This window comes from Pristiophorus japonicus, unplaced genomic scaffold (assembly GCF_044704955.1).
Source record: "Pristiophorus japonicus isolate sPriJap1 unplaced genomic scaffold, sPriJap1.hap1 HAP1_SCAFFOLD_52, whole genome shotgun sequence".
In the NCBI taxonomy this organism is placed as follows: Eukaryota; Metazoa; Chordata; class Chondrichthyes; family Pristiophoridae; genus Pristiophorus; species Pristiophorus japonicus.
Genome location: NW_027254426.1, coordinates 4,064,284 through 4,136,372, shown reverse-complemented (window position 1 = coordinate 4,136,372; position 72,089 = coordinate 4,064,284). Strand labels below are relative to the sequence as shown.

The 72,089-nt window shown below is 45.3% G+C and overlaps 3 non-coding genes across 3 annotated transcripts; all 3 read right to left on the bottom strand.

Annotated features, from left to right (window-relative positions):
- Positions 1-14,661: 14,661 nt before the first annotated feature.
- On the bottom strand, positions 14,662-14,734 carry trnak-cuu (transfer RNA lysine (anticodon CUU)). Its single transcript has one exon. It is a non-coding gene; the product is annotated as a tRNA-Lys (tRNA).
- Positions 14,735-36,665: 21,931 nt separating this feature from the next.
- On the bottom strand, positions 36,666-36,739 carry trnan-guu (transfer RNA asparagine (anticodon GUU)). The gene has a single exon. It is a non-coding gene; the product is annotated as a tRNA-Asn (tRNA).
- A 33,591-nt stretch (positions 36,740-70,330) lies between these two features.
- trnak-cuu (transfer RNA lysine (anticodon CUU)) lies at positions 70,331-70,403 on the bottom strand. The gene has a single exon. It is a non-coding gene; the product is annotated as a tRNA-Lys (tRNA).
- Positions 70,404-72,089: the final 1,686 nt, after the last annotated feature.

Below are 72,089 nucleotides of genomic sequence, written 5' to 3'. Positions count from 1 at the left end.
CAGAAGGGAGGAGAGACCAGTCACTGTGGGCAGTCCGGATAGGCCTGAGGCACTGCAAACAGCAGACACACAGGCCAGCGCCCAACAACCGGAGCCCCAACTTAGGCGCTCTACAAGAGAGCGTAAACCACCAGAAAGACTCAACTTGTGATCCCAAAAAGACTTTGGGGTAGGAGGTGATGTCATGTATTCAACCAGCATTGTAACCCATGTATAAACTGACAAGTTGTACATTGTGAGAACAATGACCACTCGGTGGTGAACTTGTGGGGGGTACTGCTAACCTGGACCTTCAGGTATAAAAGAGGAAGCTCCACCCACTTTCATCACTTGAATGCAAAGGAATAAAGGACAGGTCACAGACTGACATTCTCTCAAGCATGGGCCTCGTGTTCATTTATACTGTACAGTAAGGGCGTATCACTTATGACTTCAGGAACCCGGTGCAACTTTTGTTAAAATTAACAGGACCGGCTATTCACAGAAAAAATCTTCTCTGACATCATGTTTTTAGATCATGCAATGGTCGATCATTCTTCGGTGCAAAGTGGATGAACTGACCCTTCCCCACATTGAACTCCAGTAATCACAGTTAAGGGGATATTTAATAGAGGTTTTCAGAATTATGGAGAAACTGCTTCCACGGGCAGGAGTGTCGGTAACCAGAGGACAAAGACATAAGATAATTGGTAAAAGGAAAAATCCGGTGCGGGGGATGTGGGGTGAGGAGATGTATTTTTACCTGCTCCTGATCCTTACATGTTTATGATCTTATGACCTTCCACAGGAGAACAATCTCGCCCCTGAGCATGTATGAGGAGAAAGCTCCAGAAAATATTCAATATTCCCACCCGGTGAGCTTTCGTGTGTGAGGCGAACGTGTTAACCGCTACACTGCGGAAACATCTCCACTTTCAGCACCAGGTCAGACGGAAATGTTAAGCGAGCAGGTGAACTGCTGAATCCCACTTTTGAGGAGTTGGTCGTGGTGTCAAGCAAATGGGTTTTGCTTCATGACGATAATGAAGAAGTGGGATTTGAACCCACACTTCCAGAAAAAACTGCAAACTGAACACAGCACCTGAGACCGCTCGGCCATCCTGACTATTTCATGCTGTATGTGGCCATCTGCAGGTTGATTTTGAACTTTTGTGTCCTGTCACATGAAATAAATGAGGACACCGGGGAAACAGTGAGACAGACCTTGGAGCAAGGGTCTGGTTGTTGCTGAACAGCAAAGAAAATATTAATTCTGGAATTATCCAAAAGCAATGTGACCCCGACGTAAAATAATCCGGGGCTCAGTTTTGCCAGTATTTTCACAACTTAATGTTGCAATGTGAAACAATGCAGGAAATCAGTGGTGAAGATAAAATCCCACGGTGCTCATTTTCAAATTCAGCACAGTACGATTTGAAATAAAGTGAAAGAATTTTACAGTGAAAAGATTTGGAAGTGTTACTTGTATTTGTATCTTTAATTAAACGTTGTGGCGTCTGACTCCCGTTCATGCCTCTGCTGAATAAGAAAGGAGGGTTTGACGTTGACCAGACTGCACCGCACGTGATATTTGTGAGCTCATCCTTTATATTCAGTGGTTTCTCGCCCTTTGATGGGCTGCAGTGTGGCAAATATCACGTTGGCCTCACACACGAAAGGTCCCCGGTGGATCCATTTTCTCTCACTGAAAGTTATCGATTTATTGAAGTGAAATACAGAGCAATTAAGGAATAAGGGAGCCCTTTTGCCGGGAGAATGAATTGCAAATAAAAACAGCAAATGCTGTAAATCTCAGCAGGTCAGGCATCATTTGCCAGGAGACTAAACTTGCCTCCGATTCTTCATCCACAGTAAGTTTAGGGAAATTCCAACGTCCTGGGCCTGTACAAAGTTTCAACGGATTGCGGGATTTACGCATATCTTGCCCAGCAAATATCCTCAAAAACCTTGCAGCTGAAAAAGCAAGCGCATAGCGTAATTTTACAGGCACAAGTGTTTAAAAACACTCATTACCAAAATAAAATAAAATAAAATAAACACAATGTATCGTGAAAAACTCTGCCAACTAAGGTAAGTTTATTTTTAACCCGAATTACATAGCTTAAAAAAAATTGGAACTATCTTGTTTTTTTCTAATGCGTTTATTAACTTTAATTTCAATTAATTTTAATTATGTGAGGTCTGTTTTTTATTATTTCTCAATGTGTGTGTGTTTTTTATTCTCATGAATAGCACTGAGAACTCGGAGGTCCGCGAGTCTCATTGCTATTAATAGGAAAGCTGTGGAATACGTACCTGATTGGCTGAGCAGTCACACGTGGGATCCCTCCGGACGGGAGTGTGCTTCGCAGCGCGGGAAGAGAAGGCCTCCCCAGTGGAATCCACGGTGCCTCCAAGATCACCAGGTAGGTTCGTAAAACATCTCCGGTCGGAAGGGAATTGTCCGCGGGAAGCCTCCAACCAGAATTTTTGGGCCAAAATTCCCACCCGGATTGTTTTGCAGACTTACAGTCGAGACTTCAAAAACTGAACTGGAATAATTTCAGGAGCTTTAATCATCGATGACATTTTACACCCTATCTGACTTAACACACTCTATATTTTATCAGATTGGTTTAAAATGTTCATTGCTCATAAGACAAGGAACCTGGGGTACTTAAGTTCAATTTATTTCACAGCAAATATATTCTAAAATGATATTTATGCCTGGGCTTGAACTGGGGACCTTTTGTGTGTGAAAGACTAACATGATAACTGCTACACTATGGAAACCATTGCTGAACTGCCTGCCCAGAGAGAAGTATTAAACCAGAAAGTGTAATTCTGGATCCCTTTCTGTGAAAAAATCATAAAACAAACAATTTTCTGACCGAAGCTGCACAAGTCAAAAATGTTCCTTTCAAAGTCGTTAAATTCCCAAATTTCCGTGCCCCCCGAATCTTCTGAATCAGAAAGCTCTAGTTGTACCGACTCAATCCATAAATAACAAATAAAAACAGAATTGCTGGAAATCTCAGCTGGTCAGACAGCATCAGCGTTTTTACCAGGAGACTAAGCTCACCTCCGATTGTTCATCCACAGCAAGTTTAAACATAATACAGAATCATGGAACGGTTACAGCACGGAAGTAGGCCGTTCGGCCTGTCGAGCCCGTGCCGACTCTCAGCTAGTCCCACTCCTCCGGCCTTTACCCGTAACCTTGAGATATTTTTCCTTCAGATACTTATCCAAATCCATTTTGGAATATAAGATTAATTCGGCCTCTGCCACCCTTTCAGGCAGCGCATTCCGGATCCGAACCACTCGCTGCCAAATGGCCTCCTCCTGTTCCAATGTTTCTGCATATGAAGTCTGGGAAACACGAGATCAATTCCTGCCACTCTCACAGCCTTCCTAAATATAGCACCGTCATTCTATTCTCGGAAAACCAGCTCCTGAAGTATCGGCCAGCTGTGTTGGTTGGAGCTCTGGTTATGTTCCTTAGACAACATCTACCACTGTGTGTCTGTAGTGTCGTGGGTATCATGTTCCCCAAACACACCAAAGGTCCCCGCGTGGAATCATTTTGAAAACTTTAAAATGGACCGAATGGCCGACTCCTGTTCCTAATTCTTACGTTCTTATGATCTTATGTCCTTTCACTGGAGAACAATCTCTATCCTGAACATGCTTGAGGAGAAAGTTCCAACAAAATATTTCCACCCGGTGAGCTTTCCCGTGTGAGGTGAACGTGTGAAACGCTACACTGCGGACACATCTCCACTTGCAGCACCAGGTCAGACGGAAGTGTAAAGCGAGCAGCTGAACTGCTGAATCCCACTTTTAAGGACTTTGTCGTGGTGTCAGAACACATTCTGGGTGAGCCTCCATTTGCCGGCGAAGTTTGAACTTGCGGTTAGAACTTTTGCAAAGAATGACTTGCATTTTTACATGGCCTTTCAACAACTCAGGATGTCCCCAAGTGATTTAAAATCAATGAAGTACGAATGGAGCCTTGTAATGTGGGGAAAGATGTGCCCCAATCACCCCACACGCATCTGAACTCTTTCAGTAGCAGGAGAGTGTGTAATCTGGATCTATAACATAAAGTAATGGGCTCATTAACGATTAAAGCCCATTATTAATCCTCTCACACACCTCAGTTATGTTTATGCAATGCATCGATGGAAACTTCAACAACTGAACTTTACTGCGTTAAGGAACTTTAATCATTGATGAAGTTTTATCCCCTATCTGATTTTACACACACTGTATTTTAGGAGAGTGAGTTAAAATGCCCATCGCTCATGATACAAGGAACCTGGGGCGACTTTTTAAAATGTGTCCCACAGAAAAATATTCGCTAAAATAATGTTTCTGTCCGTGCTCAAACCGGGGATATTTCACATGTGTGGCGATGGTGATAACCGTTACACGACGGAAACCTCTGCTTACACCTCGAAAAAAAGCATCCTGCAGCGCTGCCGCACTTCCCAGCAGCAGATCAAAGCCACAAACAAACCCATCGATTATTCCCACTTCCCCACCTCCACAGATACTGCCCGACCTGCTGAGTGTTTCCAGCATTTTCTGTTTTTACTGAATATACAAACACAGGTATTCGTTCAAAATCAAACTGGAGGTGGCCACACACAGATTGAACAGAGCCAGAGAGACAGACAGGATCGGGAAACACACGGAAATGGGACGGAACCAACAGGCGCCTCACCGACAGGGAACGTGATTAACATAATCCTTGCTAGCTCAGTAGATCCAACATGAGGCTCTTATTCTCAGGGTTGTGGGTTTGAGTCCCAGGTTGGGTGAATCATTATTGTTAAATTTTATGACGCTTTCTCGGGCAAACTTCATTAATTAACCGATCAGCTTCTTTTGCACAGTGAAAGTAATGTTAACTGAGGGAAAGTCGATAATTGAATAATTGGTTCTGTGTTTTGCATGTTAACTGTTGAACCAGATCCCATTTTACACACTGCACTTCAGGCATCTGATTCAGAATGTTCATTGTAACATGAACGTGCCCCTGGGGAAACAGTGAGACAGGTTTTAGAGCAAGGGTCTGGTTATTGTGAAACAGCAAACACAATATCAATTCCGGAAGAACAACAGCTAAATTAACTGATTTGAACACGCAGCCTCCTGATCGGGAGTTAGACCCGTAATCTTTGCACCACGATGTCCAGATTCTACAACAGTCCCAGCGGATCGGAAGGTAGAAAATGTAACATCGCTATTCAAGAAATGAGGGAGAGAGAAAACCGGGAACTACAGGACAGTTAGTCTGACATCAGTCATCGGGAAAATGCTGTAATCCATTGTTAAGGAAGTGGTGTCAGGGCACTTCGAAAATTATAACATGATTTGACAGAGTCAACATGGAGTTATGTAAATGTCATGGGCAGTTACAGAAAATAATCAAATAAAACTAATGTTAAGCTGGCCTTCATATCTCGCGAACTCGATCAACAGCAAGTGATCAGGAAGGCCAATGGAATCTTGGCCTTTATTGCAAAGGGTCTGTAGTACAAAAGCAGGGAAATCTTGCTACAGTTATGCAGGGTATTGGTGAGGCAACTCCTGGAATGCTGCGTGCAGTTTTGTTTTCCATATTTACGAAAGGATATACTTGCTCTGGAGGCAGTTCAGAGAAGGTTCACTGGTCGATTCCAGAGTTGAGGGGGTTGACTTCTGAGGAAAGGTTGTTTAGATTGGGCCTCTACTCATTGGAATTCAGAAGAATGGGTCGTAATCTTATCCAAATGTAGAAGATTATGAGGGGGCTCGACAAGGTGGATGAAGAGAGGATGTTTCCACTGGTGGGGGAGACTAGAACTAGATCTTAGAATAAGGGGCCGCCCATTTAAAACTGAGATGGGGAGACATTTCTTCCCTCAGAGGGTTGTAAATCTACGGAATTCGCTGCCACAGAGAGCTGTGGAAGCTGGGACATTGAATATATTTAAGACAGAAATCAATAATTTCCTAAACGATGAGGGGATAAGGGGTTATGGGGAGCGGGCGGGGAAGTGGAGCTGAGTCAATGATCAGATCAGCCATGATCTTATCAAATGGTGGAGCAGGGTCGAGGGACGGTGTGGCCCACTCCTGCTCCTATTTCTTATGTTCGTATAATTGGAACACAAGGGGACAGATGTTGTGTGCAGCTGCACAAAGCCCTGGTTGGACCTCACTTGGGGGGCTGTGTTCAGTTCTGGTGCCGCTCAGGCAGCATCTGCTTTTTTGCCAGGAGACGAAACTCGCCTCCGATTGTTCATCCACAGCAAGTTTAAACATAATGTTCCCGCCTGGGATAGAACCAGGAACTTTTCACATGTAAAGCGACGTGATAACCGCTACACCACAGAAACCTCTGTTACAAGAAGCACAACAGAGGGGAGCTGAACAGTGAGCTCCCTCGGTTCTGATCGGGACCGATGCTGATGTGGAAGCAAGTCATCCTCGACTCCGGGGGACTGCCTCAGAAGAAGAAAGGAGGATCAGGAATGTGTTGGCTCACCTTAAACAACTTCTGTCCCACAATGAAAGCTCTCAATCCTTCTCCTCCGCTGCCCTTTACAGAAATGTCACGTAATTACCACCCACCATGTTCACTTGCACATCCTCACAATGGGGCCACAGAGACTCCTGCCGTCTCCCTGCGATCAGCAAACTCACCCAGTTTGTAAAGTTACAACCGGAACAAGTGTCCCGCAAAGGGCAGGAGAAGCCAGAGAGTCTGTAAACTCAATGTGTAACAGAAAGTAACGGGGTTATTAAGGGTGATTACAGCAATTCATCATCATCATAGGCAGTCCCTCGAAATCGAGGAAGACTTGCTTCCACTCTAAAAGTGAGTTCTCAGGTGACTGAACCGTCCAATACAGGAATTACAGTCTCTGTCACAGGTGGGACAGACAGTGGTTGAAGGAAAGGGTGGGTGGGACTGGTTTGCCACACGTTCCTTCCGCTGCCTGTGCATGTGTTCTGCATGTTCTCGACGATGAGACTCGAGGTGCTCAGCGCCCTCCAGAATGCTCTTCCTCCACTTCGGGTTGTCTTTATCCAGGGACTCCCAGCTGTTGTTGGGGATGTTGCATTTTATGAAGTGGCTTTAAGGATCCTTAAAACGTTTCCTCTGCTCACCTGGGGCTCGCTTGCCGAGCAGGATTTCAGAGTAGAGCGCTTGCTTTTGGAGTCTTGTGTCAGGCATGCGAACAATGTGGCCCGTCTAACGGAGCTGGTCGAGTGTGGTCAGTGCTTCAATGCTGGGGATGTTGGCCTGATTGAGGACGCTAACGTTGGTGCGTCTGTCCTCCGAGGGGATTTGCAAGATTTTGCAGAAACATCATTGGTGGTATTTCTTCAGCGACTTGAGGTGTCCACTGTATAAGTTCCATGTCTCTGAGCCATACAGGAGGACGGGTATCACTACAGCCCTGTAGACCATGAGCTTAGTGGCAGATTTGAGGGCCTGATCTTCAAACACTCTCTTCCTCAGGCGGCCGAAGGCTGCACTGGCGCACTGGAGGCAGTGTTGAACCTCGTCGTCGATGCCTGCCCTCGCTGACAATAGGCTCCCGAGGTATGCATTTATTCAGCCTCTCACAGACCTCAATTATTTTCATGTGATAAACTGATTGAGAATAGAAAGAGGGTTAGTGCTCGAGATCTTAACCACCCGACCACCAAGGAAAAATGACGATAATGGTATATATTATATATATATATATATATATCGATATTAATAGAATCATAGAATCAGAAAGTTTCAGCACAGAGTGAGGCCATTTCGGCCCATCGTGTCCGCGCCGGCCGACCAAGAGCTATCCAGCCTAATCCCACTTTCCAGCTCTCGGTCCAGAGCTCTGTAGGTTGCGGCACTTTAAGTGCACATCCACGTATCTTTTAAATGTGGTGAGGATCCCTCCCTCCACCACCCTTTCAGGCATTGAGTTCCAGACCCCCACCACCCTCTGGGTGATGAAATGTCCCCTCATATCTCCTCTAAACCTCCCCCAATTACTTTAATTCTACGCCCCCTGGTTGTTGACCCCTCTGCCAAGGGAAACAGGACATTCCTATCCATTCTATCCAGGCCCCTCAATTTTATACACCTCAATCAGGTCTCCGCTCAGACGTCTCTGTTGCAAAGAAAACAGATTCAGCATCTCCAAACTATCCTCATCGCCAAAAGTCTCCAGAGCAGGCAAAATTCTAGTAAATCTCCTCTGCACCCTTTCCAGTGAAATCACATCTTTCCTGTAATGTGGTGACCAGAACTGCACGCAGTACTCCAGCTGTGGTGTAGTCAGTGTTTTCTACAGTTCAAGCATAACCTCCTTGCTCTTGTATTCCATGCCTTGACTAATATAGGCAAGTATTCCATATGCCTTCTTAACCACATTAACTACCTGGCCTGCTACCTTCAGGGATCTGCGGACCTGCACTCCAAGGTCCCTTTATTCCTCTACACTTTTCAGTGTCGTACCATTTAATGTGTATTCCCTTGCCTTGTTAAATCTCCCCAAATGCATTACCTCACACTTATCCGGATTGAATTCTATTTGCCACAGTTCTGCCCACCTGACCAGTACATTGATCATCATCATCATAGGCGGTCCCTCGATCGAGGACGATTTGCTTCCATGAGTTCACAGGTGTTTCGATGAAGGACCCGATGTTCCAGTCCTGAATCCAATTGAGTGGGTGGAAGATGCCTTTGTGTGGATTTTTTTAACGTGGGGTGACCGCTGCACATCAGCCACCACACGGGCTTGACAGAGCTAGGTCTTGGTCCAGTGGAAAGGGTTAACCAAGACGACAGGAGACCAGCTCTGCTGCATGGACCCAGTGCACACATATCGCAGTGTGGGCTGGGCCCGTGCTGCCCTTGGCCCTCGGCTCTTCTGGGCCCCGTCCCCGCATCTGTCACACCTCCTCCACGATCTGTCACCGCTCTTCCAGTATAAACATTCACCGTATCTCGCCACAAACACTCGCCGCTCATCCGCCCCGACCTTCCCACTCCTCTGTACCTGGGCCCTGCCGATGTTCTTGCTCACGCTCCAAAATGACGACCAGGGTTAACATAAAACTGTTAACATATATGGAATAAAACTTGAAGCACCTCCCGGAATCCCTTATAAGACGTGATTATGGTTTGTTGATCCAGATTCCAGAATCCATGGAGAGATGTTACCCGTGGTATAAGGTGGTGTGGCTGGATTCCGATGGACTGCATGGATAGCTTATCAACTTCGCTTGTTGTTTTAGTATCATCGCGCTGGTCCCTCGGAGAACAGTGTGAAGTGGTGTGAGGATCAATGTGGCCAGGATTCGTGTCGTGTTCAATATTTATCCCTCAATCAACATCACAGAGACAGATGATCTGGTTATCATCACACTGCTGCCTATAGGAGCCTGCCGTGTGCAAATTGGCGGCTGTGTCTCCCACACTACAAGAGTGACCGCACTTCAAAAAGTACTTCATTGGCTGCAAAGCGCCTTGAGACGTCCATTGATATGTTCCTGTAGTCCGCCACTTTCTTCTTCATTATCAACCACTCAGCCTATTTTAGTGTCATCTGCAAACTTCTTACTCATACCCTCAACATTTCAGTCCAAGTCATTGATGTATACCACAAAAAGCAAGGGACCCAGCACTGAGCCCTGCGGAACCCCACTGGATCACAAAATCACCCATCAACCATTACGCTTTGATTCCTGCCTCTGAACAAATTTGGGACCTAACTTGCCACTTTGCCCTTGAATCCCATGGGCTTTTACATTCATAACCAGTCTGCCAAGTGCGACCTTATTAAATGCTTTGATAAAGTGCATATACATTACATCATACCACTGCCCTCATCAACCCTCCTGGTTACCTCCTCGAAAAATGCAATCAACTTAGTCAGACCTTCCCTTGATAAATTCATGTTGACTATCCTTGATTAATCCATGTCTTTCCAAATGAAGATTTATCCTGTCCCTCAGGAGCTTTACAAATAATTGTAAAAGGTTCGGCTGGCCAGCCTGTATTTACTCAATCCCTTTCTCCCTTTTTAAACAAAGGTACAACGTTAGCAGTGCTCCAATCCTCTGGCCCTGCACCTGTAGCCAGTGAGGATTGGACAATGGTGGTCAGAGCCTCTGCTATTTTCTCTTTTGCTGCTCTTATCAGCCTGGGATACATTTCTTCCGGGCCTGGGGATTTATCCACTTTCAAAGCTGCTAGACCACCAATACTTCCTCTCTCACCATGTTTATTTCATCTAATATTTCACATTTCTCAACCCTCATTGCAAAGTCCACATCGCCCCTCACTTTTGTAAAAACAGATGCAAAGTATTCACAAAGAATCTTACCCAAGTCTTCCTCCTCCGTGAGCAGATTCCCTTTATGGACTCTAATAGGCCCCACTCTTTATCTTGTTATCATCGTGCTCTTAATGTATTTATAAAACATCTTTAGGTTTTCCCAGATTTAATTGCCAACATTCTCTCATGCTCTCTCTTTGCTTTCCTGATATATTTTTTAATTGCACCTCTGCACCTCCAGAGTTTCTGCAGTATTGATTTATTGGTATCTGTCATAAGCTTCCCTTTTTTTCGTTAACTTTCCCTGTATGTCCCCTGACATCCCGGGAGCTCTAGATTTGTTAGTCCCACCTTTGTTTTAAGGGAACATACTTGCTCTGTACCTGCAGGATCTCCTCCTTGAATGCCTCCCACTGCTCTGAAACTGATTTACCAGCAAGTACCCGTTCTCAGTCCACTTTGGCGAAATTCAATCTCAGCTCAGCAACATTGGCTTTACCCCAATTGAGAACTTTTATTCCTGGTCCCCTTTGTCCTTTTCCATAACTACCCTAAACCTGACTGAGTATGATCACTCGCACAAAAATGCTCTCCCACTGATACCCCTTATACCTGCCCCTCTTCGATCACAAGACCCAGTCCAGAACCGCCCCTCCCTTGATGGGCTTGTTACATACTGGATAAAGAAGTTCTCCTGAATGCATTTTAGGAATTCTCCACCATCTGTACCATTCACACTATCATTTTCCCAGTTAATATTCGGGGAGTTAAAATCCTCCACTTTTACAGCTCTATAGGTTTTGCACTTCTCAACATTCTGCCCATATATTTGTTCTTCTATTTCCCTCCAACTGCCTGGGAGTCTAGTGCACTCCCAGTAGTGTGATCGCCCCTTTTTTGTTCTTTAATTCAACCCACATGGCCTCGTTTGATGACCCCTCTAACACATCTTTCCTTTTCACAGCTGCAGGATGCGTCAATAATCTCTCCAACTCAACTGAAAGCAGCCGGAATGTGCAGCTTTGAGAGGGGCTTTCTGCATCGTCAGGGCTGGAAACTGTAGAGTTTGAATGTGTTCCGAACTGTACAGAGTATTCAACAAATATAGCAGGGCTGGGAGTCATTGTGCTTTGTTTATACTGAACCAGAAATGCACATTATTCAATGCTTCTCATATTTAATTGAGCACGTTTTCAGCTGGTTTTAAACGGGTTTCTTTTGCCTGTTAAGCGAATGTGATGACCACTACACTACGGAATACACGCTTTCAAAGCAGACAGCAACCTGAATGCAGCAACTTAGACCGCTCGGCCATCCTGACTGCTCAATATTATGTGTGGCCACCTGCAGTTTGATTTTGAACTTTTGTGTCCTGTCACATGAAGTAAATGAGGACAGCAGGCGTATCTCTGCCTGACAGTGGGGAAACAGTGAGACAGACCTTGGAGCAAGGGTCTGGTTATTGCCAAACAGCAAAGAAAATATTAATTTTGAAAGAACAGTGACCCCGACGTGATTGGGCGAACACATTATTCTGCTGCGAATTTTGAAATTACATAGAACTTTTGCAAAGAAGGACTTGCATTTCTGCAACACCTTTCAGGAACTCAAGATGCCCCAAAGCGCTTTACAGTCGTTGAGTTATGTTTGAAGTGTTGTAGTGTGGGGAAAGATGTGCCCAAATCACCCCACACGAATCTCAACTCTTTGCGAAGGAGTTCGGTGCAAATAATCAGGTGCCTTAGGGACTTGGACTTTCTTTGAATGAGTTGTGCTTGTACCTGTATTCAAGCTTGAAACAGCAACTGGGCTTGCATCTCACGGGAGCAGCGTGTAGCGGTTAGCGAGTAGGTGGCGAGGTTTGGGGTTGATGTGCATCACTTTCAATCTTTGAAATTTCACCAAGCAAAGAAATGATGAATCCAACTGTCCCTGTAATCCTTTTGTTCAGGTTTAATCACAGGAATATCTGCAGTCAGGAGCTGAAAAGTAATTAAAACCAACGACTGGCTTTGGGACAATCAGTATACTTTGTCACAGACAATGCACCGGAAGGCTGGAAGGTAGATCACACCGGTTGCGGGAGCGCTGGTTGGCGGTGACATGAAAGTGTCTGCAGTGTGTGGGATCAGACTGCTTCCACGCATCCACAATGAATGTCCCACCCTTTATTTGGGAAAAGGACAACTGAGAGTGGACAAGTTCCATCCCGGTAGGAGCAATCTGAAGCTTGAACTGACTGACACCCTGGTTTGGGATGTCTTACAATTACATTTAAGTTAGTCTCTGTGGCGCAATGGGTTAGCACGTTCAGCTATTAACTGAAAAGTTGGTGTCTTGAGCCCACCCAGGGACGATGCCTTTAACTGTTTTTTTCCCGAGGATTCGGTGCCGCACAATTCCAGGTTGTCATTGTGCGTTTTGGCTGCACGAATATATTCCGCAAACATTGCCAGCTGTGCTGTTATGCAGTGAGTTCCCACTCCCATACTTTTATGAACATTTCGTTCATGGAAAACGATAACAATTTTTTACATGGATCATGGTCCTCCATCCAGTCCACGAGAAATAAATTACGTTATTGTGTTTAAAGGAACTGGTGGAAATTGTCTGACCTATCGTTATGGCTTTGCTCAGATTCTGAGAGTCAACAGTTTGCGAAGAATTATCTCATGGCCAATGCCAAGCACGAAAATGTCTCTCAGCATTTGTTCTAGGAATCCCTCAAATTCGCAATGTCCTGCGTGGCACCTTAATTCGGCGACATAGCGCGCCACTTCCTGGCCCTCCGACCGTTGGCACGTGTAGAACCGATACCTCGCCATCAGATCGCTTTCTTTAGGATTTAGATGCTCGCAGACCAGCGTACACATTCTTCATAGGATTTAGTTGTTGGTGTTACCAGAGCTAGAAGATTCTTCATGAGGCCATAGGTTGCTGCCCCACAGACGGTAAGGAGGATCGCCCTTCATTTGGCAGCGTTCTCGTCCCCTTCCAGCTCGTTGGCCACGAAGTATTGGTCGAGTATCTCCACAAAGGCTTCTCAATAATCCACTTCTGAGAACTTCTCCAGGATACCAACTGTTCCTTGCATTTTTGCGTGGTTGTTCATTGTCTCGTCGCCAATTGATACGCTCAAAATAAAGGATGAAACTTAGTATTGTGAATTATGAGTAAGTGTGACCTTAGCTCCTTTAATAAGACTCCAGAGTACAGGTACCTCATGGGTGGCCTGCTTACATACTGTGCTCCAAGGGATACTGGGATCCCTTGGGACTCCAACATGTAGGCCCTCTGGTGGTGGTGTGTACAGGTTGTCAAGGGTTAAATACATAACACAAGATGTGTACAGAAATCAACCATCAAAAGCCCTGTCATTAGCCACAGGGGTTTCCTGCAATTTTCTGATCGCAAAGCGCTTTTAGTCCTTGTCCTTAAAATTGCAGACGCAGAAATTGAGGAGTTTAATGACTTTAAAAGGAGGACATTGTTGTTTGGTGCCGTTTTTGTCAGAGAAATGTTTGTAAAAGGAACTTTTTGCAGAGAGAGGGATTGAGCATTTCAGCTTGTTCCTGAACACTTCTCTCTGGGCACTGAGCTCAGCAGCAATTTCTGTCGTGTGGAGGTTATCACATTTCCCTCACACGTGAAAAGTTCCCGGTTAAAGCCTGCGCAGAAACATCATTTCTCAAACAAAAACTTGTCTGCAATAAAATTAAATAAAAGCTGTTTTGGATACATTGTTGCATGAGCAATGCACATTTAAAACCAGTCTCCTCAAATACAGATTTTGTAAAATCAGATCGGGGACAAAACTTCATCAAGGATTAAAGTTTCATGAATTATTAAAGTTCACTTATTGAAGTTTTGACTGTCCCTGTCAGCATTTCTTTCATTCTGTGAAACAACACTATCGGTTTACACCAGCAGATCTAAGCTGCATTTGAAACCCGCAAACAACTCATTAATTATTCGCTTTTCCCCAGTTCCAGAGCTCAGAGGGTTATTGTCCATCCCTGGGATGCAAGCTACCTCAGACCCGGGCCAAAGCTCCCCGTGCACCGAGCACAGGCTCAGGAAAACCCCGGGGGAGAGGTTATCCCGGTCACTGGGCCTTCCAGCAGCCCTGAACAAGCGCCCGGTCTGAAACTTTCCAGAGTAATAACTTGTAACTGGAGCATCTAACAGTAAGGACGGCCGAGCGGTCTGAGGTGCTGCTTTCATTATTTGATTAAATTATCAACTCTCCCTCAGTTCGCATTTTTATCATTGTGCAAAAGAAGATCATGGGTTCATTAATGATATTTACCCGCGAAAGCAACATAAAAGTTTAATGAAAAGTAAACGCCCAACGTGGGGCTCGAACCCACGACCCTGAAATTAAGAGTCTCATGCTCTACCGACTGAGCTAGCCGGGCTTCTCAACATTTAATCTGTCAATCCCCTTCAGAATATTGTCTGTTTCAATGAGATCACCTCTCATTCTTCGAAACTCCAGCAAGTATCGGCATATTCTGCACAATCTCTCACCACAGGACAGTCCTCTCATCCCAGGAATCAATCTGCTGAATCTCCATTGTACCACCTCCAAGGCAAATATATCCTTCCTCAGATAAGGAGACCAAAACTGTGCGCAGTACTCCAGGTGTGGTCTCACCAGGGCCCTGCACAATTGGAGCAAGACTTCCTTACTCATGCACTATGGGCGGAATATTAGGTACTATTGGCCGAATATCCTGTTTTTCCGCTGACTCTACGGTTGTATAAAAAGTTATAAAAATTCAACAGTCACTCAGCAAACATATTTGTATTTCCTTCAGTGTGCAACACATGTGGGTGGATTAATGATGATTGAAACAATTATTCAGTATCTCACAGACTTGAAATATATTTGTCAGCTTGCTTTGTAAAAATGCTTTCTCTGACCGGGAATCAAACCCAGACCACGGCAGTGAGAGCACCAAATCCTAACCACTAGACGACTAGGGAACACTGCTTGTAGCCTCTGCGATAGCTTTAAATATAGTCAGCTTACAATCACAGCTGAGAATTGTGCGGTGACACGGCGTGTAACTGGATTTGCTGGGAGCAGCGTGGAGGCCCCAACCTGCGTGAGAACACCAGCGGCAGGTCGGGGCCATAAAAGGAGCGGTGAGTGGCGGCCTGGGAGCAGCGTGGTGGTGTACCACGGCAAGGTACAGCGCGAGCTGGTGCAGGAGGGCGATGGCAGCGAAGAGTGATGTCATCAAAGTCCAGGTTGGTGATTGGAGCGTGGGCAGGTACAGCAGGAGCAGCGAGAGACTGGGGAGGAATGTGATCGAGGCCCAGGGGCGGCATGAGTTCGGGGCCAGGGGCCCATGGTGTCGAAATCTCGACCTCCGAAAAGAATGACTCCGACACTTACAGCTCCGGTAGAAGTTTCCTATTTAATTTACTTGCTCGCAAGGGGTAGGTCACACTCAGTCAAGGGCTAAGTGAACACCTCCGAAATGGTTCAGTTTAACAAGATATTTATACAGTAAAACCAAAGTTCTGGCCTCTCCCTGTGTATTGCTCTGTCTCACAGTCAGTGAATACAGATAAAGAGTTAATTACTATATCCTGGTCCTGACATGGTGTCCAGATATTTCCTTTTGTCAGGGTTATCAGAAAGCCAAACGGCCATTACTCCATGAGTCATAGGTAATGGGCTATCACCTGTCTTGTATTGTGTCAGGATTGTTTCAATTTCCTGGTCAGTTTATCTGTTTGCATAAAATGGATGAGGTCTCGGAGAGAGATAATGGCTAGAAGATAAGGGTGGGGTGACATGGAACTCCTGTAGTGTAGACAATAGGAGAGCACCATGGGGGGTTACTTGTCTCAGCATGACTTGTCTCCTAGCTGTCTGATGGCCATCAGCCATCTAACAGCAGGTTTAGCTGTTTATGCAAGCTGACTGCTAAAATGCAGAAAGTTCTGGAAGGGCCAGGACTCCATTTTAATCAAAAGGCACACAAATACCGTATGGTATCAGCTTAGATAAAAATACTTTCCACATTCCCCCATTTTGTCCTTCACAAGGACAACTCAATCCATTCTGATCTTGTACAGTCTCTCCATTTCCATTTCCACACAAGAGCCTTCAGCAGTTGTTGCTACCATAACTCTAGCCGTGGTCTCGGTAGGTAACATCGTTTCTCCCACCCTGGCACAGCAACACTTAACGACGACAAATAATAGATACAGGGCGAAGACTATCAGCAGGATTATGATCAAACCCTTTACCACAGATTTCCCCAGGGCTCCCAACCATCCTGATGTTTTCAGCTAGACTGCCGATATCTTCTGATTTATCTGGGATATACGTACAGCATTCTTCACTTATTAATGCGCATGTTCCTCCCTCCTTGGCTAGGAGATAATCTAAGGCCATACGATTTTGGAGAGCCACTGTTCGAATAGCTACCATTTCATCATTTATCCCTTCAAAGGATTGGGAAGTTGCATTGGCTTCTGATTCTACTAAGTTAGCCAGTTCCCGTAACTGCCATTCGGTCGATGCTATTCCATAGGGTGGCACCATTACCTTGAATATTCGGATTAGCCACGTCAAATCCCGTTTAAATCTATGACTTCCATAGGCCTCCCTTAGAGTCCTTACTGATCTGATAAGGGGTACCACATATCCTAAGTAACAGGACCCTGTCCAGTTGGCTGGTAACCATGGGTAGGCTTTTTGGCCACAAATAAAGTAGGTGCAATTGTAGGACGTCAGCTCCTGGTCCTTTCGCACTGTCCCTACTCGAGTGGTCTCACCTTCCCACCCTTTACCTGGGGCTTTGTTATGGACCGTTGTCCAGCCAACGGTTGCTATCGTTCTCTCAGTGGGATTAGTTGTGGCTTGCCATTTAATCATTTGGGAACACTTGCTGCGTCCCATTTCTGGTCCTTTAGTTTCATTACTCACTCGGCATATTATACCTTCAGGATTTCCTATTCTGGGAGTAATGCTTAGGAAGGGAGGCTGATGGTTATTATCATAATTGGGCTGGTACCATCCCTGGAAGGCTGTAAGTTTATACTCTGCCGACCTCCATTCTGTTTGCTCCATCGTTTCTGGCCCCTAAGTTAGTTTTGTCCTGTTTTGCACTGTCAACCATTCTACCATTTCTGATTCGTTAAAGGGGACAGATCACAGGGGAATACCCCCCGCCCGAGTGGACAGGTACATGGGAACATATCCAACAACTCGACAAGTTTCTTTCTTGAGCATACCTATGACTCAGTGCCATAAATACGTTTACGTGCAATTCCCTTCGGTGGCGGGTCTGTACCCCTGGTGTAATCAATAATGTGAAGTAAAACCCTGTCAAGCCCAGCACCATCAGTCCCCATAGTCCATACAGTTCCTTATTCAGTCTTCCTTTTTCTGTTCCTCTGATTCCTTCGTCCCTTCCTCCTGGTCGGGTGCCCGTTTGCAATGGGATGCGTGGATCCATGTTGTTCTTTCCTTTACCTTGATTGCAGTATTGGTCGCCAGCAAGACCTGGTATGGTCCTTCGAATCTTGGCTGTAGACTGCTTTTCCTTTTAAAAATCTTGATGTAAACGAATTCCCCTGGCTCCAGGTTATGACACTTCCCTTCCGCTGGCTTGACTTGGGCTTCCTTTACCTGTGAATGAAAGCTGGAAATACATTTGGTTAGTGCAATACAATAATTCAAAATATTTTCCTCCATTTTGTGGATGTCCATCTTTTTGCAGTAAATGGTGCTGTAAAAGGTAGTCGTTGGGGACGTCCCATAACTATCTCATGCGATGAAAGGCCTGTTGTTCTGCTGGTTGCAGATCGCATTACCATCAAAGCTAAGGGCAGCAGTTCTGTCCATTTCAGTCCAGTGTCATTGCATAGTTTTGCCAGCTTATTTTTAAGCATTCCATTATATCTTTCAACAAGTCCAGCTGATTGTGGATGATAACTGCAATGAAAACGTTGATTAATCTGTAAAGCTTTACACATTTCTCTTATAACAGTTCCCGTGAAATGTGACCCGTTATCACTGGAAAGCTTAGCAGGGATTCCGAAGCGCGGTACAATTTCTTTTAACAAACATTTAGCAACAGTAGTGGCATCGGCCTTTTTACATGGAAAGGCTTCAATCCATCTAGAGAACACATCTACATTAACTAATACATACTTGAATCCCATACACATAGGTAATTCAATAAAATCCATTTGTAAATGTACAAAAGGCCCGACTGGATTTGGGTGGGAGGCAGATTCTACTTTTTCCGTCTTACCCGGATTCATTGTCTGACAGGTAACACAATTTTCACAGATTTGTTTTGCAATTGCCGAAATACCTGGTGCATACCAAGTTGCCAAAATATAATCTGCCAATCCCCCTTTGCCTGCATGTGTGAATGTATGAACACATCGGGCAATCCATGGAAGTAAGGATCGAGGGGCCACCACGCAGCCGTCATGGTGAACCAATATTCCTTCTGGATTTTTATAACATTGATCCATCGTCCAGGTCACCACCTCCTCCGTACTGGCCTGTGTCTGAAAGGCCAGCACGTCATTAACAGTGGGTGGCGGGTCTGAGCAATTATTTTTCCTTAGTGGGAACAATGCCACCTGCATCCCCCCTTTCGACAGAGCTGCTGACTTAGCTGCATTATCAGCTCTGGCATTCCCAAGTGCCACCTCATTCGACTGGCGTGTATGTGCTTGGCATTTGATAATGACAAATTTCAAAGGGCATTGAATGGCTCGCAGGAGATTTTCCACTTGTTCTGCATTTTTGATAGGGGTTCCTGAAGAAGTCAGGTACCCGCGAATCTTCCAAATTTGTCCATAGTCATGTGATACCCCAAAAGCGTACCTGGAGTCAGTGTAGATATTAACTGTGTGTCCTTCAGCCAGAATACAGGCTCGAGTTAACGCAAACAATTCGGCTTGTTGGGCTGAAAAGGAGTCTGGAAGAGAGGCTGTTTCGACAACATTAAACTGAGTTACAATTTCATAAGCCGCTCTAGGTTGGCTCCTATCATTTCGTAAGGCTGATCCGTCAACATAGTACACTAGATCAGGGTTACACATTGGTACATCTGTTAGATTGATACGTGGTTTAGTCACTAATTTGGTTACCATTTCACATGAATGGGGTTCGCCGTCGTCTTCCGTGTGGAGCAGAGTGGCTGGATTTAAGGTAGTACATCTTTTGATGATAAGGTTCGGATTTGATAACAGTTCGACCTCGTATTTACTGGTTCTAGCGGAGGTTAGGTGTTGGGTGGCACATTTAGTAAGTAAAATCTCGACAGAGTGTGGGATATACAAAATGGTCTGATGATTTAGAGTTATTGTCTGAGCCTGTTGCATAGCATAATAAGCTGCTGCCAACGAAGGAAGACATCCTGGTAGTCCGCGTGCCACTGGGTCTAGTTGGGTACTGAAATACGCTACCGGTCGCTGCCTGTCCCCATGTAAATGAGTCAAAACAGATTGTGCAAAACCCGACTTGTGATGCACAAATAAGTTGAATAGCTTAGTGTAATCTGGTAATCCCAAGGCGGGTGCTGAAGTGAGGGACTGTTTAAGGTTCTGAAAAGCATTCCGGGATACCTCATTCCAAATCAACTTCTCTGGTAGTGCGGGCATGGACATGTCTAACAGTGGTCTAAAAATCTCGGAATAACTCGTAACCCATTGCCGGCAGTATCCTGTCATGCCGAGGAGGTGTTTCATTTCTCTCTTGGTTACTGGTGGTGGGGCAGAGCAGATTGCTTTTACTCGGTCTTGTGTCAATTGTCTCGTATCTCTGACCAATTCGTGCCCTAGATACCGAACCTTTTCTGAGACAAATTGTAACTTTGCCTTTGACACCTTGTGTCCTTTCGAGGCCAGAGCTTTTAATAACACAAGGGAGTCCGTTTCGCAGGCCAATTTGGAGGGTGAGGCGAGCAATAAGTCGTCAACATACTGCACAAGTGTAGAACCTGCTGGTAAAATTACATCTTCCAGATCCCTCTTTAGGCACTGTGAGAATAGAAACATAGAAACATAGATAATAGGTGCAGGAGTAGGCCATTCGGCCCTTCTAGCCTGCACCGCCATTCAATGAGTTCATGGCTGAACATTCAACTTCAGTACCCCATTCCTGCTTTCTCGCCATACCCCTTGATCCCCCTAGCAGTAAGGACCTCATCTAACTCCTTTTTGAATATATTTAGTGAATTGGCCTCAACAACTTTCTGTGGTAGAGAATTCCACAGGTTCACCACTCTCTGGGTGAAGAAGTTCCTCCGCATCTCGGTCCTAAATGGCTTACCCCTTATCCTTAGACTGTGACCCCTGGTTCTGGACTTCCCCAACATTGGGAACATTCTTCCTGCATCTAACCTGTCTAACCCCGTCAGAATTTGATATGTTTCTATGAGGTCCCCTCTCATTCTTCTGAACTCCAGTGAATACAAGCCCAGTTGATCCAGTCTTTCTTGATAGGTCAGTCCCGCCATCCCGGGAATCAGTCTGGTGAACCTTCGCTGCACTCCCTCAATAGCAAGAATGTCCTTCCTCAGGTTAGGAGACCAAAACTGTACACAATACTCCAGGTGCGGCCTCACCAATATGGTAGGGCTCTCGGTAAATCCCTGGGGGAGACTTGTCCACGTATATTGGCGTCCTTTATACGTGAAGGAAAACAGGAATTGGGACTCTGGGTGAATGGGTATTGAGAAAAATGCTGAACACAGATCAACTACTGTGTAATACGTTGATGATGCCGGAATACTGGCAAGTATAATTGCCGGGTTGGGTACCACTGGATAAGTTGGGAATACCGAATGATTCACGGCTCGTAGGTCTTGGACAAATCTCCATTTGTCACTATTGGGCTTCTGCACCGGAAAGATCGGTGCGTTACATGGACTTCTAGTTGGAACGATTACTCCCTGGGTCAGCAGGGACTTAATGACTGGCTCAATACCTTGTTCTGCGGCTGGGGACAAGGGGTATTGAGGCTTCTTGGGGAGCGGGGCGGTTGAATTGATCGCTACTTTACAGGGTTGTGCGGTGAGCATCCTTCCTACTTCATTAGCGTGTGTAGACCATAGTTGTTCTGGAACTTTAGCAAGAAGCTCTGCTGTGCTTTGTCGTACTGGGAAGCTAGTGGCTGACAGCATCCTTTCTTATAAGACAGCATCGAAGTATATTTTCCCATTCAACTTGACAGAATAGCCTCCCCCCCTTTCATGTTGCCCCAAAGTTCCATTGCGTGTGTGCCATTCCTCTTGTACTGGGGATCCTTGCATTCTTTTAACCATTCGTCCTAAATCCTGGGGTTTATGTTTGCCTGCAACCGCAAGGGTGCAGTGTGGAATGCTCCCTTTAACCCTAAACAAGCTCTGACTGTGGGAGGATAATTCAACCCCTGCCGCTATCCCTTCGGGTCCGATAAAGATTTTTTCGATCATCAATTGATGTTTCTGGTGCAGGAATGGTTGATAAAAGATTTGTGCTGTAGCGTCTGATCCCGTTTTGTCACAATATGCTGTGCAGTGTAATGTTTCGTACCACTTGCCCAAGGTTTGAGATTTAAGGTAGTCTGTGATTAACCTTGTTACACACCAATATGAACCAACCAAATAGGATAGGGTTTTGCTTAGTGTGGGGTCCAAAATTTTCCAGGCATACAATATGGGAGTTGTGGGTTGAAGTAGTGGATATGCGCCACATTTGTCTATGGGGACTCGAACCTCCAGACCAGCTGGGGAACAGAGGATCGTGGCATTCATTTTACATAACAGATCACGTCCACACAGATTCACTGGAACCTCCTTAGACAGTAGGAATGAATGACTATCTTCGTAATCCTCTAATTGTACATTGGTAGGGTTGGAGAAAAACATTTGCTGTGCGTGTCCAGATAGTCCAATCACTGAGGTTTGATTAGTGGAAGTGGGAATTCCCCTCGTATCCTCCCTTGAAAGGACCGAATAGGTGGCACCAGTATCCACTAGGATGGGATATCCTTTCCTTGTATTCGTATTTTTACTTCAGGTTCTCTTATGGCATTTAACGAAACGACAGGAAGCTGTTTGTTCGCAGCACTCGGGTCTGGGATTGGGCGTCATTGATCATTATACGGGCAATTTGGTGGTTGGCCGAATTGCTTTTGATTCTGTGATCCAAATGGATCTTGAACAGAGAAATTAGTCTGAGGTCTAGCTTGTACCTGGACTTGGGTCGCAAACGGGTTGGGTTCTGAAGGGGGAGGGTGTGCTCTATTACCTGCCTGTTGAGTCCAATCATGATTTGGTTGTTGCTGTTTTGCCCGGCAAGTTCTAGCCCAGTGTCCAATCTGACCACAATTGTGACAGGTATCATATTGTTCCTGCCCTGCACCTCCTCTCCCTCTTCCCCTGTAATATCCTCCTCTGGCTCGCCCTCTTCCTCTACCCTGGGGGGGGGGGGGCGTAGGACGGTGTCACCGGGGTGGGTGTTATTGGAGCTGCTTGTCCGACAAACATGGTGACCTTGCTTCTAGATTCTCTATTTCGCTCTTGTATGTCCTTTAACATAGATAAAACCTTGGATAGCGATTCCTGTCGCCATCCGAGACAAACTAGTTTAAAGGGATCTCTGAGTTCGGGTCGTAGCCCGTTTACCACGGCGCTGATCATAGGAGCTTCTACCTCCTCCATTTTCGTGCCTGAACATTGGTTCATGATCTCTCGCACTCTTTCTAGATAATCCTCAATATCCTCCTCCTTTCTTTGTGTAGTTTCCATAATTTTGGACCAATTCGTTTTCCTCGGGAACACCGAATGTAAGGCTTCCCAACATCTTCCCCAGAACCCCTCTCCTGGCTTCGTGCTGGGATCTGCCTCCGGAGCCTCTCGATGGGTTTTAAAATCTTTGAATTTTATCTCAAGTTCGGCAAATTTTGTGTCCTTTATCCATGCTTTCAGTAAGATTTGACCATCTAATATACTGGGTTCGTGGCGCAAGATGATTACTTTTAACTGGTCTATGGCCTTTTCAATATTGGTTTTGGGGTCTGCTAATTATTCTTAATTCACTTGGTGACCATGGTCGATAAATAGGGACCGGAGCCCCCTCAGAGAGTGGACTGGGAAAAAGCCTTACTGGGTATGCAGATGATGATGGCTCCAGGGCAACGGGCTCTGGTCCACGGGTAAGACTTCGTGTGCCCCCTGCAGGGCCGTCACGGTATTGATTCCCTTGTGACTGACTTAAATTTCCTGCAGCCGCACCTGTATTATTGGGAGCGGGTGTTACCCCGTTTCCCTGTACTCCGGCCCGAGGATCGTCTCCTCCTTGGCCTGGAGCACCCCCCGGGGATGGAACATACGGCGGTGGTCGATGGCTGTAGGGAGTCCAATCCTCATCCCAGTCCTCATCCTCATCCTTATCCCAACCCTCAGGGGCCCTAGGTGAGTGTGCCTTTGTCTCTTTAGCAACCATAACGGATGGATGTTTGTTATGTCGAGGGCGATTCACCTGCTCTACCCGTTCATCCCCCTGCTTTCTCCCTCTAGTACACTGCTTGCTAACTCTTAGTCTCTTCTCGTGTCGTTCCTCAGCTTCCCTTTTCCAATCTCCAAACGCTGAGCAATTCACTTTTTTTTCCCCTCTTCTACCTGGGTCTCTGTCTATTAGGCATCCTTCTAGACAGGTTATTCTCTCTAAATTGAATGAACCATCGGGTGGAAATGGCCTGTTTTCACCCTTAGTCCATTTATACCCATTCTCTTAGGTGGTCAATTGAAGACTGACCACAATTCTGGAGCATAAAATGGGCTGGGGTCCCTTTTGGTGGTGGTTTACTTGCTCCAGCCCCCATTCTGGATGATTTAAGATTTTTCCACAGTTTCTGATCTCACAATCCTTTCAGCCAACCGAGTTCTCTACGCCCACTTCTCCTGGCCGTTACCTGGCCTGAAAAGGCTCTTAATTCGGGCTCAGTCTGGGTGTGTGAGATATGTTGGCACGACCCAATCGTAGTTGATCAATCAGTTACTGTTTCTTTTCTTAATCAATCCTTGTGTTTTTTTTTTCCGAATCACAACTTCTCAGTCTGCGTTGTACGCCACTACAGACCGAGTCCTTAACTTATCATAATAAAAACTGATAAATCTTAAGGTTCCGTACCCAAACTCTTTGATCGATTGCGCTCTTTTTTTTTATAGTCTTATCACATAAGAACCCCTTCCGAATTAAAAACAATAAAAAATCTTATCACATAAGAACCTTCGATCGATTAGCGCTTTCTTTTTTCTTTTTTTTTTAATAGTCTTATCACATAAGAACCCCTTCCGAATTAAAAACAATAAAAATCTTATCACATAAGAACCTGGAACCCTTTTCGATCGACGAGCGCTCCCTTACCTACTGAAACCTTCCCCGGGCTGTCTCGAGGTTTTTTCTGCTGGCGAGCTGAGAAAGAAATGGTTATAAAAAAAATACCTTTAACTTTTAAATGCCGAGTCTTGTAGATGCAGTACCTCCGCTGTGGACAACAGATTACATATGCGATTCAACAGTGAAAAAAACCTCTTGTGAGCAAAAGGCTCACCTTGTTTGGCCACTGAAGCCTTTCACTGGAGAGGCACTATGCCTGTATCCGTTTTACTCACAGGACAGAAGTATGTATCTCGGAGGAACCTCCAATAACTGTCGAAATCTCGACCTCCGAAAAGAATGACTCCGACACTTACAGCTCCGGTAGAAGTTTCCTATTTAATTTACTTGCTCGCAAGTGGTAGGTCACACTCAGTCAAGGGCTAAATGAACACCTCCGCAATGGTACAGCTTCACAAGATATTTATACAGTAAAACCCAAGTGATGACATGCAGGTGTTGACCCACACACAGGGTCTATGTATGGGGGGGGGGGGTAATGCATGTATGTAGCCATGGACACACATGGATCACACCCAGAACCCACACAACCCCCACTGCAACCTCAAACGATCCACTGCTGAACACGAAAAGGCTGCAGGGTGACTAGGACAGGTTAGGTGAGTGGGCAAATGCATGGCAGATGAAGTATAATGTGGATAAATGTGAGCTTATCCACTTTGGTGGTAAAAACAGAGAGACAGACTATTATCTGAATGGTGACAGATTAGGAAAAGGGGCGGTGCAACGAGACCTGGATGTCATGGTACATCAGTCATTGGAGGTTGGCATGCAGGTACTGCAGGCGGTTAAGAAAGCAAATGGCATGTTGGCCTTCATAGCGATGGGATTTGAGTACAGGGGCAGGGAGGTGTTACTAGAGTTGTACAGGGCCCTGGTGAGGCCTCACCTGGAGTATTGTGTACAGTTTTGGTCTCCTAACTTGAGGAAGGACATTCTTGCTATTGAGGGAGTGCAGCGAAGGTTCACCAGACTGATTCCCGGGATGGTGGGACTGACCTATCAAGAAAGACTGGATCAACTGGGCTTGTATTCACTGGAGTTCAGAAGAATGAGAAGGGACCTCATAGAAACGTATAAAATTCTGATGGGTTTAGACAGGTTGGATACTGGAAGAATGTTCCCAATTTTGGGGAAGTCCAGAACCAGGAGTCACAGTCTAAGGATAAGGGGTAAGCCATTTAGGACCGAGATGAGCATAAACTTCTTCACCCAGAGAGTGGTGAACCTGTGGAATTCTCTACCATAGAAAGTAGTTGAGGCCAATTCAATAAATATATTCAAAAGGGAGTTAGATGAAGTCCTGACTACTAGGGGGATCAAGGGGTATGGCGTAGGGTATTGGGTACTGAATTTGCATGTTCAGCCATGAACTCATTGAATGGCGGTGCAGGCTAGAAGGGCTGAATGGCCTACTCCTGCACCTATTTTCTATGTTTCTATGTTTATACAGCGATGATGGTGATACATATGTAAAAGATGTAACTGACAATTTCAAGTTTGTAAATGTAACTAATCATGATAAGTCGGGCACTTGCGATCAGAACCAATGTATTGTGAGAGTAAACGAAGTGATGACGTGCGATTTACAAGCATGCCGACAAAACCAAGGGCAACCTCCCGTCAGCACCCAGGTCCCGCGATCATGTAGCCTGCCCCTCCGGGACCAATGTGATACCCCAGGGAGTGTGGCCACACACAGAGGGAGCATACCAGCTGCAGGGCCAGTGATCAGCGGACGTCAAAGGCACCACTACGGGTACCCTGCCCCCGATTGGCTCTACCTCTCTGGCCACCAGGGCCAGTACTGGGAGCAAGCATATATCACCCTCCTGCCCTCCCAACAGGACCTGGGATGACCAGGCTCCCACTCTCGCTGAAGGGCAGCAGGGAGACACTGCAGCCCTCAAAGGAGGACAGGGAGGCCACACACTCCTGTGGCTCTGCCCATCACTAGGCAACGGTAAAGGCTCTGAGACTCAGCCAGGTGAGCGATCTGAACCTTCCCAGCTGGCAGGGGACACAGCGCCGCCATCAGACAACCTGGACACAGTCTGGTTACTCTGGAACTAGTGTCCTCACCCACCTGCAACTACACAACCCAGGGGCAAGACTGTGATACCACGGATGTACCTTACCTGTAAAATGTACTTGTTCCACGACTGCAGAACCCAAACAGTGATGTAACTAATCCGATGTTTTTTTGTTCTTTCTATCTGTACAGATCTGCACATGCACACACACATGGTCTATGTATGGGGGGGCAGGGGAATGGATGTATGTAGCCATGAACACACATGGATCACACACAGAACCCACTCAACCCCCACTGCAATCTCGAACCATTCACTGCTGACCATTTCCCAATGTCGTGGTAATAAGGACTTGGGGGTTTACAGGAAGAGAGCCAAGCCAAAGCATAGACAAGGTGCAAGGGCTTTGGGCACTCAAGTCTCGGGCCGGAGCACACAATGAAAAGGCCAGTGGCACAAGACTAAGGGGAGAGTGATGTTGTGTCTGTATAATATAAGTATACTCCCTGTAAACTCAATGTACAGTTACATAAGACTACTGGATGTACCTTCACACTGTATACAAATGCCTGTACCACCAGAGGGTGCAACTGGTGGAGATCTCGGGGTCACCTGTACACGACAGGTAACCAGGTATAAAACGGAGCTCACCATATTGTACCCTCACTCAGGAGCTGCAATAAATGGACTAAGGTCACCACAGTTCAAGTACAATACCTTGCCTCATGGAGTCATTACTTGAGTGCTTACAGACACAATAGAAAGAGATTAAACATTAAATGGCAGGACACTGAGAATTATAGAGGAACAAAGAGACCTGGGAGTGCATGTCCACAGATCCCTTAAGGTAGCAGGCAAGGTGGATTAGCTGGTTAAGAAGGCATACAGAATGCTGGCCTTTATTAGCCGAGGCATAGAATAAGAGTGCAGGTGGATTATGCTTGAATATAAAACACTGGTTTGGCCACAGCTGGAGTACTGGGTGCAGTTCTTGTCACCGCTTTACAGGAAGAAGACTGTGATTGCACTGGAGACGTAAAGAGGAGATTTCGAGGATGTTATTGGGAGTGGAGAATCTTAGCTTTGTGGACAGATTGGATGGGCTGGGTTTGTTTTTCTTGGAACAAAGTGGGCTGAGGGGAGGCATCATTGAAGTGTATACAATTATGAGGGGCCTTGATATATTGGATTGAATGGGCCCATTTCCCTTAGCAGAGGGGTCAACAACCATGGGGCATAAATTTAAAGTCTTGGTAGAAGGTGTAGTGAGGATTTGAGGGAAGATTTCTTCACGCAGTGGATGGATTGGGTCTGGAACTCACTGCTTGAAAGGGTGGCAGAGGCAGAAACCCTCACCACATTTAAAAAGTACTTGGATGTGCACTTGAAGTGCCATAACCTGCAGGGTTATGGACCGAGAGCTGGAAAGTGGGATTAGGCTGGAGATCTTGTTATTGTCCGGCACGGTCAGGATGGGCCGAAATGGCCTCCTTGGGTGCTGTATACTTCTGATTATATAATTCTATGAAAAATAATCACCCAATGTGGGGCTCGCACCTCTGACCCTGAGATTTAGAATCTTATAATCTCCTGAATGATTTAGCTGGGCTTCTGCAAAATGCACCTTTTTATCGTTAATTACAGCCAGGCGCCTGTTGGCTCCACCCCAGATGTGTAAACTTGCTGTCGAAGAACTGCCAGGATCTTCTTGAATGGAGGACCAGGCTCGAGGGGCTGAATGGCCTACTCCAGCCCATAATGCTTACATGTTTATAATCTTATGACCTTTCACAGGAGAACAAACTCGCCCCTGAGCATGCATGAGGAGAAAGCTCCAGAAAATGTTCCCGCCTGGTGAGCTTTCGCGTGTGAGGCGAACGTGTTAACCGCTATACTGCGGAAACATCTCCACTTTCAGCACCCCGTCAGACGGAAGTGTTAAGCGAGCAGGTGGACTGCAAAATCCCACTTTTTCGGAGTTGGTCGTGGTGTCAAACAATGAGCTTCACTGAATGATTAAAAACAGGAAGTGTCAGAAGTGTGATGTGAACCCACACCTCCATAGGAGACTGCGACTTAAACACAGAACCTTGGACCGCTCGGCCATCCTGACTATTTAGGGCTATATGTGGCCAATTGCAGGTTTATTTTGAACTATTGTGTCCTGTCACATGAAATAAATTAGGGCAGCAGGCGTATCTCTGTATGACATTGGGGAAACAGTGAGACAGACCTTGGAGCAAGGATCTGGTTATTGCCAAACAGCAAAGAAAATATTAATTCCCGAATTACCCTGAAGAACAGTGACCTCGACGTGATCTGGGGTCAGACGCGCTACCGTTGCGCCACGAGGTCGATACAGTACATCGGAAATGTTTGACTATATGAAGGTTTCACAATACAAGGGGCTTTAAAATCCCCGCCCATTCCCACCGGGAGCACCGGGAAGCAGCGCTCACCTGCCAGTCACCGTATGTTTTTTTGTTCAACTTTTGTGTTGCTTTCACGGGATTGCATCATTAATTAACCCGTCATCTTCTTTTGCACAATGAAAGAAATGCTAACTGAGGCAGAGTCGATACTTCAACCAGTTGTTCCTGTGCTTTGCATAGAAACATAGAAACATAAAAACATAGAAAACAGGTGCAGGAGTAGGCCATTCGGCCCTTCGTGCCTGCACCACCATTCAATATGATCATGGCTGATCATTCACCTCAGTACCCCTTTCCTGCTTTCTCTCCATACCTTTGATACCTTTAGCCGTAATGGCCACATTTAACTCCCTTTTGAATATATCTAACGAACTGGCCTCAACAACTTTCTGTGGTAGAGAATTCCACAGGTTCAGAATTCTCTGAGTGAAGAAGTTTCTCCTCATCTCGGTCCTAAATGGCTTACCCCTTTTCCTTAGACTGTGACCCCTGGTTCTGGACTTCCCCAACATCGGGAACATATTTCCTGCCTCTAACCTGTCCAATCCCATCAGAATTTTATGTTTCCATGCAATCCCCTCTCATTCTTCTAAATTCCAGTGAATCTGTCTCGTTGATCCAATCTTTCTTTACATGTCAGTCAGGAAAGAGATTTTTAAATTACAGATTGGCAGTACAATATTTGAATTGGGATTTTGAGATGTTTCAGGTGATTCTCATTGATAAACATTTTGGTTGGACAGGAAAATCTTGGGTTTGGAAGCCTTTTTAATAAAAGTACATATACTGCGTCAGGAACTGAAGCTTAAAAAGATGTAATTTATGAGATATTATACCACAAAATTGAAGTTACAGTGCAAAAAGAGTTTTTGATCAGCTTCTAAAACAGAAGTTAGGCAAAAAAATCCATTAATATCATATTTGACATTTTGTAATTCAACAATAAATACAAATTCTACAAAAGAGGAGCAGAAATTAGGATGGTAACAGTGAAGAGTTAATTTTGTTGTGAAGGTTTCAAGTACCACTGGTTAAGAAAAGGTGCAACAAAATGCGATACATTTAAAACAAAAAGTTAAATCTGATCTCTTCTAAAAAATAAAACAAAAAGGTTTGGAAAAAAAGACGTAACGTGCTAATAAATAAGTGCTGAAAAAAAATGTTTGCGATGGAAAAAGACATAACTTACTAAATACTAGTTGATATTGGCTGTGAAAAATATATTGGTTCAATTGAGAAAAGGAAAAAAAAATTGGAGCAGGTAAAAGACACTCTCCATTGATAATGATTTTAAATTACGAGAAATTTTCATTGCAGTTTGAAAAGATTTCCAGAATAGACGTTGTTAATCAAGAAAAGTCCCGAACAGTCTAAACAAGCAGGAGGGTTTTGAAAATAATGAGGAGAAAAGATTTAAGCTATGCGAACTCAGCAGAGAGCGAAATAAAACACAAGATTTGCCCATTGAGCGGGACCGTTAAAAAAAACCGAAATGTTGGCATGTATACAGCTTGTGGGAAAATTGTATTTCAGTAAACAAAATAGCTATTAAAAATGTGTGCTCTCATTTAAAAAAAAATCGTTGGCAAGCACTTGAATTAGATGTTAAAGAAAAAATTGGAGTTCAATCTAAAATGCTGTCTTTCCCGATGAGAAGATTTTTATTATGACCACTTTACTTATGATTTCTGCTGTTTTAACGGATTCCTAATTTCTAAGCAAGTTTTGAAGGCACAAAGATTTGGATGATTACGCGAAGTCACGTAATGACATCAGGCCTTCTTACAAACCTGTAAAGGAGTTAACCCTTTCCATTGACAGCTGTTTTACACTGGACCTTACTAATTTGAATTTCTTACTAAAATAAAGAAGACTCACCTGGCAGACTGTGGAAATGGTGGGAAAAACAGAATAAAAATAAAACAGAACGAGCTGGTCAAGAGTTAAAAGCTAAGATAAATAAGCTGGAAGAGATTTTAAAAAACAGGACCAGACAGATAGTGCAGTATGCAGCCAAAGCACCATCACCTGTGGCAATCGAGCCAATGTATCCCACGGTGGGTAGGTGTAGTCCACAAACCCAACCTAACAGTAAATCACACTGCGATGTTTGGAGGAATAGTGGTGGCATTGGTGTTGATTAGAGTTTGGATAATATTTAGATGGGTCATCGTGCAGGCTCGAGCACAGCAGGCCCAAATACAAAACCGACGGCAGCCCAGACAGGGACATGAAGTGATCGAGATGGTACGACTATAAAGAATATGGATAACCTAACCCTTACCTCCGATTCCACAGAGTGACCGCGACACAAGTAGACCAGTAGCTAACACCTGGAGACGACCAGGCTATCTGTTTAAAATTTGCAGATAAAACACACCGAGATGGGACCGCAGTGGTGACTTCGACTCTGGGGACTCATGATACTGGGAACCTTGAGGCCCACACAAGCACTGGATAATACAGATGGACACGCAAGAAAGACATAACTGTATCAACTATGGGGTTTTGTTTATTTGACTGACGAAATATGCATTCCAGCAGCCAAGGACTGGAGCAAGGACAGAACTTATTTTAACGCGTGGCTGCAAATGAATCCGGATAAGAATAGAGTATGTGTGCGATGCTCCACGGGTACAAGAAGCAGTTGCATTAGATGAAGGGAGGCCGGGGGGGGCCCGATGAATGTACCTTTGGAATAATTTGCGCGCCTCCTGCCCAGCCACAACCGTTCGTCACCCACAAAGAAGGAGTGGGGCTGTGTGGATATTATGAGGAGGTAGAGGCTGCCGCAATATCGTTGTATGTATGCATCTCACCCCCTCCGACACCGCGCCCCATAAGAACCACCACACTGCCCATGCAATTGCCATGTCCAACAATTACAAGGGGACCGGAAAATGGGATTGTGCTGTCCAACGAGGGTGAACTATTGTATGATAATGTCAAGCATGAAATTGTGCCTGTCCTGATCAATATCTCAGGTATACAGATGCCGGAATATTGTACAGAGCAGGCAAGAAATATGTATAATGTATTTAGTAAAGTTGTAATGCAGCAGGCTGCCGATGCCATGGGTGCCAGTAGATTCCGAGGACAGGAGCCAGTTCATAGGACTACGAGGGAAATAGTTAATGATGTTGCGACCGGTTTTAATCGTAAACTCACTGGACATACAAAGGCTAAATGAAAGGGTGGAGCAGCTTAAAGGGGTGATGAAGGGATTATTAGAACGGGCAGAGCGGAATCAGGAAGATCAAGTCGAACTCGGAAGAGAGGGTGCCGAAATCCAATTGGATGGCCTCTCGGTCCTGGAAGCTCAGGCAAAAACAATCAATCACCTTATCGACAGAGAGAGAGAAGATACCGCAAAACTTAGACAGGGACAACTCTGTCACGCTTATGGCCTATGGATGGTCGGACAGATACGTCACAACCACGATCATATCCAAAGGGGGGAGTTGCCAGACTGGATAGACAGCCCACATCTGGCTCAGTTGGCCAAACTGAAGGGGACACTGGGTAATTGCACTCTGAAGGGACTAACCAGAGTATGCCCAGTGATCCCAAACTGCAGAATGGGCAAAGCTGCCGGAGTGGGAATAGAGTCAAGACCGTTTCCCCTTTATCAACTGTAGAATATCAGGATCATAGGGGAAAACACCTCCCTCCATTACTATCTGACCGCAGCCCCTGCTGTCCGCAGAGACAACACACTCTATGGGATCTCCCTGACGGGATGCAAGCAGACGGGTGACATTACGGTGTGCCCTCACCCGGTGGGACAGGGAGAACTAGCCGAATGTGGATTTAATCCAACCAATGGATGTGTATTGGAAATAATACCTGCCCCCACACATTTTGCCAGAACAGTATACGGGGTCAAAGGGAAATACTGTGTCTCTACCACGGCACATTCATATCGGTACAATGGCTTACAATGCCAGATCTCACAAACAAACTTTTGCTTCACAGCCCTACGACCTCACAATAGGACAAGCCCGCATTATCCAGGTTAGACACCGAGGCCCATAATCATTAACGCCATCGATCAGCTCCACGATCACCTGCAGGATTACGACGAGCCAGAGCAGGCCCCTATCCCACATTTAGTTGCAGTATTAAGGGGACTAAGATTCAGAGTAGGCCAGTGTGTCAGACTCTACCACCAACTACAGACAAAGATTGAAATACTGGAGAAGGATACTGACCAAGAGTTACAAAACCAGAGTTGGTGGAGGAGGGTCTGGTACTGGTGCATGAACGTAAACATCCACCCCTGGATTGGAATAATATCACACATACTGGTAGGGATACAGCTGGTCTTAGCACTAACATGGAGAGTCATGGCCTGTCGATCCTGCAGGCATTATGCACGACAAAGGAGTATCAGACCAAGGGCTCAAGTAAATAAAGTGACTTGTCCAGCAGAGGGACAGGGGAATCTGAACTATATCAATTTGATCTAAGCAACTGGGACTTCTGACACCACGTGACTGGCCAGCACGTTGAGGCAGGAAGTACCGGGTGGTACATAAAAATTAAAGTCGAGTAACAAATAATGTTGTCGGTTAAAGGAGACTAGGATTAGTCCATTACCGAAAGGGGGGATAGTTGTTGGGCAAAGGCAAAGGCACCTGCTGAATATATGTATGCATATATGTATGTGTAAAATGGTAGCCAGATACAAAATGGCTGCCAGGGATTCTGCAAAGCACTCGGGGAATTCAGCTAACAGTTAGCTTGACTACATTTTTGGGTAGCTGATGACACTGCAGTTCCGTGTACAGGAACACTGGAAAGAGCGAGCTCAGCAGAACGTCCTTAATCAATAAACCACAGACAAGATGTCCCAGCAGAATACTGAATAAAGAAATTCCTGTGACTGTGTAAGGATAAGGAGGTTAGGTGCAGACAGTACCCAAGGACAGTAGAGATAAGGGGATCTGGAGAATCTCACGAGGCCATGAATAAGCCCCAGCTAAAACATGAGGTGATCACACAGTCCCCTGGTGCCTGGGGGCCAATTCCATTGTCCCAGTGGAATCGATTTGTAATTTATAGTCCTTATGATTGGATTGTGTCCAGCCAACATGGGCTAAGTAATTATAATGAACTGTTGTAAAACATATAAATATCGATGAATTTCTTTGTTCGGTGGAGTGGAATGCCTGGAGTTGGACCAGAGGCTCTCTCCCCGCCTATGTAATAAAGGACATTTTGGGATTGGAACCGACCCTGAATGTCGAGTGATTCTTCCAGAAAAAGATTTGTGCTAACATAACCCGTGCTGTACCAGCACTGGGAGAGATTGATGGGAAAGTGTAGAGGGAGCTTTACTCTGTATCTAACCCGTGCTGTACCAGCCCTGGGAGAGATTGATGGGACAGTGTAGAGGGAGCTTTACTTTGTATCTAACCCCTTGCTGTACCTGCTCTGGGAGAGATTGATGGGACAGTGTAGAGGGAGCTTCACTCTGTATCTAACCCCGTGCTGTACCAGCCCTGGGAGAGATTGATGGGACAGTGTAGAGGGAGCTTTACTCTGTATCTAACCCGTGCTGTACCAGCCCTGGGAGAGATTGATGGGACAGTGCAGAGGGAGCTTTACTCTGTATCTAACCCCGTGCTGTAACTGCCCTGGGAGAGATTGATGGGACAGTCTAGAGGGAGCTTTACTCTGTATCTAACCATGTGCTGGATCTGGCCTGGGAGAGATTGATGGGACAGTGGAGAGGGAGCTTTACTCTGAATCTAATCCCATGCTGGATCTGTCCTGGGAGGATTTGATGGGACAGGTTAGAGGAAGCGTTACTGTATATCTTAGATGAGCTGTACCAGCTCTGTGAGTCTTTGATGAGACAATGTAGAGGGGGCTTTAATCTGTATCTAATCCGTACTGTACCTGCCCTGACGGGTTTGATGGGACAGTATAGTGGGAGCTTTGCTCTGTATCTCTCCTGTGCTGTGCCTGCCCTGGGAGGGTTTGATGGGACAGTGTCGAGGGAGATTTAAACACGTGCTGCACTGTAATGTATATATGCCCGGGTTTAGCTGCCACCAGGTGGACCGACCGTCGAAGGTCATTGGGCCACAGACACACACATGCAACTCTTGTATATAAAGGAAGCCTCCATGTTTCATCCTTTGTTCGAGAGCTAGAAAAGTACGATCAGGATGCACCTGATTGAGTTCACGGTAGTAAGCCGACTGAGTTATTGCATATGCAACATGCACCTGCCCTGGAAGAGTTTGATGGGACTGTGTAGCAGCAGATTTATGTTGTAACTGATTTGTGCTGTACATGCCCTGAGAGTTTGATGGGACAATGTAGAGGGTGCTTTCCTCTGTATCTAACCCCGTGGTGCATCTGCCCTAGGAGCGTTTGATGGGACAGATTAGAAGAATCTTTACTCTGTATTTAACGCATGCTGTACCTGCCCTTGGAGAGTTTCATGGGTCAGTGCAGAGGGAGCATTACTCTGTATCTAACGCGTAATGTACCTGCCCTGGGTGAGCTTGATGGGACAGTGTAGAGGGAGTTTTACTCTGTATCTAACACGGGCTGTACCTGTCCTGGGAGAGTTTGATGGGACAATGTAGAGGAAGCTTTACGCTGTGTCTAACGCGTACTGTTCCTGCCCTGGGAGGCTTTGATGTGACTGTGTAGTGGTAGGTTTACTCTTTATTTAATATTATTGTCCTTTTTAATCCACTTGTTTCACACCAAAACAAATCGTAACCATGATGTGAATTTAACGCCACGTGATTCTTTGAAATCATCTTTAAATGATTGGGTAAAACGACTTCTTATGCCACCGAAAAACAGCTTTGATTCCAGGTCTCGGCGAAAAATTTTGTAACACCATTTTTAAATTCAAAACCTAATAAAATTGACGACATGCAGCCAACGTGCAAAAGTAAGAATTCTTTTAATCACCGTTAATTAGCCGATAATCTTCTTCAGAATGAAATAAATAATAATATAATTACTGAGGGACAGTAGTATCTTCAATCATTCATTTTCTCTTTACATGTGATGAAGTTTTATCCCTATCTCATTTACACGCTGTATGAGAATGGTTTAAAATTGTAAGTGTTTATGACTCAGTTGTAAAACCATTGATTGTGTGTGTGTCCATTCTTGACAGGAGGAGCACTTGAGACCGTAGTTCCAGTTCTTTCTATGTATCAATAGAATCAATTTTCACCAGTTTCTTTAAACCCAATAACATAATTTATTTCGAGTGGGCTGGATGGAGGAACATGATCCATGTAAAAATTTTTTATCGTTTTACTTGAACTGAGTGCTCATAAAATATTGGAGTGGGAACTAATTGGATAATAGCACAGCTGGCAACATTTGCGGAATAGATTCGTGCAGCCAAAACGCACAATGACAACCTGGGACTGTGCGGCACCGAATACTCGGGGAAAAACAGTTAAACACTTCGTCCCTAGGTGGGCTCGAACCACCAACCTTTCGGTTAACAGCCGAACGCGCTAACCCATTGCGCCACAGAGACTGATGGAAGTATAAGGTTCAAGGCATCCCAAACCAGGGTGTCAGACAGTTAAAGCTTCAGATTGCTCTGACCGGGATGGAACTTGTCCACTCTCAATGGTACTTTTCACAAATAAATGGAGGGACATTCATTGTGGATGCGTGGAAACAGTCTAGTCCCGCACACTGCAGACACTTCCATGTCACCGCCAACCAGCTCTCCCACAACCGGTGTGATCTACCTTCCAGCCTTCCGGTGCCTTGTCTGTGACAAAGTATTCTGATTGTCCCGAAGCTGGTGTTAGGTTTGAATTCCTTTTCAGCTCCTGACTGCGTATCATTCCTATGATTAAACAGGAACTAAATGCTAACAGGGACAGTTGGATTCACCGTTTCATTGCTTGGTGAAATTTCAAAGATTGAAAGCGACACACATCAACCCCAAACCTCCCGTGAGATGGAAGCCCAGTTGCTGTTTCAAGCTTGAATGCGGGAACAAGCAGAACTTATTCAAAGAAAGTCCAAGTCCCTGAGACGCCTGATTATTTGCACCAAACTCCTTTACAAAGATTTGAGGTTCATGTTTGGTGATCTGGGCACATCTTTTGCCAAACTACAACACTTCAAACATAACTCAACGGCCTTAAAGCGCTTTGGGGTGACATGAGTTCCTGAAAGGCACTACAGAAATGGAAGTCCTTCTTTGCAAAAGTTCGATGCAATTTCAAAATTTGCGAGCAATATCAGGGCTCCTCTGGGACCCCTCGTAAATTTCAATGAACAACTCCGAAGGGAGAATCATAGCCCGAGACCAACGAGCCAACTGTTTGACAAACGTGAAGATAAGGTGTAACCATGATCAAAGCATTTTTGTGTGTGTCGCTATTCAGAACATAAGAACTTAAGAACTAGGCGCAGTAGTAGGCCATATGGCCCCTCGAGCATGCTCCGCCATTTAACATGATCATGGCTGATCCGATCATGGAATCAAGTCCACATCCCTGCCCGTTCCCCATAAGCCTTATTCCCTTATCAGTTAAGAAGCTATCTCTGTCTTAAATTTATTTAATGTCATGGCTTTCTCAGATCTCTGAGGCAGTGAGTTCGGCAGATTTACAACCCTCTGAGAGAAGAAATTCCTCCTCATCACAGATTTAAATGGGCGGCCCTTTACTCTGAGATTATGCCCCCTAGTTCTAGTCTCCCCTATCAGTGGAACCATCCTCTCTGCATCCACCTTATCAAGCTCCCTCATTACCTTATACGTTTCGATAAGATCACCTCTCATTCTTCTGAATTCCAATGAGTAAAGGCCCAACCTACTCAACATTTTCTCATAAGTCAACCCCCTCATCTCCGGAGTCAACCCAGTGAACCTTCTCTGAACTGCCTCCAAAGCAAGTATATCCTTTCGTAAATATTGTAAGTGTTTGTGATCCTCGCCCAATTGCCAGACGGACGGTTTGAATCGCCTCCTCGACTGACTGCTCGAACGACAGCCAGTTGTCGTGGCGCACATTGGGACCAACGACATAGGTAAAAAAAGGGATGAGGTCCTACGAAACGAATTTAAGGAGCTAGGAGCTAAATTAAAAAGTAGGACCTCAAAAGTAGTAATCTCGGGATTGCTACCAGTGCCACGTGATAGTTAGAGTAGGAATCGCAGGTTAGCGCAGATGAATACGTGGCTTGAGCAGTGGTGCAGCAGGGAGGGATTCAAATTCCTGGGGCATTGGGACCGGTTCTGGGGGAGGTGGGACCAGTACAAACCGGACGGTCTGCACCTGGGCAGGACCGGAACCAATGTCCTAGGGGGAGTGTTTGCTAGTGCTGTTGGGGAGGATTTAAACTAATATGGCAGGGGGATGGGAACCAATGCAGGGAGACAGAGGGAAATAAAAAGGAGACAAAAGCAAAAGACAGAAAGGAGATGAGGAAAAGTGGAGGGCAGAGAAACACAAGGCAAAGAACAAAAAGGGCCACTGTACAGCAAAATTCTAAAAGGACAAAGGGTGTTAATAAAACAAGCCTGAAGGCTTTGTGTCTTAATGCAAGGAGTATCCGCAATAAGATGGATGAATTAATTGTGCAAATGGATGTTAACAAATATGATGTGATTGGGATTACGGAGACGTGGCTCCAGGATGATCAGGGCTGGGAACTCAACATTCAGGGATATTCAACATTCAGGAAGGTTAGAATAAAAGGAAAAGGAGGTGGGGTAGCATTGCTGGTTAAAGAGGAGATTAATGCAATAGTTAGGAAAGACATTAGCTTGGATGATGTGGAATCTATATGGGTAGAGCTGCAGAGCACCAAAGGGCAAAAAACGTTAGTAGGAGTTGTGTACAGACCTCCAAACAGTTATAGGGATGTTGGGGAGGGCATCAAACAGGAAATTAGGGGTGCATGCAATAAAGGTGTTGCAGTTATAATGGGTGACTTTAATATGCACATAGATTGGGCTAGCCAAACTGGAAGCAATACGGTGGAGGAGGATTTCCTGGAGTGCATAAGGGATGGTTTTCTAGACCAATATGTTGAGGAACCAACTAGTGGGGAGGCCATCTTAGACTAGGTGTTGTGTAATGAGAGAGGATTAATCAGCAATCTCATTGTGCGAGGCCCCTTGGGGAAGAGTGACCATAATATGGTGGAATTCTGCATTAGGATGGAGAATGAAACAGTTAATTCAGAGACCATGGACCAGAACTTAAAGAAGGGTAACTTTGAAGGTATGAGGCGTGAATTGGCTAGGATAGATTGGCGAATGATACTTAGGGGGTTGACTGTGGATGGGCAATGGCAGACATTTAGAGACCGCATGGATGAATTACAACAATTGTACATTCCTGTCTGGCGTAAAAATAAAAAAGGGAAGGTGGCTCAACTGTGGCTATCTAGGGAAATCAGGGATAGTATTAAAGCCAAGGAAATGGCATACAAATTGGCCAGAAATAGCAGCGAACCTGGGGACTGGGAGAAATTTAGAACTCAGCAGAGGAGGACAAAGGGTTTGATTAGGGCAGGGAAAATGGAGTACGAGAAGAAGCTTGCAGGGAACATTAAGGAGGATTGCAAAAGTTTCTATAGGTATGTAAAGAGAAAAAGGTTGGTGAAGACAAACGTAGGTCCCCTGCAGTCAGAATCAGGGGAAGTCATAACGGGGAACAAAGAAATGGCAGACCAATTGAACAAGTACTTTGGTTCGCTAATCACTAAGGAGGATACAAACAACCTTCCGGATATAAAAGGGGTCAGAGGGTCTAGTAAGGAGGGGGAACTGAGGGAAATCTTTATTAGTCGGGAAATTGTGTTGGGGAAATTGATGGGATTGAAGGCCGAAACATCCCCAGGGCTTGATGGATTGCATCCTAGAGTACTTAAGGAGGTGGCCTTGGAAATAGCGGATGCATTGACAGTCATTTTCCAACATTCCATGGACTCTGGATCAGTTCCTATGGAGTGGAGGGTAGCCAATGTAACCCCACTTTTTAAAAAAGGAGGGAGAGAGAAAACAGGGAATTATAGACCTGTCAGCCTGACCTCAGTAGTGGGTAAAATGATGGAATCAATTATTAAGGATGTCATAGCAGTGCATCTGGAAAATGGTGACATGATAGGTCCAAGTCAGCATGGATTTGTGAAAGGGAAATCATGCTTGACAAATCTTCTGGAATTTTTTGAGGATGTTTCCAGTAAAGTGGACAAAGGAGAACCAGTTGATGTGGTATATTTGGACTTTCAGAAGGCTTTCGACAAGGTCCCACACAAGAGATTAATGTGCAAAGTTAAAGCACATGCGATTGGGGGTAGTGTGCTGACGTGGATTGAGAACTGGTTGTCAGACAGGAAGCAAAGTGTAGGAGTAAACGGGTACTTTTCAGAATGGCAGGCAGTGACTAGTGGAGTGCCGCAAGGTTCTGTGCTGGGGCCCCAGCTGTTTACATTGTACATTAAAGATTTAGACGAGGGGATTAAATGCAGTATCTCCAAATTTGCGGATGATACTAAGTTGGGTGGCAGTGTGAGCTGCGAGGAGGATGCTATTAGGCTGCAGATTGACTTGGATAGGTTAGGTGAGTGGGCAAATGCATGGCAGATGAAGTTTAATGTGGATAAATGTGAGGTTATCCACTTTGGTGGTAAAAACAGAGAGACAGACTATTATCTGAATGGTGACAGATTAGGAAAAGGGAAGGTGCAACGAGACCTGGGTGTCATGGTACATCAGTCATTGAAGGTTAGCATGCAGGTACAGCAGGCGGTTAAGAAAGCAAATGGCATGTTGGCCTTCATAGCGAGGGGATTTGAATACAGGGGCAGGGAGGTGTTGCTACAGTTGTACAGGGCCTTGGTGAGGCCACACCTGGAGTATTGTGTACAGTTTTGGTCTCCTAACTTGAGGAAGGACATTCTTGCTATTGAGGGAGTGCAGCGAAGGTTCACCACACTGATTCCCGGGATGGTGGGACTGACCTATCAAGAAAGATTGGATCAACTGGGCTTGTATTCACTGGAGTTCAGAAGAATGAGAGGGGACTTCATAGATACGTTTAAAATTCTGACGGGTTTAGACAGGTTAGATGCAGAAAGAATGTTCCCAATGTTGGGGATGTCCAGAACCAGGGGTCACAGTCTGAGGATAAGGGGTAAGCCATTTAGGACCGAGATGAGGAGAAACCTCTTCACCCAGAGAGTGGTGAACCTGTGGAATTCTCTACCACAGAAAGTAGTTGAGGCCAATTCACTAAATATATTCAAAAGGGAGTTAGATGAAGTCCTTACTACTCGGGGGATGAAGGGTTATGGCGAGAAAGCAGGAAGGGGGTACTGAAGTTTCATGTTCAGCCATGAACTCATTGAATGGCGGTGCAGGCTAGAAGGGCTGAATGGCCTGCTCCTGCATCTATTTTCTATGTTTCTATGTTTCTATGCCCCCACGTTACGAAAGTTCTAGATCTGGGAATTATTATTCAGAGTGTAACTTAAATGAGTCACGGAAAGGGATGCTTCGGTGATAAATCATAGTATATTTATTTGGTGTAACATACAATGGCTAAAACATGCACTGCTAAACGAAATGTCTCCGTGGAGAATAAAATCCCAGTTACAAACAACATACATACAGTACAGAAATGAACCTAGTAACACGCAGTAATTCCCTGGTGGATTCTAACCCCACCCCTACCAATGAATTACCCTCCCCAGAATAGCCCTGAAAAGCTTCACTTCTGAGAAAACCCTGAGCCCTTACCCAGCTGGCCTGGGATATCTGGTTACTGGCTTGGGACACTCGCGACCATGTTCACCACCACACGCAGCCCGTTTCCTTGCTCAGCTCAGCTGTGGGAAGTCACTGCCTGGTCTTCAGTCTCGGTGGCTTCTTCTGCAGTACTGCGGCCCCTTCCTCTGGTACATCGATCGGTGGAGCGAAAGCAAGAGGGAGAGGGGGCTCTCTCTAGACACAAGTTACAAGCTGCAAGCTCCAAGCTTCACACCAAGCTCCAAGCTAAAAATAAAGTGGAAAGGACCCTTTCTTTCTGGGAGTCTTGCTACCCCTATCTTTCCCACCAATCTTTAAAACCCCTTTGTTTCTAAGCACGGGTACTTAGTCAGTGATGGGCCATCCCACCCATGCATTGGGCTGATAGCCCTTCGTCTGGGCATCTCTCTGAGCCTTTGTGTTGGGAAAGACCCAGCTCCTCCTTGGCTGGCCAGGCTGGTGGGTTCATTGTTCTGTGTCTCCTTCTGAGATGGAGGTGAGAAGTGCTTTTACAAATTAGAGTGGCTTTGTCAGTGGCCCCCCTTCCTAGCCGACAGCTCTTTTGTCAATGGATGATGACAGGTCTTTTGTCCCAGCTCACTGCCATGCGGTCTCTGGAGTTTTAACAAAACCAGCTTTTTCACATATCTGCGCAGGGTGTCCCCAGCACAGGGAAAATAGCCTCAGAAAAATAAAATCCACAAAATATTCTTGACTGAGTCCATTCTTTAAACAGAAACTTTGCGATCTCTTCATTCTGCTCTGCTAATTATCGATCTTGCCACGTAAAAAGTGCCTTGGCATTGCAATGCATTAATGTAAAATTAATGAAAAGAAAATGCAACGTTTTGTCGAGTGCAAAACATGCAGTGCCTGCATTTCAAAAAGCATTGCTTTTATTCATCCTGCGGAATGCATATTGCACAGATAATCTTAGCACACATTGTGCAGGCAAAGGCAGCATTAGACAACAAACTGATTTGTCCTCCGCTGATTTGTAGCAGATAACTGACGGTTGAGCACACAATTTGACAACTAGACTTGTAGATCAAGCATCAATGAAAAAGGCAACAAAACTGCCCATTAGCACCAGGTGTCTTTCACTTGTTTGTCCCAAATTTTCAGCAGCTGGGACAACAAGAATTTAGGTTTTACTGAGATTTGAACTCAGATCACTAGATTTAAAGTCACAGGGCTCACCATTACACCATGGAACCAACTATGCCAAAACTTTTGCAACATACTTCGTCACAGACAAGGCACGGGAAGGCTGGAAAGTAGATCACACCGGTTGTGGGAGAGCTGGTTGGTGGTGACATGGAAGTGTTTGCAGTGTGCGGGACCAGACTGCTTCCACACATCCACAATTAATGTCCCACCCTTTAGTTGGGAAAAGTACAACTGAGAGTGGATAAGTTCCATCCCGGTCGGAGCAATCTGAAGTTTTAACTGACTGACACCCTGGTTTTGCATGTCTTGCAGTGTGTATCTGTGGCGCAAGGGTTTAGCGCATTCGGCTGGTAACTGAAAGGTGGGTAATCCAAACCCATCTTCGGGCGAAGCCTTTTAATGTTTTTCCCCGAGGATTCGGTGCCGCACTATTTCGGGTTGTCATTGTGCATTTTGGCTGCACGAATATATTCCGCAAACATTGCAAGCTTTGCTGTTATCCAGTGAGTTCCCACTCCAATACTTTTATGAGCATTCAGCACAAGTAAAATTATAACAATTTTTTTACATGGATCATGTTCCTCCATCCAGTCCAATCAAAATAAATTATGTTATTGGGTTTAAAGGAACTGGTGAAAATTGAGTCTATTGATACATATATCGAACTGGAACTTCGGTCTCAAGTGCTCCTCCTATCAAGAATAGACACACACACAATCAATGGTTTTACAACTGAGTCATAAACACTTACAATTTCTCATACAGCATGTAAATGAGATAGGGATAACAATTCATCACATGTAAAGAGAAAATGCATGATTAAAGATACTACTGTCCCTCAGTAAGTATATTATTATTTATTTCATCCTGAAAAAGGTCATCGGTTATTTAACGGTGATTAAATGAATTCTTATTTTTTGAATTGAAAAAAGCTGTAACAGAAGTTACCGCCCTGACCTGGAATCGAAGCTGTTTTTCGGTGGTATAAGGAGTGGTTTTACCCAATCATTTAAAGGTGATTTCAAAGAATCACGTGGCGTTAAATTCAGATCAAGGTTACAATGTGTTTCGGTGTGAAACAAGTGGATTGAAAAGGACAATAATGACATCAAGCATTACGATGCAGCGATGCAGCGATGCAGCAATGCAGCGTTCCCTGGTGGTCCAGTGATTAGGATTCGGCGCTCTCACCACCGCCGCCCTGGGTCGATTTCCGGCCAGGGAAATAGCACTTCCATCAAAATTAAAACCTTATAAAAAGAGTTGCATGCATCTAATGTGGTAAAAAAGATTCATTGATTTAAACATCATTAATTAATCCATTGTAGAACTTCAATCATTTATTTTGCCCTGAGTACGTGAGCAACTTTTATCCCGACCTCATTGTATTTTAGGAGCATGGTCCAGCCCCGGTATCTCCACCTGTGAAAGTAGGAAACTGCTGGAAATACACAACAGGACGGGTAGCCTTTGACAAACAATTAAACCGAGGTTACAGACTCTCTCCCTTCACCTGCCCTTTGCGGGACACTTGTTCCCCTTTAATTTTACAGACTGACTGAGTTCACTAACCGCGGGGAGAGAGTAGGTGTCTCCGCGGCCCCACTGTGCTAACATGGAAGATAACACGATGGGGATGTGGGGTGGTGGGTGGGGATCAGTGACATGTTTGTGTAAAGGGCAGCGGAGGAGAAGGATTGACAGCTGTCAGTGAGGGACAGAAGTTGTTTAAGGTGAGCCAACACATTCCCGATCAGCACCGAAGGCATTCACTGGTCTGTTGCCCTCTGCTTTACTTCTGGTCAGAGCGGTTTCTGCAGTGGAGCCGTTATCACGTTTGCTTTCCACGCAAAATGATCCCGTGCAGGAAGATTATGTTTAAACTTGCTGTGGATGAACAGCCATGGACGAGTTTATTCTCCTGTCAAAAGGGCGACAGTGGCTTCTCCCTTATTCTTTTATTGCTCTTTATTTCACTTCACTAAATAGATATATTTGAGTGAGAGAAATTGTTCCAGAGTGTCGCACACTTCATCTTTTCTTCCCCATTAAACACGTAAAATGAGGCCGGGGAATAAATACAGAAAACAAAGCAGAGGGATACAGACAAGAGGAAGAGAGAAGGGGAAATACTGTCCCCACCCAGAACTAATGCAGAAACCCCTCTGCTGCGCTCGGGGTGGCCACCCACAGCCTGGATACACTAACGTCCCAACAGCTCATTGACTGTCGGAGTGGGAACGTGCGGCGCTTCAGAAGACAGGTCGAAAAAGCAAAGTCACTGATTCAGTCCCATGTGCTTCTCTGACTGACACCGGGGAAACGGTGAGACAGATTTTGGAGCATAGGTCTGGTTATTGTGAAACAGCAAAGAAAATATTACGTCTGGAATTAAATAATTTAATGCGTATCCTGCTCGTTTAGTGGTTAGGCATTCACAGAGGGAGCCCGAGTTCGGAAAGTAACTTTTTAATTCAAACTTTTTTCAAATAATTACATGCAATTAATTAAACTCTGTGGGAGGTGGGGTGATTAAAACATCACCGATCAGAAAGAAATTGCCCGCGGGAATCGTCCAACCGGAATTTTTGGGCTAATATTCCCACCCGAATTGTTTTGCAGACTTACAGTCAATACTTCAACAACTGAACTGTAATAATTTCAGGAGCTTTCATCATAGATGATATTTTACACCCTATCTGACTTAACACGCTCTGAATTTTTGAAATTGGTTTCAAATGTTCATTGCTCAGAAGACAAGGAACATGGGGTACTTTATTCAATTTATTTCACAGCAATTATATTCTAAAATAATGTTTTTGCCCCGGCTCGAACCTGGGACCTTTTGTGTGTGAGACAAACGCAATGACCGCTGCACTACAGACACCACTGCTAAACTCACTGCCCAGAGAGAAGTGTTAAGCCAGAAGGTGTAATTCTGAGTCCCTTTCTGTGAAAAAATCTTTTCACAAACATTTCTCTGACCGAAGCTGCACAATTAAAAAATGTTCTTTTCAAAGTCGTCAAACTCCCAAATTAACGCACCCCCCGAATCTTCTGGATCAGAAAGCTCTAGTTGTGCCGACTCAATGCATAAATCTGACTTTACTCACCCTGTGTTTTAGGAGATTGGTTTAAAATGTTCATTGCTCATAAGACACGGAACCTGGGGCTACTTTTGTTCAATGTATTTCACAGCAAATATATTCTAAAATAAAGCACGCGCCCAGGCTCAAACCAGGGACATTTCATGTGGGAGGTGAACATGATAACGGCTACACTACGAAAACCTTTCCTTAACCCAGCCCCCGGTTCGTCATTTGTACCACAATTAAACCCAATGAGATCGGAATAAAAGTTCCTCACATGCTCATGGCAAAATAAATGGTAAAAGGTTTACAAAATAATTTATGTATTAATTAATGATGTTCAAGTCAATGATTCTTATTTTTTATACATGATTTGCATATAGATCTGTAAAATAAATTATCTCTTTTTTTTATAAGGTTTGAACTAAAAGTACAACTTCAGAGCGTGGGAATTGAACCCAGGACACAACGTAGAGAGCATGGACTCGTGACCACTCGACAACCAGGGACCGATATATCATTTTATTGCTGCATCTTTATAGTTAATGACATTATTGTCATTTTCAGTTCACTTGATTCACACCGAAACAGATTGTAACTGTTGTGTCTGCATGCCTGTTTACTGTGTGATGTCTGTAACACTGCTATGCAACACTGAATGTACTCTTACACTGTACACACCTGACCTACACCAGAGGATACTGCTGCTTGAGACCGATAGGTTACCTGCAACCCAGTATATAAAGGAGCTCACAGCTTGGTGTCCTCACTCGAGGAGCTTCAAATAAAGGACTACACGTCTACACAGTTTAAGTATCATACCCTGCCTGGTGGAGTCATTATTAAAGGTGCCGACAATAAACGTGATCTGAAATTCACGCCACTTGAGATCACATTCAAATGTACCACCGCAACACAGGTTCGATTCTTGGTCAGAGAGATAATATTTACAACACAGTTTTCAAACTAATAGCCCTAAATAAATGTCAACATGCAGCAAATATGAAAAAATGAATTTATTTAATCATGTTCAATTAACCGATAACTTTTTTTTGCAGAATTAAAGAAATGATAATATGGTTACTGAGGGATAGTGGTACATAAGAACATAAGAACAGAAGAATTAGGAACAGGAGTAGGCCATCTCGCCCCTCGAGCCTGCTTCGCCATTCAACAAGATCATGGCTGATCTGGCCGTGGACTCAGCTCCACTTATCCGCCCGCTCCTCATAACCCTTAATTCCCTTATTGGTTAAAAATCTATCTATCTGTGACTTGAATATATTCAAGGCGCTAGCCTCAACTGCTTCCTTGGGCAGAGAATTCCACAGATTCGCAATCCTCTGGGAGAACGAATTCTTTCTCAACTCGGTTTTAAATTGGCTCCCCCGTATTTTGAGTCTGTGCCCCCTAGTTCTAGGCTCCCCGACCAGTGGAAACAATCTCTCTGCATCTATCTTGTTATCCCTTTCAATATTTTAAATGTTTCTACAACATCCTTCTGAACTCCAACGAGTAAAGACCCAGTCTACTCAATCTATCATCATAAGGTAACCCCCTCATCTCCGGAATCAGCCGAGTGATCGTCTCGGTACCCCCTCCAAAGCTAGTATATCCTTCCTTAAGTAAGGTGACCAAAACTGCATGCAGTACTCCAGGTGCGGCCTCACCAATACCCTATACAGTTGCATCAGGACCTCCCTGCTTTTGTACTCCATGCCTCTTGCAATGAAGGCCAACATTCCATTCGCCTTCCTGATTACCTGTTGCACCTCCAAACTAACTTTTTGGGATTCATGCACAAGGACCGCCAGGTCCTTCTGCACCGCAGCATGTTGCAATTTCTCCCCATTCAAATAATATTCCCTTTTACTGTTTTTTTTCCCCAAGGTGGATGACCTCACACGTTCCAACATTGTATTCCATCTGCCAAATCTTAGCCCTTTCATTTAACCTATCTAAATCTCTTTGCAGCCTCTCTGTGTCTTCTACACAACCTGCTTTCCCACTAATCTTTGTGTCATCTGCAAATTTTGTTGCACTGCATTCTGTCCCCTCTTCCAGGTCATCTATGTATATTGTAAACAGTTGTGGTCCCAGCACCGATCCCTGTGGCACACCACTAACCACCGATTTCCAACCTGAAAAGGGCCCATTTATCCCATCTCTCTGCTTTCTGTTAGCCAGCCAATTCTCTATCTAGATTAATATATTTCCACTGACTCCGCGTACCTTTATCTTCTGCAGTAACCTTTTGTGTGGTACCTCATCGAATGCCTTTTGAAAATCTAAATACACCACATCCATCGGTACACCTCTATCCAACATGCTCGTTATATCCTCAAAGAATTCCAGTAAATTAGTTAAACATGATTTCTCCTTCATGAATCCATGCTGCGTCTGCTTGATTGCACTATTCCTATCTTGATGTCCCGCTATTTCTTCCTTCATGATAGTTTCAAGCATTTTCCCTACTACAGACATTAAACTAACCAGCCTATAGTTACCTGCCTTTTGACTGCCGCCTTTTTTAAACAGAGGCGTTACATTAGCTGCTTTCCAATCCGCTGGAACCTCCCCAGAGTCCAGAGAATTTTGGTAGATTATAACGAATGCATCTGCTATAACTTCCGCCATCTCTTTTACTACCCTGGCATTTCATCAGGACCAGGGGACTTGTCTACCTTGAGTCCCATTAGCCTGTCCAGCACTACCCCCCGAGTGATAGTGATTGTTTCAAGGTCCTTTCTTCCCACATTCCTGTGACCAGCAATTTCTGGCATGGTTTCTGTGTCTTCCATTGTGAAGACCGAAGCAAAATAATTGTTTAAGGTCTCAGCCATTTCCACATTTCCCATTATTAAATCCCCCTTCTCATCTTCTAAGGGACCAACATTTACTTTAGTCACTCTTTTCCGTTTTATATACCAGTAAAAGCTTTAACTATTGCTTTTTATGCTTTGCACAAGTTTACCTTCGTAATCTATCTTTCCTTTCTTTATTGCTTGCTTTGTCATTCTTTGCTGTCGTTTAAAATTTTCCCATTCTTCAATTTTCCCACTAACCTTGGCCACCTTATATGCATTGGTTTTTAATTTGATACTCTCCTTTATTTCCTTGGTTATCCACGGCTGGTTATCCCTTCTCTTACCGCCCTTCTTTTTCACTTGAATATATTTTTGTTGAGCACTATGAAAGAGCTCCTTAAAAGTCCTCCACTGTTCCTCAATTGTGCCACCGTTTAGTCTGTGTTTCCAGTCTACTTCAGCCAACTCTGCCCTCATCCCACTGTAGTCCCCTTTGTTTAAGCATAGTATGCTCGTTAGAGACACTACTTCCTCACCCTCAATCTGTATTACAAATTCAAGCATATTGTGAACACTCATTCCGAGAGGATCTTTTACGAGCTTCAATCATTCATTTTCTCTTTCCATGTGATGAACTTTTATCCCTATCTCGTTTACACAATGTATTTTAGGAGAATGGTTTAAAATTTTAAGTGCTTATTGTCATGTATTCAACCAACATTGTAACCCATATATAATCTGACCTCAGTTGTACACCATGAGAAAAATTACCACCAGGAGGTGAATTTGTGGGAGATACTCCTAACCTGGACCTTCAGGTATAAAAGGGGAAGCTCCACCCACTTTCATCACTTGAGTGCAAAGGAACAAAGGACAGGCCACAGACTGACCTTCTATCAAGCATGGGCCTCGTGTGCATTTATACTGTAGAGTACGGATCTATCAATGACGACAATAAATTGGGATTTTAACCACGTGAGCATGGCCGCTAGCAGAATAGATGAGAGATACTGTGTTAAGGAATGGTTGGGACAGAGAATCAACATTGTTGAAGCAGAACACAGTTCTCCAGGCAGACAAGGGCAATCGGGCATGCCCCAACATGTAGTCGAACCCAGAGTGGGAGTTCGACAGAGATAATGCCAAGCTGAACGGTGATTCACGCCATTGCAAGGGACAATGTGGCCAGTAATGGGGCCATCAACACTTGTTAATGGCACACTCAAGGACAGTCACAGGGGTTGTCAGGGACGATTGAGCAGCAAGGGATCTTTTGTTTCCAACAACAGCTCATGTTGGAGGCATGGAGGCACAAACTCAGCCGGAGTTTGCAGAGATGAGCAAAATGCCTACAGAAATTGCAGAAATGAACGCTGGGGGAAATCGCTGGAAGCTGAAGTTCAGTGAGTTCATGTGGAGCACGTATACAGTTCATACACCAGGATGCCACCGATAATGATGAAAGTGCTCCTCAGTGGCATCCCAGTATCAATGGAGCAAGACACGGGGGCTAGCCAGTCCCTGATGGGTATCAAATAGTTTGAAAAGTTGTGGGCGTCCAAGGCCAGTAGGGTCAAAATTATCACCGATTGACGCACAACTATGGACATACACCAAGGAGATCATTCCGGTGCTTGGCAGCGCCACTGTAATCGTGATCCACAAAGATTCGGAGAACAGGTTGCCACTCTGGGTTGTCCCAGGGGACGGTCCCGCACTACTGGGGAGGAGTTGGCTTGCTGTCATGAACTGGAAATGGGGCAATGTCAATGTTATTTCCTCTGTGGAGCGAGTATCATGCTCACAGATCCTGCACAAATTTGACTCATTATTTGAACCCGGCATTGGCACTTTCATGGGGGCCAAGGTAGTGTTTCACATAAAGCCGGAAGCCAAGCCAGAACACCACAAGGCCAGAGCGGTGCCATACGTGATGCGGGAAAAGATAGAAGGTGAATTGAACCGCCTGCTGAGGGAAGGTATCATTTTGCCAGTCGAATTCAGAGACTGGGCGAGCCCGATTGTACCGGTGTTCAAGGCGGATGGGTCGGTCAGGATATATGGTGATTACAAGGCCACCATCAATCGGGTGTCACTCCAAGACCAGTACCCGCTACCGAGAGTGGAGGACCTGTCGAAATCTCGACCTCCGAAAGGAATGACTCCGACACTTACAGCTCCGATAGAAGTTTACCTTTTAATTTACTTGCTCGCAAGGGGTAGGTTTCACTCAGTCAAGGGCTAAATGAACACCTCCGCAATGGTACAGCTTCACAAGATATTTATACAGTAAAACCCAAGTTCTGGCCTCTCCCTGTGTATTGCTCTGTCTCACAGTCGGTGAATACAGATAAAGAGTTAATTACTATATCCTGGTCCTGACATGGTGTCAAGGTATTTCCTTTTGTCAGGGTTATCAGAAAGCCAAACGGCTATTACTCCATGAGTCATAGGTAATGGGCTATCACCTGTCTTGTATTGTGTCAGGATTGTTTCAATTTCCTGGTCAGTTTATCTGTTTGCATCAAATGATTGACGTCTCAGAAAGAGATAATCGCGAGAAGATAAGGGTGGGGTGACATGGAACTCCTGTAGTGTAGGCAATAGGAGAGCACCATGGGAGGTTACTTGTCTCAGCATGACTTGTCTCCTAGCTGTCTGATAACCATCAGCCATCTAACAGCAGGTTTAGCTGTTTATGCAAGCTGGCTGCTAAAATGCAGAAAGTTCTGGAAGGGCCAGGACTCCATTTTAATCAAAAGGCACACAAATACCGTATGGTATCAGCTTAGATAAAAAAACATTTCCACAGACCTCTTTGCGATGCTATCCGGTGGCTAACTTTTTTCAAAATTGGACGTGACCTCAGCTTACATGACCCAGGAGCTGGCGAGAGAGTTGAAGAAGCTGACCACCATCATGACACACAAGGGGTTGTTTGAGTACAACAGATGTCCGTTCGGGATTCGCTCGGCCGCAGCGATCTTCCAACAAAATATGGAAAGCCTCCTCAAGTCGATTCCAGGGATGGTGGTTTTTCAGGACGACATCCTCATCACGGGTTACGATATTGAAGAACACCTCCACAACCTGGAGGAGGTGCTACGCAGACTGGACCGGGTAGGGCTGCGACTGAAAAAGGCGAAGTGCGTCTTCCTAACTCCAGAGGTAGAATTCCTGAGGATGAGGGTAGGAGTAGACGGGATGAGCCCTACTGCGTACAAGACGGAAGCAATCCAGAGAGCACCCAGACCCCGTAACACGACGGAGCTGCGTTTGTTCCTGGGACTCCCGAACTATTTGGTAACTTTCTTCCCAAATTGAGCACGCTGCTCGAGCCGCTACACGTGCTCCTAAGCAAAGGTCGCGAATGGGTCTGGGGGGACAGCCAGGACAGGGCTTTTAATAGAACACACAATTTGTTATGTTCCAACAATCTGTTAACGCGATATGACTCATGTAAGAAACTTGTGTTAACGTGCGATGCGTCGTCCTATGGTGTCGGGTGTGTGTTGCAGCATGTCAATGCCAAGGGTCAGTTACAGCCGGTAGCTTATGCCTCCAGAAGTCTGTCCCAGGCAGAAAGGGGCTTCGGGATGATAGAAAAAGAGGCGCTCGCATATGTATATTCGGTAAAGAAAATGCACCAATACCTGTTTGGCAGGAAATTTGAGCTGGAGACAGATCACAAACCCCTAATGTCACTTTTGGCCGACAACAAGGCCATAAATGCAAATGCATCGGTCCGCATACAGAGGTGGGCACTCACGTTAGCCACCTATGACTACACAATTCGGCACAGACCGGGCACTGAAAACTGCGCCGATGCACTCAGCAGGCTCCCACTAGCCACCACTGAGGGGGCTACCGAGCATGCTGCTGAGATGGTAATGGCTGTTGAAGCTTTCGGAAGCGAAGGCTCACCTGTGACAGCCCGTCAGATTAAAGTCTGGACAAATAGAGACCTGCTATTTTCTCTAGTCAAGAAATGTGTCCTGAATGGGTAGTGGGCAGCCACGTACAGGGCATGCCCCGAGGAATTTAAACCATTTCACAGGGGCAGGGATGAACTCTCGATTCAGGCTGCTTGCCTACTGTGGGGAAACCACGTAGTCATGCCCCAGATGGGCAGAGGGATGTTCATCAGAGAACTCTACAATGAGCATCCGGGCATTGTAATGATGAAGGCAATTGCCAGGTCACACGTTTGGTGGCCAGGGATAGATGCAGATCTGGAACTTTGTTTTCGCAGGTGCAACACGTGTGCCCAGCTGGGCAATGCGCCCAGGGAAGCCCCCCTTAGCCCCTGGCCATGGCCCGCCAAGCCTTGGTCACGCATCCATGATGACTACGCAGGTTCTTTCATTGGAAAAATGTTTTTGGTTGTAGTAGACGCCCACTCCAAATGGATCGAGTGTGATATTTAAAATTCAAGCACATCCTCTGCCACGGTAGACAGTCTACGGGCAATGTTCGCCGCCCACGGTCTACCAGACATCTTGGTCAGCGACAATGGTCCAGGACTTCATGGCAGGCAATGGAATTAACCATGTCAGAAAGGCACCGTTCAAGCCAGCCTCAAACGGCCAGGCAGAACGAAAAGTGCAGATAATCAAACAGGGGATGCTTAGAATCCAAGGGGGTTCCCTACAAAGCCAATTATCACGCCTCCTGTTGGCCAATAGATCCCGACCACACTCGCTCACAGGGGTTCCACCCGTGGGGCTGCTAATGATAAGGACGCTCAAAAGCCGTTATCCCTTATACACCCCACCATGAAAGAAATTGTTGAGAGCAGGCGCCAATCACAATATAACTACCATGACAGGAATGCGAGGGCACGATATATTGGTGTAAACGACCCTGTTGTTGTCCACAACTACACTGCAGGGCCTAAATGGCTCGCAGGCACTGTGTTTGCCAAAGAGGGCAATAGGATTCTGGTAGTTAAACTTACCAATGGACAAATCTGCCGCAAACACGTGGATCAAACAAAAAGGAGGTTCAGCAACCCCATAGAAGAAGCAGAGGAAGAACACGATATAGAGTTCACTCCAGCACAGGTGACCGAACACCGGAACCGAAGGGAGGAGAGCCCAGTCACTGTGGGCAGTCCGGATAGGCCTGAGGCACTGCAAACAGCAGACACACAGGCCAGCGCCCAACAACCGGAGCCCCAACTTAGGCGCTCTACAAGAGAGCGTAAACCACCAGAAAGACTCAACTTGTGATCCCAAAAAGACTTTGGGGTAGGAGGTGATGTCATGTATTCAACCAGCATTGTAACCCAAGTATAAACTGACAAGTTGTACACTGTGAGAACAATGACCACTAGGTGGTGAACTTGTGGGAGGCACTGCTAACCTGGACCTTCAGGTATAAAAGGGGAAGCTCCACCCACTTTCATCACTTGAATGAAAAGGAATAAAGGACAGGTCACAGACTGACCTTCTCTCAAGCATGGGCCTCCTGTGCATTTATATTGTACAGTAAGGACGTATCACTTATGACTCCAGGAACCCGGTGCAACTTTTGTTAAAATTAACAGGACCGGCTATTTCACAGAAAACATCTTCTCTGACATCATGTTTTTAGATCATGCACTGGTCGATCATTCTTCGCTGCAAAGTGGATGAACTGACCCTTCCCCACATTGAACCCCAGTAATCACAGTTGATGGGATATTTAATAGAGGTTTTCAGAATTATGGGGAAACTGCTTCCACGGGCAGGAGTGTCGGTAACCAGAGGACAAAGACAAGATAATTGGTAAAAGGAAAAATCCGGGGCGGGGGATGTAGGGTGAGGAGATGTATTTTTACCTGCTCCTGATCCTTACATGTTTATGATCTTATGACTTTTCACAAGAGAACAATCTCGCCCCTGAGCATGTATGAGGAGAAAGCTCCAGAAAATATTCAATATTCCCACCTGGTGAGCTTTCGCGTGTGAGGCGAACATGTTAACCGCTACACTGCGGAAACATCTCCACTTTCAGCACCCGGTCAGACGGAAATGTTAAGCGAGCAGGTGAACTGCTGAATCCCACTTTAAAGGAGTTGGTCGTGGTTCCAAGCAAATGGGTTTTGCTTAATGACGATGATAAAGAAGTGGGACTCGAACCCACACTTCCAGAAAAAACTGCAAACTGAACACAGCACCTGAGACCGCTCGGCCATCCTGACTATTTCATGCTGTATGTGGCCATCTGCAGGTTGATTTTGAACTTTTGTATCCTGTCACATGAAATAAATGAGGGCAGCAGGCGTATCTCTGCCTGACACCGGGGAAACAGTGAGACAGACCTTGGAGCAAGAGTCTGGTTGTTGTAAAACAGCAAAGAAAATATTAATTCTGGAATTATCCAAAAGCAATGTGACCCCGACGTGAAATAATCCGGGGCTCAAGTTTTGCCAGTATTTTCACAACTTAATGTTGCAATGTGAAACAATGCAGGAAATCAGTGGTGAAGATAAAATCCCACGGTGCTCATTTTGAAATTCAACACAGTACGATTTGAAATAAAGTGAAAGAATTTTACAGTAAAAAGATTTAGAAGTGTTACTTGTATTTGTGTTTTGAATTAAACTTTGTGGCGTCTGACTCCCGTTCATGCCTCTGCTGAATAAGAAAGGAGGGTTTGACGTTGACCAGACTGCACTGCCCCTGATATTTGTGAGCTCATCCTTAAAATTCAGTGGTTTCTCGCCCTTTGATGGGCTGCAGTGTAGCGGATATCACGTTGGCCTCACACGCGAAAGGTCCCCGGTGGATCCGTTTTCTCTCACTGAAAGTTATCCATTTATTGAAGTGAAATACAGAGCAATTAAGGAATAAGGGAGCCCTTTTGCCAGGAGAATAAATAGCAAATAAAAACAGCAAATGTCTGAAAATCTCATCAGGTCAGGCATCATTTGCCAGGAGACTAAACTTGCCTCCGATTCTTCATCCACAGTAAGTTTAGGGAAATTCCAACATCCTGGGCCCGTACAAAGTTTCTAGGGATTGCGGGATTTAAGCATATCTTGCCCAGCAAATATCCTCAAAATCCTTGCAGCTGAAAAAGCAAGCGCATAGCGCAATTTTACAGGCGCAACTGTTTAAAAACACTCATAACCACAATAAAATAAAATAAAATAAACACAATGTATTGTGAAAAACTCTGCCAACGAAGCTAAGTTTATTTTTAACCCAAATTACATAGCTTAAAAAAAATTGGAACTACCTTGTTTTTTTCTAATGCGTTTATTAACTTTAATTTCAATTAATTTAATTCTCTGAGGTCTGTTTTTTATTATTTCTCAGTGTGTGTGTGTTTTTTGTTCTCATGAATAGCACTGAGAACTCGTAGGTACGCGAGTCTCATTGCTATTAATGGGAAAGCTGTGGAATACGTACCTGATTGGCTGAGCAGTCACACGTGGGATCCCTCCGGACGGGAGTGTGCTTCGCAGCGCGGGAAGAGAAGGCCTCCCCAGTGGAATCCATGATGCCTCCTAGACCACCAGGTAGGTTCGTAAAACATCTCCGGTCGGAAGGGAATTGTCCGCGGGAAGCCTCCAACTGGAATTTTTGGGCCAATATTCCCACCCGGATTGTTTTGCAGACTTACAGTCGAGACTTCAAAAACTGAACTGGAATAATTTCAGGAGCTTTAATCATCGATGACATTTTACACCCTATCTGACTTAACACACTCTGTATTTTATGAGATTGGTTTAAAATGTTCATTGCTCATAAGACAAGGAACCTGGGGTACTTATGTTCATTTTATTTCACAGCAAATATATTCTAAAATGATATTTCTGCCTGGGCTTGAACTGGGGACCTTTTGTGTGTGAAAGACTAACATGATAACTGCTACACTGCAGAAACCGCTGCTTAACTGCCTGCCCAGAGAGAAGTGTGAAGCCAGAAGGTGTAATTCTGAATCCCTTTCTGTGAAAAAATCATGACACAAACATTTCTCTGACCGAAGCTGCACAAGTCAAAAATGTTCCTTTCAAAGTCGTTAAACTCCCAAATTTCCGTGTCCCCCGAATCTTCTGAATCAGAAAGCTCGAGATGTACCGACTCAATCCATAAATAACAAATAAAAACAGAATAGCTGGAAATCTCAGCTGGTCAGACAGCATCAGCGTTTTTACCAGGAGACTAAGCTCACCTCCGATTGTTCATCCACAGCAAGTTTAAACATAATATAGAATCATGGAACGGTTACAGCACGGAAGTAGTCCGTTCGGCCTGTCGAGCCCGTGCCGACTCTCAGCTAGTCCCACTCCTCCGGCCTTTACCCGTACCCCTGAGATATTTTTCCTTCAGATACTTATCCAAATCCATTTTGAAAGATAAGATTAATTCGGCCTCTGCCACCCTTTCAGGCTGCACATTCCGGATCCGAACCACTCGCTGCCAAATGGCCTCCTCCTGTTCTAATGTTCCTGTGTATAAAGTCTGGGAAACACGAGATCAATTCCTGCCACTCTCACAGCCTTCCTAAATATAGCACCGTCATTCTATTCTCGTAAAACCAGCTCCTGAAGTATCGGCCAGCTGTGTTGGTTGGTGCTCTGGTTATGTACCTTAGACAACATCTATCACTGTGTGTCTGTAGTGTCGTGGTTATCATGTTCCCCAAACACACCAAAGGTCCCCGCGTGGAATCATTTTGAAAACTTTCAAATGGACCGAATGGCCGACCCCTGTTCCTAATTCTTACGTTCTTATGATCTTATGTCCTTTCACTGGAGAACAATCTCTCCCCTGAACATGCTTGAGGAGAAAGTTCCAACAAAATATTTCCACCCGGTGAGCTTTCCCGTGTATGAGGCAAACGTGTTAAACGCTACACTGCGGACACATCTCCACTTGCAGCACCAGGTCAGAAGGAAATGTAAAGCGAGCAGCTGAACTGCTGAATCCCACTTTTAAGGACTTTGTCGTGGTGTCAGAACAAATTCTGGGTGAGCCTCCATTTGCCGGCGAAGTTTGAACTTGCGGTGAGAACTTTTGCAAAGAATGACTTGCATTTTTACGTGGCCTTTCAACAACTCAGGATGCCCCAAGTGATTTAAAGTCAATGAAGTACCGATGGAGCCTTGTAATGTGGGGAAAGATGTGCCCCAATCACCCCACACGCATCTGAACTCTTTCAGAAGCAGGAGAGTGTGTAACCTGGGTCTATAACATAAAGTAATGTGCTCATTAACGATTAAAGCCCATTATTAATCCTCTCACACACCTCAGTTATATTTATGCAATGCATCGATGGAAACTTCAACAACTGAACTTTACTGCGTTAAGGAACTTTAATCATTGATGAAGTTTTATCCACTATCTGATTTTACACACACTGTATTTTAAGAGAGTGAGTTAAAATGCCCATCGCTCATGATACAAGGAACCTGGGGCGACTTTTTAAAATGTATCCCACAGAAAAATATTCGCTAAAATAATGTTTCTGTCCGTGCTCAAACCGAAGATATTTCACAGGTGCGGCGAAGGTGATAACCGTTACACGACGGAAACCTCTGCTGACACCTCGAAAAAAAGCATCCTGCAGCGCTGGCTCACTTCCCAGCAGCAGATCAAAGCCGCAAACAAACCCATCGATTATTCCCACTTCCCCACCTCCACAGATACTGCCCGACCTGCTGAGTGTTTCCAGCATTTTCTGTTTTTACTGAATACACAAACACAGGTATTCGTTCAAAATCAAACTGGAGGTGGCCACACACAGATTAAACAGAGCCAGAGAGACAGACAGGATTGGGAAACACAGCGAAATGGGACGGAACCAGCAGGCGCTTCACCGACAGGGAACGTGATTTACATAATCCTTGCTAGCTCAGTAGATCCAACATGAGGCTCTTATTCTCAGGGTTGTGAGTTTGAGCCCCAGGTTGGGTGAATCATTATTGTTAAATTTTATGTCGCTTTCTCGGGCAAACTTTATTAATTTACCGATCAGCTTCTTTTGCACAGTGAAAGAAATGTTACCTGAGGGAAAGTCGATAATTGAATAATTGGTTCTGTGTTTTGCATGTTAACTGTTGAACCAGATCCCATTTTACACACTGTACTTCAGGCATCTGATTCAGAATGTTCATTGCAACATGAACGTGCCCCTGGGGAAACAGTGAGACAGGTTTTAGAGCAAGGGTCTGGTTATTGTGAAACAGCAAACACAATATCAATTCCGGAAGAACAACAGCTAAATTAACTGATTTGAACACGCAGCCTCCTGATCGGGAGTTAGACCCGTAACCGTTGGACCACGATTTCCAGATTCTACAACAGTCCCAGCGGATCGGAAGGTAGAAAATGTAACATCGCTATTCAAGAAAGGAGGGAGAGAGAAAACCGGGAACTACAGGACAGTTAGTCTGCCATCAGTCATCGGGAAAATGCTGTAATCCATTGTCAAGGAAGTGGTGTCAGGGCACTTCGAAAATTATAACATGATTTGACAGAGTCAACATGGTTTTATGTAAATGTCATGGGCAGTTACAGAAAATAATCAAATAAAACTAATGTTAAGCTGGCCTTCATATCTCGCGAACTCGATCACCAGCAAGTGATCAGGAAGGCCAATGGAATCTTGGCCTTTATTGCAAAGGGGATGGAGTATAAAAGCAGGGAAATCTTGCTACAGTTATACAGCGTATTGGTGAGGCAACACCTGGAATACTGCATGCAGTTTTGTTTTCCATATTTACGAAAGGATATACTTGCTCTGGAGGCAGTTCAGAGAAGGTTCACTTGTCGATTCCAGAGTTGAGGGGGTTGACTTCTGAGGAAAGGTTGTTTAGATTGGGCCTCTACTCATTGGAATTCAGAAGAATGGGTCGTAATCTTATCCAAATGTATAAGATTATGAGGGGGCTCGACAAGGTGGATGAAGAGAGGATGTTTCCACTGGTGGGGGAGACAAGAACGAGATCTTAGAATAAGGGGCCGCCCATTTAAAACTGAGGTGGGGAGAAATTTCTTCCCTCAGAGGGTTGTAAATCTGTGGAATTCGCTGCCTCAGAGAGCTGTGGAAGCTGGGACATTGAATATATTTAAGACAGAAATCGATAATTTCTTAAATGATAAGGGGATAAGGGGTTATGGGGAGCAGGCAGGGAAGTGGAGCTGAGTCAATGATCAGATCAGCCATGATCTTATTGAATGGCGGAGCAGGGTCGAGGGACGGTGTGGCCCACTCCTGCTCCTATTTCTTATGTTCGTATAACTGGAACACACGGGGACAGATGTTCTGTGCAGCTACACAAAGCCCTGGTTCGACCTCACTTGGGGGACTGTGTTCAGTTCTGGTACCGCACAGGCAGCATCTGCTTTTTTGCCAGGAGACGAAACTCGCCTCCGATTGTTCATCCACAGCAAGTTTAAACATAATGTTCCCGCCTGGGATAGAACCAGGAAATTTTCACATGTAAAACAAACGTGATAACCGCTACACTACAGAAACCTCTGTTACAAGCAGCACAACAGAGGGGAGCTGAACAGTGAGCTCCCTCGGTGCTGATCGGGACCGATGCTGATGTGGAAGCAAGTCATCCTCGACTCCGGGGGACTGCCTCAGAAGAAGAGAGGAGGATCAGGAATGTGTTGGCTCACCTTAAACAACTTCTGTCCCACACTGAAAGCTCTCAATCCTTCTCCTCCGCTGCGCTTTACAGAAATGTCACATAATTACCACCCACCATGTTCACTTCCACATCCTCACAGTGGGCCACAGAGACTCCTGCCCTCTCCCCGTGATCAGCGAACTCACCCATTTTGTAAAGTTACACCCGGAACAAGTGTCCCGCAAAGGGCAGGAGAAGCCAGAGAGTCTGTAAACTCAGTGTGTAACAGGAGGTAACGGGGTTATTAACGGTGATTACAGCAATTCATCATCATAGGCAGTCCCTCGAAATCGAGGAAGACTTGCTTCCACTCTAAAAGTGAGTTCTCAGGTGACTGAACCGTCCAATACAGGAATTACAGTCTCTGTCACAGGTGGGACAGACAGTGGTTGAAGGAAAGGGTGGGTGGGACTGGTTTGCCACACGCTCCTTCCGCTGCCTGTGCATGTGTTCTGCATGCTCTCGACGATGAGACTCGAGTTACTCAGCACCCTCCAGATGCTCTTCCTCCACTTAGGGTGGTCTTTATCCAGGGACTCCCAGGTGTCGGTGAGGATGTTTCATTTTATGAAGTGGCTTTCAGGGTCCTTCAAACATTTCCCCTGCTCACCTGGGGCTCGCTTGCCGTGCAGGAGTTCCGAGTAGAGCGCTTGCTTTTGGAGTCTTGTGTCAGGCATGCAAACAATGTGGCCCGTCCAACGGAGCTGGTCGAGTGTGGTCAGTGCATCGGTGCTGTGGATGTTGTCCTGATTGAGGACGCTAACGTTGGTGCGTCTGTCCACCCAGGGGATTTGCTGGATTTTGCAGAAACATCATTGGTGGTATTTCTCCAGCGACTTGAGGTGTCCACTGTATAATGTCCATGTCTCTGACCAATACAGGAGGACAGGTATCACTACAACCCTGTAGACCATGAGCTTAGTGGCAGATTTGAGGGCCTGATCTTCGAACACTCTCTTCCTCAGGCGGCCGAAGGCTGCACTGGCGCACTGGAGGCAGTGTTGAACCTCGTCGTCGATGCCTGCCCTCGCTGATAATAGGCTCCCGAGGTATGCAATTATTCATCCTCTCACAGACCTCAATTATTTTCATGCGATAAACTGATTGAGAATAGAAAGAGGGTTAGTGCTCGGGATCTTAACCACTCGACCACCAAGGAAAAATTATGGTAATGGTATATATTATAAATATATATCTATATTAATAGAATCATAGAATCAGAAAGTTTCAGCACAGAGTGAGGCCATTTCAGCCCATCGTGTCCACACCAGCCGACCAAGAGCTATCCAGCCTAATCCCACTTTCCAGCTCTCGGTCCAGAGCTCTGTAGGTTGTGGCACTTTAAGTGCACATCCACGTATCTTTTAAATGTGGTGAGGGTCCCTCCCTCTACCACCCTTTCAGGCATTGAGTTCCAGACCCCCACCACCCTCTGTGTGATGAAATGTCCCCTCATATCTCCTCTAAACCTCCCCCTATTACTTTAATTCTACGCCCCCTGGTTGTTGACCCCTCTGCCAAAGGAAACAGGACCTTCCTATCCATTCTATCCAGGCCCCTCAATTTTATACACCTCAATCAGGTCTCCACTCAGACGCCTCTGCTGCAAAGAAAACACATTCAGCATCTCCAAACTATCCTCATCGCCAAAATTCTCCAGATCAGGCAACATTCTCGTAAATCTCCTCTGCTCCCTTTCCAGTGAAAACACATCTTTCCTGTAATGTGGTGACCAGAACTGCACGCAGTACTCCATCTGTGGTGTAGTCAGTGTTTTGTACTGTTCAAGCATAACCTCTTTGCTCTTGTATTCCATTCCTTGACTAAAAAAGGCAAGTATTCCATATGCCTTCTTAACCACATTAACTACCTGGCCTGCTACCTTCAGGGATCTGCGGACCTGCACTCCAAGGTCCCTTTATTCCTCTACACTTTTCAGTGTCGTACCATTTAATGTGTATTCCCTTGCCTTGTTAAATCTCCCCAAATGCATTACCTCACACTTATCCGGATTGAATTCCATTTGCCACAGTTCTGCCCAACTGACCAGTACATTGATCATCAACATCATAGGTGGTCCCTCGATCGAGGACGATTTGCTTCCATGAGTTCACAGGTGTTTCGATGAAGGACCCGATGTTCCAGTCCTGATTCCAATTGAGTGAGTGGAAGATGCCTTTGTGTGGATTTTTTTAACGTGGGGTGACCGTTGCAAACCAGTCACCACACGGGCTTGACAGAGCTGGGTCTTGGTCCAGTGGCAAGGGTTAACCAAGACGACAGGAGACCAGCTCTGCTGCATGGACCCAGTGCCCACTCATATCACAGTGTGGGCTGGGCCCGTGCTGTCCCTGGGCCCTCGGCTCTTCTGGGCCCCGTCCCCTCATCTGTCGCACCTCCTCCACGATCTGTCGCCGCTCCTCCACCATAAACATTCACCGCATCTCGCCACAAACACTCACCGCTCATCCGCCCCGACCTTCCCACTCCTCTTTACCTGGGCCCTGCCGATGTTCCTGCTCACGCTCCAAAATGACGACCAGGGTTTTGATGACGTCACCCAGACGCCCATTTCAAAAACGTCGGTATATGTTCAAATACCTTAAAAATGTTATCATATATGTAATAAAGCTTGAAGCACCTCCCGGAATTCCTTCTCAGATGGGATTATGGTTTGTTGATCCAGATTCCAGAATCCATGGAGAGATGTTACCCGTGGTATAAGGTGGTGTGGCTGGATTCCGATGGACTGCATGGATAGCTTACCAACTTCGCTTGTTGTTTTAGTATCATCGCGCTGGTCACTCGGAGAAGTGTGAAGTGGTGGGAGGATCAATGTGGCCAGGATTCGTGTCCTGGTCAATATTTATCCCTCAATCAACATCACAGAGACAGATGATCTGGTCATCATCACACTGCTGCCTATTGGAGCCGGCCGTGTGCAAATTGGTGGCTGTGTCTCCCACACTACAAGAGTGACCGCACTTCAAAAAGTACTTCATTGGCTGCAAAGCGCCTTGAGACATCCATTGATATCTTCCTGCAGTCCGCCACTTTCTTCTTCATTATCAACCACTCAGCCTGTTTTAGTGTCATCTGCAAACTTCTTACTCATACCCTCAACATTTCAGTCCAAGTCATTGATGTATACCAAAAAAAGCAAATGACCCAGCACTGAGCCCTGCAGAACGCCACTGGATCACAAAATCACCCATCAACCATTACGCTTTGATTCCTGCCTCTGAACAAATTTTGGACCAAACTTCCACTTTGCCCTTGAATCCCATGGGCTTTTACATTCGTAACCAGTCTGCCAAGTGAGACCTTGTCAAAAGCTTTGCTAAAGTGCATATACATTACATCATACCACTGCCCTCATCAACCCTCCTAGTTACCTCCTCGAAAAATGCAATCTATTTAGTCAGACACGACCTTCCCTTGACAAATTCATGTTGACTATCCTTGATTAATCTATGTCTTTCCAAATGAAGATTTATCCTGTCCCTCAGGATTTTTACAAATAATTGTAAAAGGTTCGACTGGCCAGCTTGTATTTACTCAATCCCTTTCTCCATTTTTAAACAAAGGTACAACGTTAGCAGTGCTCCAATCCTCTGGCCCCGCACCTGTAGCCAGTGAGGATTGGACAATGGTGGTCAGAGCCTCTGCTATTTCCTCTTTTGCTGCTCTTATCAGCCTGAGATACATTTCATCCGGGCCTGGGGATTTATCCACTTTCGAAGCTGCTAAACCACCAATACTTCCTCTCTCACTATGTTTATTTCATCTAATATTTCACACTTCTCCATCCTCATTGCAAAGTCCACATCGCCCCTCTCTTTTGTGAAATCAGATGCAAAGTATTCATAAAGAATCCTACCCACGTCTTCCGCCTCCGCGTACAGATTCCCTTTATGGACTCCAATAGGCCCCACTCTTTCTCTACTTATCATCGTGCTCTTAATGTATTTGTAAAATATCTTTGGGTTTTACCAGATTTAATTGCCAACATTCTCTCATGCTCTCTCTTTGTTTTCCTGATATATTTTTAATTGCACCTCTGCACCTCTAGAGTTTCTGCAGTATTGAGTTATCGGTATCTGTCATAAGCTTCCCTTTTTTTCGTAACTTTCCCTGTATGTCCCCTGACATCCCGGGAGCTCTAGATTTGTTAGTCCCACCTTTGATTTAAGGGAACATACTTGCTCTGTACCCTCAGGATCTCCTCCTTGAATGCCTCCCACTGCTCTGACACTGATTTACCAGCAAGTAGCCGTTCTCAGTCCACTTTGGCGAAATTCCTTCTCAGCTCAGCAAAATTGGCTTTATCCCAATTGAGAACTTTTATTCCTGGTCCCCTTTGTACTTTTCCATAACTACCCTAAACCTTACTGAGTCTGATCTCTCGCACCAAAATGCTCTCCCACTGATACCCCTTCTACCTGCCCCTCTTCGATCACAAGACCCAGTCCAGAACCGCCCCTCCCTTGATGGGCTTGTTACATACTGGATAAAGAATTTCTCCTGAATGCATTTTAGGAATTCTCCACCATCTGTACCATTCACACTATCATTTTCCCAGTTAATATTCGGGTAGTTAAAATCCTCCACTATTACAGCTCGATAGGTTTTTCACTTCTCAACATTCTGCCCATATACTTGTTTTTCTATCTCGCTCGAACTACCTGGGGGTCTATAGTGCACTCCCAGTATCGTGATCGCCCCTTTTTTGTTCTTTAATTCAACCCACATGGCCTTGTTTGATGACCCCTCTAACACATCTTTCCTCTTCACAGCTGCAGGATCCGTCAATAATCTCTCACAACTCAACTGAAAGCAGCTCGAATGTGCAGCTTTGAGAGGGGCTTTCTGCACCGTCAGGGCTGGAAACTGCAGAGTTTGAATGTGTACCGAACTGTAAAGAGTATTCAACAAATATAGCAGGGCTGGGAGACATTGTGCTTTGTTAATATTGAACAAGAAATGCACATTATTCAATGCTTCTCATATTTAACTGAGCACGTTTTCAGCTGGTTTTGAAACGGGAACCTTTTGCATGTTCAGCGAATGTGATGACCACTACACTACGGAACCCACGCTTTCAAAGCAGACTGCAACCTGAGTGCAGCAACTTAGACCGCTCGGCCATCATGACTGCTCAATATTATGTGTGGCCATCTGCAGTTTGATTTTCAACTTTTGTGTCCTGTCGCATGAAATAAATGAGGACAGCAGGCGTATTTCTGCCTGACAGTGAGACAGACCTTGGAGCAAGGGTCTGGTTATTGCGAAACTGCAACGAAAATATTAATTCTGGAATTACCCAAAAGGACAGGGACCTCAACATGATTTAAACATGCAACTTTCTGATCAAGAGGCAGACACACCACCGCTGCATCACGAGGCCTAAACACTGAGTCTGAGATGTTCGTCGATATGAATGTTCTGCAATAAAAGGGGCTTTAAAATCCCCGCCCATTCCCACTGGGTGTCAGAAGCTGCGCTCACCTGCCAGTCACCATATGTTTATTTGTTAAACTTTTGTGTTGCTTTCACGGGATTGCATCATTAATTAACCCGTCACCTTCTTTTGCACAATGAAAGAAATGCAAACTGAGGGAGAGTCGATACTTTAATCAATAAATGCAGCAAATGCTGGAAATCTCAGCAGGTCAGGCAGTATTTGCTCGGAGACGAAACTCGGTTCAGATTGTTCATCCACAGCAAGTTTAAACATAATGCTCCCACTTGGGATCGAACCAGGGACCTTACACGTAAAAAGCAATCGTGACAACCACTACACTACAGAAACCTCTGGCAAAGCAGCTCCAACAGAGGGGAGCTGACCAGTGAGCTCTCTCTGTGCTGATCGGGAATGTGCTGGCTCACCTGAAACAACTCCTGTCCCACGCTCAAAGCTCTCAATCCTTCTCCTCCGCTGCCCTTTACAGAAATGGCACGGATCACCCAGCCACCGTGTTCACTTCCACATCCTCACAGTGGGGTCACAGAGGCTCCTACCGTCTCCCCGCCATCAGCGAACTCACCCAGTTTGTAAAATTAAACCCCGAACACCTGTCCGGCAAAGGGCAGGAGAAGCGGGAGAATGTGTAAGCTCGTTCTGTAACAGATAGTAGTGGGGTTATTAACGGCGATTACAGCAATCATTAATCCTCTCACACACCTCAATTATTTTTCTGCGATGAACTAATTGAGAATGGAAAGAAGTTTCATGCTCGGGATCTTAACCACTCGACCAGGGAACAGCTTCGATAATTTGTATGAATATAAAAATATATATTTATTTATGGACCTGAATATCAACGGCTAGCTGCCGAGACCTCATGGCGCGACGGTCGTGCATCTAACTTTGAGCGAGAGAAATTATTCCACAGTGACACCCATTTCATCTTTTGTTCCCTTTTAAACACTAGAAACTGAGACAGGGGAATAAATAGAGAAATAAAAGCACAGGGATACAGACAAGAGGAAGAGAGAAGGGGAAATAATGCCTCTAACCAGAACTAATGCAGAAACCCCTCTGCTGCGCTCGGGGTGGCCACCCACAGCCTGGATACACTAACGTCCCAACAGCTCATTGACTGTCGGAGTGGGACCGTGCGGCGCTTCAGAAGACAGGTCGAAAAAGCAAAGTCACTGAATCGATCTCATGTGCTTCTTCTGCCAAGAATAGCTACACACAAAAAATGCTTTTATAAAAGTTCCACCTTATCTCCAGGTTTGTCAAAAAGTTAGCTTGTTGTTCAAGGGGTATGATTCTCGTTTCTGGCTTGTTAATTGAAATTTGCGAGAGATCCCGGCCGAGCCCACTATTCTGCCGCCAATTTTGAAATTACATCGAACTTTTGCAAAGAACGATTTGCATTTCTGCAACACCTTTCAGGAACTCATGATGCCTTAAAGCGCTTTACAGTCGTTGAGTTATGTTTGAAGTGTTGTAATTTGGGGAAAGATGTGCCCAAATCACCCCACACGAACCTCAACTCTTTGCGAAGGAGTTCGGTGCAAATAATCAGGTGCCTCAGGGACATGGACTTTCTTTGAATGAGTTCTGCTTGTACCTGTATTCAAGCTTGAAACAGCAACTGGGCTTCCATCTCACGGGAGCAGCGTGTAGCGGTTAGCGAGTAGGTGACGAGGTTTGGGGTTGATGTGCGTCACTTTCAATCTTTGAAATTTCACGAAGCAAAGAAATGATGAATCCAACTGTCCCTGTAATCCTTTTGTTCAGGTTTAATCACAGGAATATCTGCAGTCAGGAGGTGAAAAGTAATTAAAACCTACGACTGGCTTCGGGACAATCAGAATACTTTGTCACAGACAAGGCACCGGAAGGCTGGAAGGTTGATCACACCGGTTGCGGGAGAGCTGGTTGGTGGTGACATGGAAGTGTCTGCAGTGTGCGGGACCAGACTGCTTCCATGCATCCACAATGAATGTCCCTCCCTTCATTTGGGAAAAGTACAACTGAGAGTGGAAATGTTCCATCCCGTTCGGAGCAATCTGAAGCTTTAATTGACTGACACCCTGGTTTGGGATGTCTTGCAATTTACATTGAAGTCAGTTTCTGTGGCGCAATGGGTTAGCACATTCGCCTATTAACCAAATGGTTGGTGGTTCGAGCCCACCCAGGGACGAAGCCTTTAACTGTTTTTCCTCGAGGATTCGGTGCCGCACAGTTCCAGGTTGTCATTGTGCGTTTTGGCTGCACGAATATATTCCGCAAACATTGCCAGCTGTGCTGTTATCCAGTGAGTTCCCACTCCAATACTTTTATGAACATTTAGTTCATGGAAAACGATAACAATTTTTTACATGGACCATGGTCCTCCATCCAGTCCATGAGAAATAAATTACGTTATTGTGTTTAAAGGAACTGGTTTAAATTGTCTGACCGATCGTTTTGGCTTTGCTCAGATTCTGAGAGTCAACAGTTTGCGAAGAATTATCTAATGGCCAATGCCAAGCACGAAAATGTCTCTCAGCATTTGTTCTAGGACTCTCTCAAATTCGCATTGTCCTGCGAGGCGCCTTAATTCGGCGACATAGCTCGCCACTTCCTGGCCCTCCGACCGTTGGCACGTGTAGAACCGATACCTCGCCATCAGAACGCTTTCTTTAGGATTTAGATGCTCGCAGACCAGCGTACACAATTCTTCACAGGATTTAGTTGTTGGTATCACCAGAGCTAAAAGATTCTTCATGAGGCCATAGGTTGCTGCCCCACAGACGGTAAGGAGGATCGCCCTTCATTTGGCAGCTTTCTCGTCCCCTTCCAGCTCATTGGCCACGAAGTATTGGTCGAGTATCTCCACAAAGGCTTCGCAATCGTCCACTTCTGAGAACTTCTCCAGGATACCAACTGTTCCTTGCATTTTTGCGTGGTTGTTCATTGTCTCGTCGCCAATTGATACGCTCAAAATAAAGGATGAAACTTAGTATTGTGAACAATGAGTAAGTGTGACCTTAGCTCCTTTAATAAGACTCCAGAGTACAGGTACCTCATGGGTGGCCTGCTTACATACCGTGCTCCCAAGGGATACTGGGATCCCTTGGGACTCCGACAGGTTGGCCCTCTGATGATGGTGTGTACAGGTTGTCAAGGGTTAAATACATAACACAAGATGTGTACAGAAATCAACCATCAAAAGCCCTGTCATTAACCGCAAAGGGTTTCCTACAATTTTCTGATCGCAAAGCGCTTTCAGTCCTTGTCCTTAAAATTGCAGACGCGGAAATTGTGGAGTTTAATGACTTTGAAAGGAGGACATTGTTGTTTGGTGCCGTTCTGGTCAGAGAAATGTTTGTGAAAGGAACTTTTTGCAGAGAGAGGGATTGAGCATTTCAGCTTGTTCCTGAACACTTCTCTCTGGGCACTGAGCTCAGCAGCAATTTCTGTCGTGTGGAGGTTATCACATTTCCTGCACACGTGAAAAGTTCCCGGTTCAAGCCTGCGCAGAAACATTATTTCTCAAACAAAAACTTGTCTGCAATAAAATTAAATAAAAGCTGTTTTGGATACATTGTTGAATGAGCAATGCACATTTAAAACCAGTCTCCTCCAATACAGATTGTGTAAAATCAGATCGGGGATAAAACTTCATCAAGGATTAAAGTTTCATGAATTAGAAACGTTCACTTTTTGAAGTTTTGACTGTCCCTGTTAGCATTTCATTCATTCTGTGAAACAACACTATCGGTTTACACCAGCAGATCTAAGCTGTATTTGAAACCCGCAAACAACTCATTAATTATTCGCTCTTCCCCAGTTCCAGAGCTCAGAGGGTTATTGTCCATCCCTGGGATACAAGCTGCCTCAGACCCGGACCAAAGGTCCCCGTACACCGAGCACAGGCTCAGGAAAACCCCGGGGGAGATGTTATCCCGGTCAATGGGCCTTCCAGCAGCCCTGAACAAGCGCCCGGTCTGAAATTTTCCAGAGTAATAACTTGTAACTGGAGCATCTAACAATAAGGACAGCCGAGCGGTCTGAGGCACTGCTTTCATTATTTGATTAAATTATCAATTCCCCCTCAGTTCGCATTTTTATCATTGTGCAAAAGAAGATCATGGGTTCATTAATGATATTGACCCACGAAAGCAACATAAAAGTTTAATGAAAAGTAATCGCCCAACGTGGGGCTCGAACCCACGACCTTGAGATTAAGAGTCTCATGCTCTACCGACTGAGCTAGCCAGGCTTCTCAGCATTTACCCTGTCAATCCCCTTCAGAATATTGTCTGTTTCAATGAGATCACCTCTCATTCTTCGAAACTCCAGAGAGTATCGGCATATTCTGCACAATCTCCAACCAAAGGACAGTCCTCTCATCCCAGGAATCGATCTGGTCAACCTCCGTTGTACCACCTCCAAGGCAAGTGTATCCTTCCTCAGAAAAGGAGACCAAAACTGTGCGCAGTGCTCCAGGTGTGGTCTCACCAGGGCCCTGTGCAATTGGTGCAAGATTTCCTGACTCTTGCACTTTGGGCGGAATATTCGGTGCTATGGTCCGAATATCCTGTTTTTCTGCAGATTCTTCGGTTGTCTAAAAAGTTCTTAAAATTCGACAGTCACTCGGCAAACATATTTGTATTTCCTTCAGTGTGCAACACTGATGAATGGATTAATGATGATTGAAACAATTATTCAGTATTTCGCAGACTTGAATTATTTTTGTCAGCTTGCTCTGTAAAAATGCTTTCCATGACCGGGAATCAAACCAGACCACGGCAGTGAGAACACCAAACGCTAACCACTAGACTACCAGGGAACACTGCTTGCAGCCTCTGCGATAGCTTTAAATATAGTCAGCATACAATCACAGCTGAGAATTGTGCGGTGACACAGCGTGTAACTGGATTTGCTGGGAGCAGTGTGGAGGCCCCGACCTGCGTGAGAACACCAGCGGCAGGTCGGGGACATAAAAGGAGCGGTGAGCGGCGGACTGGGAGCAGCGTGGTGGTGTACCACGGCAAGGTACAGCGCGAGCTGGTGCAGGAGGGTGACGACAGCGAAGAGTGACGTCATCAAAGTCCAGGTCGGTGATTGGAGCGTGGGCAGGTACAGCAGGAGCAGCGAGAGACTGTGGAGGGATGTGATCGGGGCCCAGGGGCGGCGTGAGTTCAGGGCCAGGGGCCCAGGGGCAGCACGGGCCAGCCCACACTGCGATATGTGTGGGCACTGGGTCCGTGCAGCAGAGCTGGTCCCCAGTCGTCTTTGATAACACTTGCCACTGGACCAAGACCTCACTCTGTCAAGCCCGTGTGATGGCTGGGGTGCAACGGCCACCACACGTTAAAAAAAAACACGCACAGGCATCTTCCACCCTTCAACATACAGTTCGGGACCTGGAGTATTAGGTCCATCATTGAAACACCTGTGAACTCATCCTTTTTTGGCGTGGAAGCAAGTCATCCTCGCTTCGAGGGACTGCCTATGATGATGATGAACTGGATTTGCTGTAGTCCGCGGGCAGCAGGTGATGAAAGCGGGCCTGAGAGGATGAGTGACAGGTGGGAGTGGCCGGGGTTTTAAAGCCCTTTCATTGCACCAATGCAGGTTCAATGAAACTGTGTTTCAGGAACCTTCATGTATACAAACATGGGCACTCTGCACTGTAGACCTCGTGGTGCAACGGGCATGTGTCTGACTCCAGATCAGAAGGCTGCATGTTTATAGAAACATAGAAACATAGAAAATAGGTGCAGGAGCAGGCCATTCAGCCCTTCTAGCCTGCACCGCCATTCAATGAGTTCATGGCTGAACATGAAACTTCAGTACCCCCTTCCTGCTTTCTCGCCATAACCCTTGATCCCCCGAGTAGTAAGGACTTCATCTAACTCCCTTTTGAATATATTTAGTGAATTGGCCTCAACTACTTTCTGTG